This window comes from Anguilla rostrata, chromosome 7 (assembly GCF_018555375.3).
Source record: "Anguilla rostrata isolate EN2019 chromosome 7, ASM1855537v3, whole genome shotgun sequence".
Taxonomy (NCBI): Eukaryota; Metazoa; Chordata; class Actinopteri; order Anguilliformes; family Anguillidae; genus Anguilla; species Anguilla rostrata.
Genome location: NC_057939.1, coordinates 26,923,090 through 26,994,037, shown reverse-complemented (window position 1 = coordinate 26,994,037; position 70,948 = coordinate 26,923,090). Strand labels below are relative to the sequence as shown.

Genomic DNA, 70,948 nt, shown 5'->3' with positions numbered 1-70,948 from the left:
CACTAAGTGACAAATCGACAGATTGCTAGCGCCATCCCATTAGAAACACTATTTATGCACCAGAGATTAGTGCATTATAAGGCAGTGTAATGACTGCCACTCTTCAGCACAAAATGCGGGAATCCTACCACAGTGGGAGTGCAGATATAACTTGGGCCCAGGAGTTCAAAAGTGATCAGATTTTTACTATCGGATTGGATTAAATCCTGCAAATGGGTGTTGTAGTCTGTATTTCCGGTCACTTGTCTCCCCAGTACTGTCTCTGTGTCTGTGTTCCCTGAGCTGCTTCACTCCCCTGTACTTGTGTGATTTCACTATTCGGGTGGTTCCGGGTTTTCGTGGTTTCCCCCCTTCTTTCCAGTCTCGCTTTACTTCCTGCTTATTTCTAGTTTTACTAATTTCTACTAATCCCTACTAATTTATAGATTGTAAAGTACTAACCTCACTAATATACTAACATGTGAATATTACTAATGGACTAACACACTAGTTTTGGGTTTTGATAGTTTAGATCACTATACTAATACATTAACCAGTCTCCCCTTTTCCATGCTGCGCTGTAGCTCCGCCCCTTTTCTTTCTAGCCTGCTCTAACGCTGAGTTCTGCAATTGCCTGCACCTGTCTCTTGCTCTGACTGCACCTCTCTCTCTCTGCACGTGTTTTACCTGCTTCACCCAGGCCGTCTTTTATCATTGTTGTCTATGTGATTCCAGTCCGCGTTTTGTCAGTCCCCTGTCATTGAATTAGTTTTCCTAATGTTCTTCACCTGGATGTTGTTTGTTACTCCTCCCTCACTCACTTAACCCCTCCTTGATTGTTACCTTCCCCAGTGTATAAATGTCAGTCTTTTCCACCAGCTCAGAGTCAGAACGTTGATCGTATTCATTGTGCCGATTATTTGTAAGCCTTTGTCTATCGAGATTCCTGCGACACCCCTTTGCCCGACTTCGAGTTTGCCTGCCCCTTTTGGTTTTGTTTGCTTCTGGTTTGACCTTCGCTTTGCCTTGACTTCTCTTTTGCCTGTCCCTTTGTACCTTCGCCTTTCTGATCTCCTGGTTTTTGATTTTTTTGCCTGTCTTTTCACTATTCTTTTGGAAACTCGATTCGGCACCGTCCTCTCTCTGATTACCTGGCTTCGAACCTCGGACTGATTAAAGACAACGTTTTTTTTGGATTTCCCTGGTCTGCGTGTGGGTCCTTACTCAGAACATAACAATGGGTAGTTCAAAACCAAAAAACAGGATTGGGATCACTTTGGAATCCGATCAGATCAGGCAATCGAATCCTAGCTTTAATCTGGATCAAATCTTCAAAATGCGTAGTTTAAAACTTTAACATAGGATTGGGATCATTTTGATCCAAAAAATCAGGATTACCTTGATCCCAGTAGAAGGGTGGATTTAGAGTGGATTACCAGAACAAAATATAGTATATAATTAATTTCAAAATACATTTTAATATAAAAAGATGGTAGAGTTTGTAAATTAAAATAACACATTGTTTGTAGGCTCAATAGTTGCAAAACTTTTATTTACTTTTTTCTGTCACATTTACAGTGGCCTTTAGCCTACCTCTCAGAACAGTGCATTCATCCAAGTAATAAGTTTATCAAAATACAAGCCTGTTTTGCTTTAATGTTTACAAACAAACCTTGTATGACTTTTAAATCAAATACAAAAATGTTAGCACTTGCAAACTGCCATTTCTTGTATCAAGAGCTGTCAAAGCTAAAAGATAGTTTTAGATGTAAAAAAAGAAAAGGTTGTTTACATTTGTAGGGCCATAAAAATTGACACTCAAAAAGTTACATATTGCACGTTGAAAGCCCCCTGAATATTATATATATTTTGAAGGTTAGAAAATCATAATCTTTCTCAGTAATGTGTCAGTGCTTTAAAGCACTGATAATCAGGATCTGGTAATCTGAATCTGAATCTGGATCAGAGTGATCGTATCCTCAATTGCTTTGAAATACCGGGACAAAATCTGGCTGAGTTGTCTGATCCTGGATCACAAAATATGAGATTTCAAAATCTGATCGGATCTGATTGAGATAAAAAGTTTCGAACTCCTGGGCCCTGAAGATAAGCTGGCGCTAACCCCTGCTTCCCATTCTATGTAAATGGTACCAGTGTAGTATGTGACTGAAGCCGCTAAAATTAAGTGATGGGTTTTAAATTGAGAGAAGAATAACAAATGAATTGTAATCTCCTTGTAAAAGTGATTTCAGTCTAATTTGGGATTTCCTGGTAAAAAAAAGAAATGATAAATAAAATAATTGTTTACAGTAGAGTCGGAGTCATTTCCAGTTTCCAGCCAAGCCTACAACCTACACATCAAATTCAATGAAATACTTAATTGAAGATTGCTTGTATTTTTCAGGTCATAGCCGAAATTGGCAAAACTGAGACTGAATTGACCCCCAAACCCTGGCTTACACTGAAACCACTTTGCAAGGAGGTAAAGTAAAAAAGTGATTCTCTTCCAACATTAAAGTGAAAACCACTGGCTGCAGAGCGACCATCTTGGCTGTCTGCCCCTAAATCCTGACCATGATTCCCTGGGGGCTCGACCGCATCACATCTCAAATTAATCTCCTCTCCGGAGGCCGCAGCCTGGCTGGAGGGCTTCCCAAACTTCCTGTCCCAATAGGAGCCTTCTGAGTCTTTGTGTCCCAAACCAGGAGGCCCGTCAATGGTCCAGTCACGAAGCTAGGGGTTTGGCCCCTGTTCCCGCCATGTCCCAAGGCCATATCAATCAGGGCTTTAAACAGCCCTCCATGGCTGGCAGATGTAGCCAGTATGCATGCTAATATACGGCCAGAAAGCGTTCCTCGTCAGCTCCTGACAAAGTGCATGGGGGGAGGGGTCAAAGGGCACCGGTAGTAACAGCATGACTGCATTGGTGGGGTGAGGGACTGAGCAGAAGTTTGCTGCAGGTTTCACACATTTTTTCACATTTTCAGAATAATAAAGGGAAAAAAGTTGAACACATGACAATGTATGTTTGTCTCACTGTGGTTTGTTCATTTAATGTTTTGATTCAGAAAATGTGGGAAGAGCTGTAGCCATCACGAGTACAGCTGTCATTCAACTCCATAAGACAGTTTCTTACACTCATTTTTAAATGCTTGATATCTGCAAGTTTCTTTTTTTTTTACAGTGTTCAAATTGGAATGCATCCATATCAATGGTAGGGAGACAACACACTCAATATTAAAAAGACAGAGAATGTGGTGGTGCATCGGATCCTGTGGCAGAACGTCCAGTGTTATGAATACAGATTAGAGTGTCTGATGAGCAGCACCGTGACTGAGCTCAGGCACAGAAGCCTTTCCAAATGGTTTTTATGAGGTGTGGCAGAGCTGTTGACTGAAATGCCTTTCAAGCATTTACGACAAGGAAAAGAGAACCGGGGATTGATGCAGGATTTTCCCCGTTCTTTAAACATTCTGGTTTTCCCTTTAAATGGGACGTGAAGGGGATATGAAATGAAACCACCAAAAAGAAAATGGAGGGGAAGTGAGTAATCGAGGGCACTGTGGCACAGAAAAACCTTTAATCTCACCAGTTAAAGCTTTCTAAGCCATCAACACTGCAGGCGTCCATAATGCCATATCATTAAGTAAAAATCCAAAAATGTATATATATATATATGTGTGTGTGTATGTGTGTTTCTGCGTGTGTGTGTGTGTGTGTGGTGTGTGTGTGAAAAGTATGACGCCTTTGCACATTAGACTTAAGCAATTCACTGCTAATGTCAAGCTTTGCAGTTCTACTGAGGTGATATGACTTTTGGAAATCATTACTTTTTTGCGAAGAAATTGGAACCAGAAACTCCTATTTTCAAAGGCCACCTTACGTACTGTAGGAATGATTTCACCCAAAATATATGCCCAGTAAGCGAGCAGAAGGCCAGAGAAACCGAGAATCTGGAAAGAGGGTGAAGTCATAAGTAGGGTGAATAATGCCTCATGAATGATAAACAGCGCTTTAACTCGTCACCACCTCCTCTACTGGTATCAAAGAACATATTTCCAAAAAGCCCTCACCAGAGGATTCTTTTCATATCAGCGTAAGTGAGCCAGGCCAAATTAAGCAATTCCTTTGTAAGAGATCCAACCCAGCTGACTTTGTGAAATCCTCAATATCGTTTTCATTTACAACCTTGGACAGAAGGGGGGATGAGGCAGGGGATGTGGGTTGGGGGGGGGGGGTTATATTGGCTGTTTCTCAGTAGAGAGTCATAGCAGAGAATTGTATCACATATCACACCTGAATTTATTGGAGACAAAAGCAGCTTCTACTATTCACACAGCTGCATTGGAGCTTATGCTTGTGTTATCAGAGCACTGGCATTTGTTAAAGCCATTGGCTCAGCTTACAAACATGCAAATGTGATATTGCAATAAGCTACGGAATTTAGAAGTTGCAATAAACTGCATGGTCCTCTCTCGTGCCAGTTTCAACCAAAGAGGAAAATCGTAACATTTTCAGCTGTCCGTGAGGCAGAACAAACCAAGAAATGTCAATAACATTCCCAGAGCAACAAAATGTTAACGTCCTTGAACTGTGTAAGATTTAAAGTTGTTCAGTTGTAGATTTTGGATGCAACACAGTCACTGTCTGTGTTGCAGGGGCATAGAGAACCTCCACTTCCAAAGAAGAATTCCAAGCAACCAGACTGCATAATTTCAATTACAAAGGAAAATATTTTCTCCCTCTCTCTACCTCTGTGGTTTAAATGGAGTGAAAAAAAAATCACTCGTTATTTTTATAAATGTGAAAGAAGTGAACTGCATCATCTTTTGGGAAGAGACTAAAACGGAGTGAAAGATACAGAGCCACAGAGCAGGAGGTTCAAACAGAGTGTCTGTGACACAAACAGAGACATCTGGCCATAACACAGCCCCGGTCAGCTCTGACTTGGAGCAGTAAATTCAACGAGGACAGCTGGGAAGGGATGCCGTCCATTCAGGCTGCCATAACTTCTCCCTCTCCTTTCCTTCAGCATATTTCATGGGCCGTCTTTGCCCTGATTATGCTAGCAGACCACGCGGCCTTGAAGGAAGAAAGCTGGCGCAGCGGGAAGCCAGCTCCCGGCCACAGACTCTCAGCCGCGAGAACGGTGGCTCAGGAGCTCGGGGGATCCTAGCGGGCCCTGCAGTTGTGTCACGTTCCTGAAGAGAAGTGCGTCCCCAGACCAGGCCTAGGTCACATACACACTCAAAACACCTTAACTCTTAAGGCGCCAGAAAATTCTGGAAAAAAGAAAACACTCATTCATAATCAGGAACACCCCTTTACAGTCACAAATATTGCAAGTGTACATGCTGGTACATTTTGCAGAATTAACTTGACAAGCAAGTATAAACATATCCCTTCTGGTGTGTAAGTGTTCATCAGCTGTTTAAAACATTTGTTTAAATGATGTCTTCTTCCATTAGGCAATTTGTTTTATGTGATACTTTGATGTGACATAAAAGTTTGAATGACCACATTGTTTTCAGATGGTAAGATGAAAAAATACGGGGCCAAGTTACTTGAAATAATTTAGGAAACATTGGGTAGCAGCATTGTTTTGGAATACAGCATTTCTGTGAGCTTAGATAGCCAGTATTTTTTCTTGTAACTTGTATATAATGTACATTGCATATTACACATTTTAATGACTTACAGACAGTGCTTTGTATGTGTGAGTAACTTGGCATTGTTGTATGTTGAAAACATGTTTTCCTTCAGATTCAGCTTACAGGCCTGCATTGCTTAGTGATTGTTTTAATTGAAGATCAATGAGTATTTTCCATTTAATTAAATCATTTAATTACATTACTGGCATTTAACAGACGCCCTTATCCAGAGGAACTTACACAACTTTTACATTGCATCTATTTACACAGCTGGATATACAGTATACTGAAGCAGCGCAGGTTAAGTACCATGATCGAGGGTACAACGACAGAGTAGCCGTGAATTTAACCTGTGACCTGTAGGTCACAAGACCTTACCCAGTATCCTACACTGCCACCTCCAGTTTTATTCACATGCTCAATTATCTGCTTGTGATCAAGAGGAATATCACACTCAGAGGTCATGTTAACGTATGATTGAGCATTTACACAGATAAGAACAGCCAAAATGGAGGGGGAAATACACTGCATTCTATAAAGGCAGATATTGGTCTGACATCTGTGTTGTTTATTGATCATAGTATTTACATAGCTGTTGTTCAATAACAATGGGCCTCATTCACCAACCGTTCTTAAGAAGAATTTTCTTCTTAAAACCCACTTACGCAGTTTTCATGAAGATTCTGACATTCACCAATGTTTTCTTATTTGGGACTTGTTCTTAGGTAAGAACAGAATCTACACACACTCAAGAGCACACTTACGCGCATTTGAGTGCTGACATGTTTGTGCAAAATAATTGGTAATTGCGTTTTCTTCAATTCTACAGTTGTATAATATTATAGGATTTAAATTACAATAATATTTTTATCATTTCTAATATTTTTTAATAATTATTTTCATTATTTTAAGGTGCATTAGCATTAAGGTGCCAGGTTCCGCCTCAGAGGGTGGTTGCCTCAGCGGGAGTTCATCTGTAAATAAATGATAAAAATCAAACCATTGTAGTGACCTTTTATTTTTGGGGGTTTCAATTATGCAATGTTTGGTCTATACTGCAAAAGCAAATGTTTACATTTTGAATACAAACTAAGCACTTAGGTAACACTTTTTAAACACATGGACATGTTGAAGAAGAGAACACTTATTCAGAGGCGTCACTAGGGGGGTGCGGACTGCACTGGGTGACACCATCAGAGGGGGTTGAAACTGAAATGACTGGCAATGAATTTTTTGTGCAGTGTTTTGTGTAGCGACAGGTTGAAACAGCTAATTTCTCCGAAGCAGTTTACTGCGGGTTGATTTAATTAGCGGTATTAGTGTGACGAGAATCGCTTTGTTGTTTGAATAACACGCAATTCCTTGTGCCCACTCCCACCAGCATGTTTTTTTTTTTTGCCTCAGATTTGACATCAAACCATTTTTTTGCTTAATCAGTTGTGTTCTCTGGATACAGCGTTCACTGAACGAGTAATAGCATCCCATGCATATTTTTTTTGTGTGTTATTTTATATCCACTGCTGACACTAATAAATATGACAGGTCGTTTGCTGTTCAATTCCTGCAGCAGTACCTCCACTTCAGAACTACTGAAGTTTTTCTTACATTTGGAGTCCGGTGCTCCACCGTCTTTAGATTTTCATTTTGGCATTCTTGACTTCTCTCTCAACTTTTCAATTTCTGTGTGTGCACACGGCCCTGCAGTCTCATGCCCTTTTATGGGGACTGGCGGGGCGTTTACCTATGCTAATTAGGACTGGCACGCGCTTTCAACTTATGAAGACAATGGGATTCATCATTATAAGAACACGGGTGTGAACAATTCTGCGGTTTAAAAACACGTCATGCATCTGACGTAGACTTTTCTTAGGACCTTTCTCAAGAACAAATTTAAGAAAAAACTTAGGACGATATTGGTGAATGAGGCCCAATGTTATTTGGTTAAGAAAACTAACAGCAAACAGAGTGAGCTGTGTGTACACTAATTGGGAGAGTGTGAGCCCCCAATTCATCGCATAATTTGTGATGAGTAATAAATATATTTGTCTACTGATTCCTCTACTAATTTAAATAGATGTACCTTCTTCTGGATACCACTTGACTGTTTGACAGAGTGCCTGCCTGTATGTGCTGCACTCCACTGCAGCCTACAATCTCCATTTTGCCATACGCCAGTGGTTCACATTCAGTAGAAATGTTTTATGTGGGCTTGAATTATAATAGGCTAATAATATAATAGAGAACCCCTGTCATGCGTATATGCCATTTGTTGCTATCAACGTAAGTTTGGTGCCAGCATGAACAGTCAGTCTTGAAGCTGTCAATAACAGCGTGAGCTTTATTTCTGAGTTTTAGTAATGAGGACACAAACATTTGGGGTAACAAAATTGTAACTGCCTCGCTTTAGCCTATCAGCTTCGTCAACATGTTAGCATGCTTAGTCTAACGTGATAAAAGAAGATAGAATGATGCTTGCACATCGGTTAGCAGAAAACAGGTACAGCAACAATAACTACCATAAAAAAAAAAGCTGTGAGTGTAGAGGTATAAGCGCTCGCCTACCACCGCAGAGACCTGGGTTCAGTCCCCGGCAGCGGTACTTTCCCGGCTTGATCAGACGTTCCTACGAACACAATTGGGTGGGAAGCCGGTGAGGGAATGAGTCCTGATCATTGTATTAGCGACCTCTGTTTGTCAGGCGCTGTCAGCAGGAGGATCGGGAGATAGGTGACGCTTACACTCTCCCAGTGAAACTCCTCGCTGTCAGGTGAAAAGAAGTGGCTGGCGACTCCACATGTTTCGGAGGAGGCATGTGGTAGTCTACACCGTCCCCAGACCAGCAGAGGATACCGCATCGACCAGGATCATGATACACACGGGGAATTGGTATAACGACTAAATTGGGGAGAAAATAGGAGAAAAATGGCAAAAAAAAAAAGCTGTGGAATCATCGATCACTGCGCGAAAATGCGTGAATAAAATGAAATCGATTCACGGTGCCCTGGAATCTCGTCATAGCTGGCGGCCATGGTTTTGGCACAACTGTGTTGCAATTCTAAATATGTACAGTGTGTGTGTCTTCAAACCTACACAGGAATGAAACATTCTCTGATTGGTTACTTTGTTTACTATTTAGGTTTCTGATTGGACTGCAGATAGAACCTTATAATGCCAAGTGCAGAGGAGAATGTGCAGATAGAACTTTCTGGTTCTGGCTGTTTTGACAGATTTTATTTTTGTTTTTTGTGAATAATGATCAACACATTAAGAACCACTTAAGGATTACTTTTATGCAATTAACACATTTTCAAATGTCAGGGTGAATCAGTGGTATGACACCCCTGGCATAGTGAGCCTTTAGCAGTGAGAAGGTTGTTATGTCAGTTGTGTCATAACACTGCTAAGTCGTAGTTATGAATGGGCATGAAATTTATTAACAGGTATTATGTCCTGGTAATGACACTGTCATGACGACCACTGTCAAATAAAGTGTTACCCAGAATTTTTAGTGTAGAAAAAGTTCTAGTTCAGCGGGTTGTTGTCACACCACCCCACCAATTCCATCTTTTATGTTTTATTGTTTTATCCCTTCCTTCTGTTCCCCCCACTCACCCCCCCCCCACCCCCCCAAGAGAAGATAGTTTGAAACATTTAGGCAATATCATCTGCTCTGACGAAGTTTCCCACAGAAGTGCGTTAGCCTATATATTATCAAATGTATTTATCAAACAAATTTTTGAAAAGGGAGTTGCCGTATAAAACTCTTAATTTAATTAAGTTAATAATTTACAATTGCAATTTAGTCATTTGGCAGATGCTTTTAGCCAAAGCAACTTACAAAAGTGCATTTCCCACGGTAAGCAAGCCCCACAAGAGTTTAGAGTTGAGCAATGTTTGAATGATTTAAGTGCTGTCATCAAGGTGCATGTCCATAGACCTGCAAGATAAAGAGAGGGAAGGATTCTTTTTTTTCATCTGTATGAAGGGTAAAAATGGAAGTGCAGATTAAAGAGTGGAGTTTTTGGACATTTGCAGAAGATGACCAGCGAATCCCCCTGGCTGTCTGGGGAAGGTTGTTCCACCATCTGGAGATGAGGGCAGAGACAGGGCCTTAGGTTACAGTCTCCTTGTTTATGCTCCCCTTTTGGTTGGGAGGTGACAAGACATTTTATTCCTGAGCAATAACAGTGCTGGCTCAAATAAAATATTAATAATCAATAGTGAGAAGTTTTTCCCAGACAACGTGGAAACATTTCACCCTTAAATCATCCTAGAGTTCAATGTAAGAGCACAGACTGAGAGAGAGAGAGAGGGGGCAATAGAGAGAGAGAGAGAGGCCTCAATGTTAGGTACCAGACTGCTGAATTTGCATTTTAGATGTGAATATCTGAGCACTGGCGGCCTCCGTGAGACTTCAGACTGAAAATGAATTCATTTTTCCACTTTGTTCTTTGAGGGATTGCTCCTGGCATATCCAGCTATTAAAAGCACCGTTCCCCCCTCAGCACAATATCCTGAAATAAAAAAAGAGTGCATCACTCCAACAACAACAGAGCAATCCCAGAAACCCTAACTTGTTGCCGTCCTTTTTCATTTAAACAGCGATTTGTTTTTCATGGATTGCGCAGCCCTACTGTAGGTGCCTTTCTTCAGCTTAGCTTTTTAAAAAAAAAAAAAGATTGGTGAGCTTCTAAAAAATGCCTAAATTATTATTATTTGATTGCCTTGGAGTGATAATTATTTTGTGGGTGGTGAGATAGCTGTAGGAGCTGGGTCGCTTCAAAGCCCGTTTAATGTCTGGAAGAGTGTTGAAAATAAGGCGCCTTTGATCTTTTTCTTCCTCGACGTCACTGCTGGAGCCCCAGTGTGAGGAGCTGGATGATACGGGAGAAACAGCCATTAACTAAAGAGCTGATTAATCTCCCTCAGAGTGCATTACTGTTGCTTTACCATGGCAACAGCCACCCACACATCAGCACTTGAGAAACACCTGCAATCCTTTACTCAGTTCTTTGCTCCGTTCTCAGTGATCAGTGCTCGCTCTGTCTTGCAGGTGAAAAATAGCTACTGGCTCTCCTGTAGGACAGTGTGGCCTGTAGAGTGCAAAATAGTTACTGGCTTTCCTGTAGTACTGTGTCAACTGTAGGGTGCAAAATAGTCACTGCCTCTCCTGTAGTACCATGTGGCCTGTAGGGTACAAAATAGCTGCTGGCTCGCCTGTAGTACAGTGTGACCTGTAGGGCGTAAAATAGTCACTGGGTCTCTTGTAGTACTGTAAGGCCTATAGGGAGTATAATGGTAACTATTTTGCTGTGTTGCAATATGACTTATTACACACTTGCGAGAAGAGGCAGGATAATTGTGAGAAGGGGAAAGGGAGAGTGGTATGGATGTCCATACATTATCATTAACGCCCGTTATATACTTTGGCTCTGAGAACCCACCGTATCGGACGCGTGATGGATCTTAGAACTGTGTTGGCCCACACAGAAAGGGGAACGCCTCCAAAGCACACAGAGCGCCCTCCGCCAACACACGGCGAAAGCCGGACAGTTTACAAATAACAATCTGCTGTCGTCTCTCCAGGAACAAACCGGCTGTTTTTATTCCATTTGTTCCCAACTCTGTTTTCAGCCATCTCTGTCCTCCTTTTCCTGATTTATGGCTTTCACGCGCGGCCGTGCTTTGGTGCTAAAATCTGCTAGATTGCATTAGAAAATGCATATCAAATCTCCAAAGTATAATGTCCTTGACTTAATAAAAGTATCGGCACCATGGCAACATTACTGTCCCTGGTCTCCTGCCTCACTGTGGGCTTACTTAGAGTAATCAGATCATCTTCTGACACATTACATGCAACTATAAAGTCCCTTTACTGCCAAAATGGTACTAAAGTGAAAGATTACGGGTGATATGAAGCTGAAAACTCCCTTATGAATATAAAAAAAAACTTGGCCTCTTTTAATAGCACTTACTTTGCACATGGATTGCATTGAGGATCATTCATTAAAAGTTGTTAGCAAGTGTTAGCAATTAACGAGAAAAGTTATCACATCAATGAGGTGGAAATCGGTTCCCTGATAAAAAGTGAAATCTGAAAAGGTGCTTTAGGGGGGTTTCCAACCCACCCACACTGATAGTGCTTGTGCAGGACTCTCTTACTACCAAACCTTTGACATTTCGGTTCAGGAGGCTTGGGGGGTTATTTCTGTTCAATCAGCAATGTGGAGTGCATGACAACTTTAGAAACACTCTAATAAATGGGCAGAGCCTCTCAACTGAGAATTCTCCATTCTTAGAACGTTCCCAGAGAATTAGGGACGTTTGCTAAACTCTCATCAGGATCATTTTTCTATTTTCCTTTGAATGTTAAAATTAATTCGCAATGATTATGACAGTCACTTTGATCGCAGTAATCGCCTGGTAATGTTATTTAGTTTTGTTATTCAAGTTAAAAATTTTAATTGTGCACGGGCATTCATGTTAATTTTAGTCGGAACATTAGCTGTTAAACAACTCTGTCTTTTTAATACTTTCATTTGAAGCACTCTTTAAATGCATTTGACACAAATCCTCATGTGTGGTGTTTTTTAAGACTAAAGTATAGCCATCAGGGGATGTCTCCAGCAGGTTTGTATGTAACATATTTCTAAGACTCTGGCAGAACTTGTTTGGAACAGTGAAATGGCTGTTTTGGGTAATGTCGTCATCGCTACACAAATCTTACAAGTAAATGGGGATCTGACCAGAATCTCAATGTTCTGGAAATCTCTTGTGTTGGGTTACCATCTGGCTGGATGCTGTTGGACCCTCATGGTTTCTGAGACCTTCACTGGAATGTGACAGTGACCCCAGAATAATTTGTGTCTGTTCCATTTTGTCCTGTCTGCTCTTCCAGAATATCTTAAGGTCGCATTCCTGTATCTTGGAATCTTATTAGTTCTTCCTCATGCATGCATCTGTTTTGTGGACTGGTGTTTTGGTATAATGGCATATTTCTTAAATATTATTATTATTATTTATTTCTTTATTTTTATTTTTTTATTCCAACATTAGCATATGTCCGGTAGGTGGGATGTTGCTGTCTTCACTGTCTCACATGGCAACAGCAATTTGACTTCCTGTGTACTGGTGAAAATACAGTCCTGTGGGAAAAAGCTGATGGGAAAGTACAGAACTTCTCTTCCTATAAGGGTGTGTCCTACCAAACGCCTTCCAAACCACACACCTCATAGTGCTGGAATTAATACGGCAAAAAAAAAAAAAAACATTTATGCTATGCCAAAATGTGTAGTGAGGATTAAGGTTAAGAAACAATCATAAATATATTTTAATAGTTGTGGGCAAAGGAGGAGACCTCTGCGGCTAACTCGCTCGCCCTGACCGCACGTCGCTGGTTTATGTGTGTTTACTGCCGAGCGGCTCCGCCCGTAACCGGAACATCCCGGATCTGTAGAGGACAGCTCAGACCCGCGTCCCGGACCCCACCTGTTCCTCAGGCAGGCCGGTCATGGGAGACCGCCTACCAGTCTCCACAAGTGACTCCAGGAGTGCTGTGATTTCATTTTTTTTTTTTTTTTTGGAAACTGGACGGATGGCCTTCAACGGAAATATCCGCACAAAGGAAATATTTGTATGATTCAGCCAGCACCATTTCCCCCTGTCTTATTTATTTGCTTTGCTTGGCCTGCGTTCGGCTTAAACGCACCAGTGTGTCAAAGCAGCAGTTTGGACACAAAGCTGACAGACAGCGCTACAGTATGGCTTGTTCCCATGACCAGACTGTGAACTCTGACTCTGATTCTAACTCTCATTTTTCTCTGACTGTAACTCAACCTAACGTTGACACCGACTGAACTATAATTCTGACTGAATCTTACTCAAACTATGAATGAGTCCTGACTCTGACTCAGAATCTGACTGAATCTCAGACTCACTGAGGGTTAACAAGTCCTCATTCTTTTTGATTTTGACATATGAGCAGCTAGGATTGTTTTCTGAGACTGGTGTGGGAATGAAACTCTGTTATTGCATGTGTGTGTGAGGACCATGCCTAGACCCAATGTTAACACACTGTCTAGACATACACACACACACACACACTTTAGTCACTACTGCTCAGTCTCAGAGTTGTGTTATGCTGACCATGTGTGCATGAGGTAATTAGCAGACATATGCTTTATCATGATGTTGTAAGCCTCATTTATCATGATCAACAAATAATTTTGAAATAGCACACAGGATCCGATATGCTGTCCATTTGCAGCAACAGTGGGCAGGGAAGGAGGGGTTTGTCGTTTGTAGGAGGGGGGAGGGGGTGGCTGCTACTGTCTGTGATGATTTCTCCTTCCATTGGAAATTGGCCTGGCCGGTATGCTCCTTGCCTGTCTTGCTGTCATGATGATCTCCCGGTAGGCTCATGTTGGGTGCCGGAGGGAGGAACACAGTATGCACCTGTCAGCCATTCAGAAAAGGCAGTGCATCACAAGAAGCGACAGAAAGCATGCCATTCCAAACTCTTTTTTGCTTGGAGATTAGAGGTGTTTAAAAAAAACAAAAATGCATATTTTAGTTTACACCCCCCCCCCCCCCCCCAAAGAAACACACACACACACACACAGATGCAACTCACTTCAACCCCCCACAGCATCACTTCATCTGGTTAAGAGTACCAGCAGACAGTAAAGTCATTATGAATTGCCCACTAATTATCTGTCCCTGAGTTATGATCTCACTGGCCAGCAGAAACGGCCAATCAAAGCCCAGGATCGGGTCTCTTCGCTGGCATTGACCAATCAGCATGACCGCAGAAACCACAGCCCACTTTACTGCACATGTTGTCCTATTGCATCAGTCCACGTTTCAGAGCATCCTACTTAGTGACACCATGCAACTCTTTTCACATTGTTGCTGCAAATAACTTGTGTAAATGATGCACACACTTTGTTTCTTATACTTAAAAAAAGAATTGCATAAATACAAATAAATAAAAGATGGTCTTGTCAAACTATGGTTTAGAGAAAATGCCTGCAGTGGAATAGGTCTTCTTTGGCCCATCCAGCATAGCATTTTTAGTCAGGCACCAGGCAGACACCTCTGCCTGACTGCCCTCCCTCCCTTTTAACAAGTAAAACAAACAAACAAACAGGGTGGAGTCTGATGCATGGCTCCCAAAGACACAAAGTTCACTGCAGCACACCCCCCCACCCCCAAAGACTGGATGCGATTTGAGCCCAGACCCGCTGCCCCCACCCCAGGCTCCTGTCTCAGGCCATGTGGGCCTCATTGGGAAACTGCAGCACAGCTTCCCTCTCCTTCTGAAGCTCCAGGAGAGATGAATCACTTTCAGAGAGAGAGAGAGAGAGAGAGAGACGGTACACTCAGGTCCGCAGGACCACTCAGGTCAGGCAGGCAGACAGACAGACAGACAGACAGATGGAAAACCTCTACTGCAGAGGAGTCCATCAGAACCCTTTTTTCTCTAATAAATCAGTAAATGCAGCTATGCTGTAATGCAGCTACACAGTCATGCAGCAATGCTGTAGGGAACCTATCGTTCTGAGGAGTTCCTGACCTTGAGGTGATGAGTCACGCTGACTAAAACCTTCCAAGTCCAGTTGGACACCAGGCTGTGGGGCACATTCACACACTGGAGCTCAGTGTCTTACTAGAGTGGGTTTCTCAAAAGCCCTCTCCTTCAATTGACACACGTTCAAACCTACTCCCACACTGTAATTGGTTGGTTGGTTAACCGTAGAATTGTTTTGGAAAAAATAATTAGAAATCTGTAATAATTGGTTTATTTCCAAAAAAAAAATTGCGAAGTGTTGCAAGATATTTTTGAATCTTGATAAATAAATACTTCAGTATATTACAAAATATTCTACTCTTATACAGGCCAAACAGCCAATTGTCTTCTGACAAATAAGCGCATATCCTGTTTATTTCTGTTTACTGTGTACTCCATGTAGTGGATGCTGTTTTGCAGTCTGCAAGTTTTTCTCTCTGTAGGTGGGGTGAGTTCATGAGAAGACAAGGTTTACTTGCATCTTTGTAACTTCTGTCAAGTCGCAGTAGGTATGAGATTCAGCAAAAAATAATAAATAAAAAATCCATGTAAAAATCTCTACACTTTTGAACCATTTTATCACATTCAGAACCATATCCAAACCAAAAGTTCCACTGTGTTATACTGCAGTAATGCAAGCCATCAATTTTATGGTCCCCCCAAAAAACTTTCCAGAACTTTCTAAATGTCATTCTGCCTTTGCCCCTATGTTTAAGAGAGTTCTGCAGCATTGTTTGTATCAAGTGGCAGAACGGTGACCTAAATTATCGGCACAAACATTGCACTGCACCACAATACCCTGCTTTTTCTCCTCTGAGCAATGGAAAAAAAATCATGAGTCATACTTTCTAAAATTGTTTCAGTACCCCCCTCAGCTTTGCTGATTTTTTATTTTATTTTTTAACAACGCTGTAAATGTGGGGTGGGCCACAGGAAACATACAGCAAACCAGTAAAAAAAAAAGAGTGAATTACAGAATGGCAGTTTAATGATGTAAGTGTCAATGTACTACAATATTTACAGTATCCGTTCAGCATATGCTGTCATAGTCAAACCCCAAAACTGTAAGATAAAGAGTTATTTTTGGGTATGTGTTGATTCCTTCTACTGTTCATTCAAGAAAAGACATCACTCTCTCTCTCGCTCTCTTCCTCCCTCCCTCCCTCCATTTTGTATCAGGATACATCAGGGTGATTTTGGTGCAAAAAAATTTTCTGAAGTTAAAACTGGCAATTACGAAAGCTATTAGAACTGTTCTGTGATCTGAATTCATTTGAGTGAGTGACTAATATATCCGTCAACCAGTCCAGCTGGGCTAGCAGGCCCTTACAGCATGTATCAGATTTGGACTTTTCCACGATTTTACTCTCCAGTTTTAAAACACATTATTTTTGTGTTACCATTACTATTTATTCTATATTCTTGGCAAGGTTATATGCAATCTCTGCAATGTCAATCATCTGTGAGTGCGTGTTTTATATACATTTTTTAAGTGTCTTATGACTCATTTCAGATTCCAGGACAGCTTCCCCCTTGTCTTCGAAACAGACCCAGACAAATAAAATGTATTCCGTCACCATTAACTGTCCTGTTAACCTGCCGCTGCTCAGGAGCAGAAGAATGCACTTTTACTGGTAACACCACCAGCAAGGTCGAGCTCACAAATTGAGACTGCTGATTTAACAGTGGTGGGCACACCACAATGACTAAAAGGTACTAATAAACAAGTCATCATGAAACCAGTTGGTCTGTAATGAGGAACAGATCCAGGTAAACGTGGCCACAGTGCTCACCTTTTGACTTGTACCACATGATCTTCTGCCATGGCCCCCGCAAATTTGGAGGTGCTGGCAGACCAATAAGAAAAAAGAGAGAGCAGGAGTGAATCTTGGAAGGCTCGGGATGGCAGGCCAGTTCAGAGGAATGGGCACATTAAATTATTGTTTTTTGAGGGGGGAATGTAGCAAATGAGAGGTACTGAAGCTTCAGAATTACCCTCTCGCAAATGTTCCTTTTCCTGGAGGGTTCAAAGGTCAGCATCACCATGGAAACTCAACAATAACAATACACATTGGTTTGGGTTTGTGGGGGGGGGAGATGGGAGATGACTGGCTTTGGGCAGAGAGAGAACCCCCCTCACAGCGTGCGGTGAGCTCCAGAGGGAGAGTACATTTAAACAGTGGGCTGAAATAACAATAGTTACCAGTTACCAAACCAAGCAACCTTAAAATATTCCCCTACAAAAATGTCTCCAAATATCAATGCTCTGAGATGTTGGCAGCGCTTAATAAACAGACACACACACACACACACACACACACACTATATATATATATATATATATATAATCACATAGTGACCTCCATTATGTTTGGGACAAAGACATTTTGCGCTGTACTGTGCTCCACAATTTTAGATTTGTCCATTTTAGATCAGTCAAACAATAGACTTTAATCAGATATGAGTTGTTTGATTACAAATCTAAAATTATGGAGTATATATGGGCCAATCAGAGTAATTCATGTTCTTGCTAGTTTGTTACATTTATTTGATTTTGTTTCTAGGCTTTCCAGCACTGCCTGTCAATCATACAGATTAATTTAGCGTTGGACAATAAATGTCATGGTATTTCTAGGAAGTTTTGTTGAAAGTTTTTTATGAGAAATAATCTGACCAGTCTTTGGGGAGGATTGATCTACTTGTACAGTGCATGGAGACATGACTATGATAAAAGTAATGACAGGAGTATATCTTCTCAACTTAAAGAAAAACATACTACCCAGCACCTTCCTCTTGTCTGAAGGCTGAAGTTTGTACTGAAGCTAAGCTGTGCTGGTCTTGGTTAATACTGAAGCTAAGCGTGGCTGGTCTTGGTTAGTATTGAAGCTAAGTGGGGCTGGTCTTGGGTAGAAATGAAGCTAAACTAGACTGGTCTTGGAGAGTACTGAAGCTAAGCCTGACTGGTCTTGATTAGTAATGCAGCTAAGATGGGCTAGTCTTGGTTTGTAGTGAAATTAAGTTGGGTTGGGCTTGGTTAGTATTAAAGCAAAGCAGGGCTGGGCTTTATTAGTACTGAATCTAAGTATGGATGGGCTTGATTAGTACTGAAGCTAAACAGGGCTGGATTTCTGAACTTGATATGTGTGATTTCCACATATATTCCACATTAAAAATTTTTTTAATAAAATAAATTCAGAATTCCTACCCAGTACATTACCTTTCAGTTAGCAGCTGGAACTCCTCGTCTGCTAACCAGTCCCCATGGCCACCCCAATTAAAAATTTTTTAATGTAGCTGTAGAAGTATATCATACAGCCAGGAACGTACATTCAGGGTAGGCGGGGCAGCCACAATCATTAAATTGTGAATGACTGTTCATTAACTTTTATTTTCATAACACATTTTCCGCAAAGTGTCACGTTTTTGGTCGTATGAATTCTGGTGTGGTGAAGTGCAGTGTGATATGTGGTTTGAAAAAGACTGGGAAGAACACACCCCTTAAGGCAGAGACGTCCTCTGCATCTCCTTAATTTTTTTCTATGGCGTTGAAAAAAATCACTAATATTTTCTGTGCATGAAACAAGTGAGATCATGTGACACAGCGAGAGGAGCGATGATGCCAACCTCTCCAACCTGACTGCATGTCTCTGTGGCCTTATTCAAGTGAAGTTCATTCTTGTTTTTGAATGGGGGCAGAAATAAAGATAAAAATAAAGCAGAAACAGAAAGCCTTGCATGTTTGAGCAAGGATATAGGATTACTGCATTATTGAAAACTTCCGTTCTGATCTATGACGATGAAGACAGTCGGCTTTAGTATTTTTTATTTTTCTATATTCTCACATTGATTACCTCAAACTTAAATAAGAGGATCGTAAAATCTGAGTGTGTATGTTAAGGGGGATGTCATTTTTTTTTTTGGGGGGGGGGGGGGGGCTGTGATACAAAGAGGATGCTGTTACACTTTAATGAGAAACTCATTTTGGTGGCTCACATTGAGGAGAATCTCAAGTGCCACATTAAACAAACACACTGTAAATGATACAAAGCAAGAGGCCCCAAAAAATGTGCTTTCAACTAAAAGAGCTGGATTTCATTTGGCTCTTATGAAGAGCAGCATCATTACGAACCATGTTCATGTAACTGGATAATTAAAACTGGATTCCTTTTTTTTCTTTTTTTTAAAGCAGGGTTGGAGGGAAGGGGGGGTTGCGTGTTTGCTCACAAAGCTTTTAGAGGAGAGAGCTTTGGGAGTGTGGGGCGGGGGGTGTTTATGTTATAAGGCACTGATAAGTGCCATCACAATACACATACAATACACATCACATCAGTGTCTTTGAATTCCTGGCCCAGTCTTCTAGTCTTTAGGGAGTGTTTTTGTGGAAGGAGAAAAGCTTCCATTGCTGTCACATACTTTACCTCTAAGACTAAGGCAGAGCCATGCTTTTACCTAGACTGTGGCAAACATATCCAGATTTTGAGTCATCATGTAATCCTGCTTAAAATGTACTGCCATACTGGAAGAGGTTCCGCCAGTTGGTGCAAGCTGCAATTCGAAATCAGTTAGGACCATCTCCCCAATTTCTGTTTCCACCCTGTACTCTGGGATTGAGCACCTCACACAGGTTTTGGGGGTGTGGGTAAGGTCCGATCCTTGTTTGTACCCTGGTATTTGTCCATCATCTTGGTGGTCTTCATGGGTTAACTCGTTTTGCATGTTTCATTTCGGTACTCCTGATCTCTGAAAGCTGCCTGTGGCACCGGTGTGACACTAAGCACACAGACTCACCTGGGGCGAATGAAAAGACCCCCCAGCATCAGGAGGGCCTCACGTCCGCAATCTGAGAAATGTACAGGGTGCAAAAATCACATTACGGTTCACACTGAGGTTCAGTGCTCCTCATCGGAGCTATGCCAAACACAGGAAGAGACGCCATGTTGTGTATTTTCCAAGGAGTCCAGAGTCCAGTGAAACTAAATAAATTACAGAGAGTGCCCTCCCCCTAAAAAATAGGCAGCTACTAATTTCCCCAAGTGAAAAATAACACAATTATTTCGGATTAGACGTTTTCAGTCTTAACAGAATGGTAAAAATAGTCTATTTGGTTTTGGACAAACCAAAAAACAAAGAATGAAGAACTGGTTTTTATTTTCAATATATAATTCTTCTATAAAGGAAACTAGAAGTAAAATGTCAGAAATGATCTGATATGCTCGTGTATTTTTGAAAAGTGTCTTCACTTCATTAGAAGTATATTCCTTGGGGTGAGATGTAACTTTTTACTGGGAAAGACCTTACTGTGGGTGAATTCCATTTTGTTTAGTTGTTATCTAATATGTTTTTCTTTAAGACAGCTTTGAAGGAATTGAAGATCAACCACCTTGAACAAAAATAATGCACAAAAAAGAACAGTGTTAAATGAGATGTTTTCATTTTGACCTGTGGTAATTAAAGAAGAGATTAGCTACTATACAAATCTACTATGCTGCATCACAGAAATAGTTAAATAGTAAAGGTTTTCTGTGTTGCAGAAAATCCATTATTCTTTAGAGAGTTAGCTTTCACGCTGCATTTGCTATTGTGTTTGTGTTTGTTAAGGCAGGGGAGAAGCCCCAGGCTCAGCCAAGAGTGCAGGGTGGGCTCCTTGTCACAGCAAGGGACTGGCAGCTGAAGGTTGATCTGGGGAAGCAGCTCAAGTTCCCAGACACCATCGCAGTGACCACGACATGGTCCTGATGTCTCAGATATCAAGACAGGTGGTTCTTCTGGAGCTGACTGTTCCCTGGGAAGACCGGATGGAGGAGGTCTATGAGAGGAAGAGGGCCTGGTTAGCGAGTGCCGAAGGCAGGGATGGAGGGCACAATGTGTTCCTATAGACGTGGGCTTCGCAGGTCAGTCTCTCCACAGGGCACTCAAGCTCCTCCTTGGCATTACAGGACTGCACAGCAGGAAAGCCATCAAGACCACTGAGGCCGCAGAGAGGGCGTCAAGACGGCTGTGGATCAAGAGAGGGGATCAGTAGAAAGCACATGCCACATGGACACAAGCTAGGGCCTGATCAACCCTGGCTGGGTCGCCTGGGTGAGGGTGTATGCTTGTTGAAAGACCCAAAACACCCCATGACCTCAGGTTACATCACTGATGATGTGTCCAAGCACATGGACAAGATGTGTGAAATGACTAGTTAGCACCTGCAAAGATGCCTATCAAAGATGCCTAGGTGTGCAGGTACTACCTCTACCAAGACCTGTGATATTTAGTCCACTGATTTGTTGGTTGAGCACAGGCTAAGATACTGCAGAGGAGGGGAAGTAATGGCAATTTGTTGAAAATTTGAGTCTTTCTCAAACTTTGGAGCAGATGAGGCCAGGCTCATTGCTGTCTGACTCTGGCCCCTGGTACACCGAAGCTCTTGAGTGTACTATAGGTCAAACAATGGATCAGCCCCTGAATGCCTAACCAGATGGAAAATGTTCATAATGTTGTTATTAATTTGCCATTGCAGTTTCTGGGATTTGTATTCCATATGTAAGGGTGGCTGAATAAAACAATCCTGCTCTCATAAGTGGTTAAATTCAGCTTTTCACCTTCGGATGGATCCAAGCAAAGGCGTTCCGAGCAAAGCCAAGTAAAGATTGAACACACAAACACCAACCGGCTCCCAAAATTTAAATATCACACAACCGTCCCTTATGTTACCCACATCCCAAAAAATCCTTTAAGAAAGAGAAGAAAGAAAGGCCCAGCTTATTTTTCTGGCATTGACCAGACATCAGACAGACCCAAGCCATGCTGTATTATGATTAAGAATATATATTTATATTCCTTAAACTCAACAACAAGCCCAACCCAACACTGTGCTGAAAGTATAGACATGTATTTTCTTCTTTCGACTCTAATAATTGCTTCCATATTCTTGGCCCTTCTGGTTCGCATTGAGCTTTATTGTTTATTGCTTTTGAAACAAGGGGGGAAAAAAACGTTTCCTTGGTATAAAAACAGCAGCTGTTGGTTTAGATTCAGAATCTCTTGCCACGAGGAGCTCAGCACTGTTAAAACCAACACAGGTTTATTTAAGTGAAAACCTGGGTTGTGCAGGGACAATGAATGCTCATTATTTTGGAGTTGCTGTTTTTCTCACCAACCCCGCCCATTTCAGCAACTGCCACGGCAACCTCTGCAATGCAGCCAATTGTGGCTTGTCTACATCATCGCAGCTTTCCTCACTGTAGCCTTGCACCAATCAAGAGGCCTGCCAGCTGGCTACGAGCTTGTGCATGCAAAAATGTTTCTGACCAAACTTGACCAGCAGAAAGGCTCAGCATGAAATACCGATCTGCCAAATCTAATGAATGCAGGCTTTAGCGTGGACGATGATATGAGACGGGCCAGGGAAATTCCTCCAAAAGTAAACTATAATAAAAAAGAGACCTGAATTTGAACTCTTTGTTTCACTTTGAACTCTGATTCTATACGAGCGTTGCCATTACAATGGCGGTATTTTGAAAACCCCTGACCCAACTGTCAAAGGCCCATCTCCTATTGTTTTGTTTGGTCTTTTTTTAAAAATTGCCTTATTTTATAGTCTTTACTTCCTTTTAGTTATAGCACTATATACAGTAAAAACCTTAAACTTTCCCCTTTTCAGATTTTTCCCTTTTTCTTTTGGAAAAATAAATCTGGGTTTAGTGACCCACCTGGGATTCCGGAACACCTGTCTGTACCTGGCGCCCCGGCAACGGCTCTGTCCAAATGTGTGGGAGGCACCCCCACCGCCCTACTGATGACTCACATTCACAGTGAGCTTTCATTTGGGTGTTTTTTATATTTGGGTAAAAAAGTTATTATTAGTCATTATTATTTATATGTGATTTTAGCCAGTAATTACCTCACATATTTTTTTACCTGACCGATCACTGAAAATGCTTGTTTTCAAAAGCACGGAAGCACATTTTAAAAGGTGTTTGCGACCCAAACCGTCTGTTAAAGATGCTGGCTGGCTGAATCGCAGAGGTTGTGTGTACGTGCGTGTGCGTGTGCAGGGCTATATTGAGGAGTCGAGAATTACTAAGGTCATGAGATGTAGTCCCTCTAGGGGGGTTTGAGGGCATGCCCCCCAGAAAGAAATGATTTCTCTCATCTAAATTGGTACATTTTAAAATGTTTCGAGAACAAAAATGGGGTGATGGTCACTCTGAACCCAGTAGTAATACAGGAGAATCAGGTTAAATGTTTATCTATGCAGCTCTGAACAATCCTCTCTGAAAAGAAGAAATAATGAAGTGAGTAAAATCATCACAAAACATCTGAAAATGAATGTTCTTCACAATGGGTTAAGAATAGATTTAGTATTCAATGGTTTTTACTGATAGAGGTCAAATAAAGCATTTGTCTTAACATGTACACTGTATTTAAAATGGAAATAAATCACTTACCATGTCTTTTGTTTACTTTAAGGTAAGGGGCACAACTGACCCTGCCTATGGGCACAACAGGGTCAGTTGTTCCTTTGAACTCATTCTATTTGAAGTCAAAATGTGCCTTTCATGTTAGCAACTGAAATAAATGAGCATCACCAAAAGTTTCTTGAGCTAGTAATTTCTTAGAAATTGAGTAAAAGATGTAATGGGGCACAACCAACCTTGGTCTTCCCTACAGTACAAGATATGCTGCATGTAGCATGCATGCAGACAATCCCAGACTGATAGTAACATTTTCCATGTAACCCCCCCCTCACCCCCTCCAACTCCAAGCTGTCAATATGATATTGAACATTAGATCTCTCACCTTCATCATGCATCACTTGGCTTCCGATCAGCAGTCTGATTCACTCCCACTGTGCAACAAAGTCATCAAATGTCACTGCGTCATCTTTGCTGAGCAAAGATTTTGTAGAAACGACAGAATCTGCCTGCTCAGCACAGGTCCACTTCACCACCGCAGAAGTAATGAAGGTGATCAGGAAAGCAAGGGGTAATCTTGGCGTTATACAAAATCTTTGCTATACCGAAGTGAAGTCATTTTTTGTACTGTGGTTCATCACTTTAATTCAGTATTAGACTGAACCATTTGGGAAAAAATGCAACTCAGACTCAGAAAGAATACCAAGGTCATGACATTCGTGTCCTCAATGGTAGATATGGCCATGTGTATGTGTGTGCGTCTGTATGTGTGTGGTAGGGAGGGGTTTATTTCAAAGTTTATTTTCTAGAGACAGCCCAGACTCTGGCAGTCTGGACGTGGATGCTCTCCTGACCGGGGCGACCCCTGAGTCCCAGTCAGGGATGGCGAGAAGCCCAGCGCTGGGCAGATTCAGCCCTACGGGGAAAGCGCTGGGTCACCTTACAGGTGGACCTTCATACAGGTCACTGACCGGCAGGAATGCAACCACCCAGCGCAAGCCCTGAGACCCGGTCACGCTGTGAGCACTAATGATTAACAAAAACCAAAAACCCATAAATCACTCCGGTTTCAATATTAACAGACCTGGTCACACTCCAAAAACAACCTAAAAAACACCCAAAAACAAAACAGAACCACTGCCTTTGGGATTGTCTTTCTCGTGGTGTATTTTACTTTTACATGTTTCTACTATTAAAATGCATATAATGATTTATTGAGCTCTTTTGAATAAAAACATGAGGCTGATGTTGAAGATAGAAAATGCAGAATGGACTGAACTGATTGGTGAACAGAAAAATGTGCTCAGCCATAACTTCTACACTAGGGAATGATAGATTGTTATTGTTATGGATTATGGATATTATTTTGGATAATAATTATAATCCATAACCACAATCCTCAGTTTGGGGTACAGTAGCATCGCCAGTCAAAGCCAGCCCAGATCTGCACCAGGGCTCAGCACTATATCGACTGTCCCTTTGTCAAAATGCTTAGTTTCAAACGTTTCAAATTGTTGTTTCCATATACACCAGACATATGAACTATGAGCCAATGTTGAGTTTAAATATGGCCTTAAAAATCTTATCCTTCCGTGTAGGAATGGCACCGTCTTAAGAATGGGGGCTTTTTAAGGCTTTTAAAACCACCACACCTCTCTCACTGGCTCCCAGCAATACCATGATGTCCTTCCCTGTATCAACAGCAAATGCAAAATTCAGGACCTTTCACCCCAGAAGCTAATTTGTCTCCACTTGATTTTCCGCTGCACTCCCTTTCATAAGATCTTAATTAATCTAAATGTCAATAAATATTTAAATAAACTCACTTTTCACTAGTCCATAAATATGCGTTTCTGAGAATACAAACCCTGTTTGGTATTTTTCTTTACATTTGACAAAAAAAGAAGTATAGAAGCACAGACTTGTAAGCTAAAAGGTAAAAATCTGAAATCTTCTTTTGTTAGAAAGAACAAAGTTATCTACACTGCTTCAAATGTGTTCAGGGTGTTTTTTTCTTTCTTCCAAATCTGTATATTATGATATTTGTTAGACTGTTATTTTCCATAGGGGGATTGTGCGGACGTGCAGAGCTGATTCTTGGCTGCAGCTGAGTGGAACCATTGTTATACATGATGAAGCAATTTACCTCAGATGAGGAAGTCCTGCGGTAACATTCTGTATGTCAAACGCAGCCCTGCACCAGGATATAGCAGGTACTGTCAATGGGGTCAAATGCAGTCCACAGGTATGACTGCATCAAGTATGCCAGTCTGGTGGATATATATATAGGAGCTGTGGAAACATCAGACAGGGGTTTCTGAGTAAAAAGTCTTATGACAGTAGATGAAAGGCATGGGAGAGGAGTCTTGACAATTTATTTGGGATTAAACTGAAGATTTAAACTGGGGGATTCCAAGATGGATATTGGGGACCTTGGCTGTGTCACAAGAATCTGGCAACCATGGCCTGCATGTGTACAGGATAGCACTTTAGGGAAGATAAGCCCCCACTCCCCACCCCCCCCCCCCCACCCCTGCCAGCCTGATTTACATAAACCTGTAAGTTATTCGCTCCAGTCAGAAGCCACAATGAGTCTTCTCGTCCTCGGCACTGTGCCCATTGTCCTTGCGATCGTGTCTCATTTTCGGGTCCGAACTTGACGCATAAGGGAAGATGGCTCGTTAATGTTTTTTTTTTTTTCCTGAGCGAAGCGCAGCATTCTCCAAAGTGAGTCACCGAAAACAAGCAGCCATGTTTATAACGTTAACTCTAAACAAATATTTTTTTTTGAGTAACATCTGCATCCACTTCCACTAAATTATTATTTATTTCTTTATTTGACATTACTCCTCCCTTTGTGCTGAGCCATCCTACCCTCCTATCCTCCTATCAGGCAGTCGCCCTGGATCTGAGCCCGGTTGAGATATGAGGCAGCCAATGGACAGAAAGCAGATGGTTGGGTTCTGTGTCGGCACTTCTCTGTCTGAATGGCACCATGGCACTCCAGACTCCCCATGAAAGACATGCGTATTTTACACGCAGTGTCCTCCTGGCTAGCTTTGACGTGGAAACATGAAAAACATGTTTCTAGGAAACACAAACTTGGGTTAGTGGTGTGGTGTGGTGTGGTGTGGGTCGGGTTGCTGACTGGCAGTGGGGGGAGTGAAAAGTTTATAAAACCTATTTTCCTTTTTTAAAATTTAAAGTACCAGAAAAATTTCACTTTAATTGAAAAGCAGAGGCCGGAGGTGAAAGAGGGATGGTCGTGCATTAGTATTCAGGGAAGCTCCCGCTCCCTCGATTGTTTTTTAAATGCGGTTTTATTGCCGAGGCTAACTGAAGCGGAAAAGAGAGCGCGGCGTTCCTGGGGTAGACAATGAGGCCGGCGCTCAGGCTGCGGCCCCTCTCCTCTCCGCCGGAGGGAAAAAAACAGCGAGCCCCAAAAACTTCTCTGATAAAGCCCGACGCACTCACGATACTGCTCCAACGTAGCGTTGCCACATAGCCGAGTAATAGGAATGACAACTTTTGCAAAGCTTTTTAAAGCTAACTTTCAATGTGTGTGTATGTGCGCACATGCTGGATCGTAGAATCTGCTTAAAGCCTATCATTCCCACAGTATTACTGCAGCATTTTATATAATTAAGAACATCACCACAATGTTGCAAAAAATTATACTTTTGTTACAGAACTACTGCTGTGTTGATGGGGGGGGGGGGTGAAAGCCTAACATTTTTGTAACATTTCAGCAACATGCTGGGGAAGTGCTAACATTGCCATAGGGTTACACAAATGTGAGCATGACAATGAAATTTTCTTTCGTTATTTTATTTTTTTTAGGGTCATCTGAGTGCTGCAGTCTCTGTTCCCTGAACACAAACACAGCCGAACTCTTTCAACCTTACAGCTCAGCTGCCGGCTACCAACGCTGACAGACTCCACCTTCAACAGGCAATAGTCTCCCTCTCAAAACTCCATTTGTCAAATGAAAATAAATAAATAAAATAAAACAGCTGGCGATGAAGCCAATTCTCTTTGTCTTCACAAAGTGAAATAGTACAAAACAAATTAGAAGTTCAGCTGGAATCATTAGCATGATTGAGGCTCTTCCACACAAGCCTGACTGCATGTAGGCAATACAGAGAACTGGAAAAAAACAAATACTTGTGTAACCCTACAGCTGGTAGAAATTAAGTGAGACACCTCGTTTTAAAATTTAATGTACACCTGAACTAAAATTAAGACTAAGCTGATTGTTTCACGTCATCCTGCATTGAATTTGTTCTCACTGAAGAAAGAAAACATTTTTTTTTAAATTCTGATCCTCCATACCATGCAGATGAACAAACTGATTCTGCATCTTAGTGGAAAAAGGTTCTTTTCCACAAACCACAAACAGGACACCAGCAGATCAATGAACTGACTGCTTTGGACACATTTGCAAGAAATCCTAAGAGACCAAAGATTAGTTTGACTTATTTTAATTCCTGGTGTAAGATGGCCATCTGGTGGACATCTAATGGAATTTTCACAGTAAAAACAACAAACAGTTAAGCCTGTTTTCATTCATGTAGCAGTGCCAGATAGGTCCCCACACATTTCTTTTACCTCTATCAATGGAGAGGTGGAGCAAATATTTTGCGATTCCCTCATGTCGTCTGTCTGTATCCACATGCTGTTTTGCCATTACAGCAACTTCATATAAAGGGGCAAATAAAATGAATTCAGCTGTGTAACGTATGTTGGTGAGTAAAATGAAGTTCAACCTTCTCAGTCGAGAATAGGAACTATTGCCCACACTTGTTTGTTGAGTTTGTTGCAAAATCTCACAGATACTACAGAAAAACTCTAGAGTTTGGTAGGTGCTTTTCAGGTATTTAACTATGGATCAGTAAATCATCAAATGTTCTGGTTCGCAAAATGAAAACTACAGAAAGTTAAACAACATTCAAACTTGCCTTTGAAATCTTTAACAATTGGCACCAAGTGAAGACCTCCCATTAATAACAATAAAAAATCTTTTGTCAATCTCCTGCAATACTCCCATTATAAAAAAAAAATCTGAAAAAGTATTAAAGATGAAAAAATAGGCTATATCTTTCGCACTTCATTAGCTTATGCTAAGAGTTAAATTTACTCAGACACATGGTTTATAAAGAAAGAAATGGTCAAGTCACTGTTTTTTTTATCCCCAAGAGGCCCAAGGAGGTACAACCAGGGGCCACTCCACCTCTGGACCCCGACACTGTCCAGACCCGTGGCAGTCAGCCCAAATACAGACCCCTGGGGAACACCACCAAGGCTGTAAACCCGGCTGCTGTGGGCCTTGAAAGTACTCCCAAATGAGGGGTCAACAGCAGGTCAGAGTCTTATTGCAGCACCCTACTCTTTCTCGTTCCCACTTCCTCTTTCTCTTGCTCTCTCTTTATTTCTCTGAAGGAGTCCTCCTTTTGTTTCTTAGAGGGGCTGTCATTCACAGTGGTTTTTAAAAGCTGTGAGCAGAGTGTAAACTGAGGGAACAATGTGCTCCAGGTCAACGGCAACACTTCTTCATCTGGGACCACTCGACCCCTTTAATTCCACATGATCTCACTGGGTCTTTAAAATGCCCACCCTCATCCCATTTCCTCTTCCAGAGAAGTAAAAATGGGCGCCAGGGGTTGGCAAAATGAACAATCTGATGTAAACAACAAACCCAGGGACTTCAACCAGTTCTGCAGGGCCACAGCATTGGTTTATTTTTTGGTCTGTTTCAGCACTCAATTTAAGGGCCCAATTTAAGTCATTGAATCATTGAACACTAAAGAGTCCACACGCCTTTCTCCCCTGCAAAGCTGGTTCTCGTCCTCATGATGTGCTACATCAATAATTTGTCACATTGTTTGATTTCTGAAGTCATACAATGAAAGTGAGGTCACACTGAGGCAAAGCGCAACGCTTGAATTCAGCCCGCATCCCCATTCCCCAAAAGCATGGTTCCACAATGTATTTTTACAGGCATCAACCAAGAACCTATGTTGAGTGTAACTGTAATCAACACAAACTAGTTACTAAATCCACAGGTCCCGTTTCTTTCAAAAGTAACAAACATTTGTGGATAAATGTAATGTAACATATAATGAATTAGTCTTAACATTTCTTAATGAACTCTTGCCATCAGCTGCACATTTAGCATTTTTCGTGAGTGCCACCAGGTTAAATGAGCAAGCAGTTCCAGTAACTCTGAGGACAGCACGGCCTCAGAATATTGACTCATTATTAATTCCAAAAGCTCACACCATATCCTGATTGGTGGCAGATGCAGAATTACATGCAAATCCAGGCCACTTCCTGGCACTGCGCCTGCTTAACCACACAAGCTCAGGAAAACCTATTCAAACAAACACAACAGAGCTCACTTATTGACCTCTCTTGGTCATATGCAACCTCCAGTTATTCAGCTGGCCATATTAGTGTGCTTAATTGAAACAAGAGTCTTGGACTGTTCCCTGAAAAGTGGGACACCAGCGCCCTCTGCAGTGCTGACACAGAATTCATCCAGCACGGTGCTTAAATGTTATTTCCAAAAGATAATAATACATTTTTAAAAATTCAGCAGTAATTCATAGGAGATGGGGGGGGGGGGAATTTTGTGAATTCATTATTTGTCCTTTATTCATTTACTTTAGTGTATATATATGGATATTTCACAGTGTTTACAGATGTTTACAGACCCATTTACGAGGGTTTAGTCCCTTAATTTTGTCAGGGCAGGAAAACCTTGCCCTTCACACATTCATATTAGGTTACATTATTTAACTAAACATCACCAACCATGATCCACATTTAAGAGGTGTAGAGAGAAAGAAGCAGGTGTGTTGTGTACATTATTTCTCAGGAGATAAGTCAGCTCCCATTGCAAGGGAGTGAGGGCACACAGACATTTTAAAGCAGATAGAGAGAAAAAGACAGAGAATGAGAGACAGAGGGAGAGAGAGAGAAAAAGATGGAGAATGAGAGACAGAGGGAGAGAGAGAAAGAAAGGGGGAGAGAGACAAAGACAGAGGATACAGAGAGGAGAGACAAAGAGAGGGGGAGAGACAAAAGAAAGGAAGGAGGGACTCAGGGAGATAAAGAAAGGAGCAGAGCCAAAGAGAGAGTGAGACTGAGTGGAGAAGGCTGAGTGAAGGACATTTTTGGGTTGGCAGGGCGGAGAGTCCCAGACGCAAGGCCGAAGGGAGTGCGTCTCCGGCTGTGCCCTCCTGGCCCCTCAGGGAGGTTTCCGGAAGGTGTCAACAGAATGCTCCTCCTCAGAACACAAAACAAACAAGTGACAGGGAGTGTGAGGCCAAAAAAGCTGCGAATGGAAACCGTACAAGGAGACCACAATTCACAACAAGGGCCAAAACACACACACACACACACACACACAATACAAACACATCATGCCAAATTCTGTGGCTGGTTCTCAAGGACAGCCTGGGATATAAAATATAAAAATTTTTATTAAGTCTTGAATTTAATAGAGGCAAAACACACAAAAAACTTCCACATCTTCTCTGTGTGGAGTGGTGGCATGGACCTCTCATAAAAGACAATTTATAGAATTTACAGAAATGTCTTATTTTTGGCTGGACCACAACAGCGGGGCCAGCCCTACAAACGCAAATGTCTGTGACTGAGTGACTCAGTGACTGAGTGAGGAAGTTACATCATTGGTCGGCCGGATCACGGGTGTTAGGCCCAGCCATATACTAGGTTTTAACCTGGTCTTGTTTTACATTTTCCACATTTTCCACAGGCTTTATACCATCCCACTGACACTGATCTCCATCTTGAGCACCGTCCAAAATCTGTATTTTTTAAGAAGCACTGTGGATCACAGAAGCCTTGAGCTTTCCTGCCTCCTCCATGTTCTTCCTACCATTTCAGACAGCAGGCCCTTTGTCTTATTTCCATTTACATGGCTTGAACCAGATTCGATTCAAAAGCTAATTTAAACCAATGCCCCAGGAAAAGATTTCACAATGGGCCCCACCACCCCAGGCCACACCATCCCAGCACAATTACAGCACGATTTTTGAGGGCCCCTGTGAGTCAGGGCCCTTGGCATTGTCCAAACGTCACCCCCATATGGTATCCGTGACTGAAGCTATAGTGACCTGGCTTCCTCTGGTGCTCTGCTGGCTGGGATTACCACCAATTAAGAAACAAACTGTCCTTCAGCTTAATAAATTGAGATATTAAGAATTTTGGTTAAAAGATTTACAGGAAAACATAAAATGGCTGCTGAAATGCATCCATGTCCTGATGTTTAATGTTAATGGGTAACTTTGATGGAATTTATTACTCTACTTGTAAGAAGTATTTTTAAATTATTCAATTTAAAATATTACTCATTTTATACTTACTATACTTGTAGTCTGGAAATAGTGTACATTGAAAATATGTCCATTCATTATAATAACCCAGGACATAAGTATATTTTCTATGCAAGGGGTTCCCAAACTTTTTAACCTTGAAAACCCCTGTAAAAGCGGGTGAGGGGGGGAGATGGCATGTATTCCATATCCAGTACAGGCTGAAACACAGAGGGTATTTTGCACGCTATTATTAGGAATAATGTCTAAAGGGGATGTCTGGACTACAAATCTATACAATACATTTATTTAGTAAAAAATCCATTGCAATAAATTATCATAATATGGCCAAGCATATGACTATTTTTTGTATACTGCATTTACTACCAGGCCTATCTGAAAGTCAAAATAGTGTAATTTATGAATTATGGATATAAAACAGTATAAAGAGGAAACTTTTTCCCCTCATTTTGCTGAAGACCTTTCGGGAGTCCTTTGCAGACTCCAGAGGTGACCCCATATTTCAGTTTTGGGGCCCCTTCCGTTCAAGCTAATGGACTTACCCGATGTTGTGCCAGTTTAATGTACAGGTCTTCATAACGGCGCCGCCATTTCTCCACCTCAGTTTGAAGATCGGACATAATGTCAGAATCCCACATAGTGAACCTGCAGCAAACATAGGGAGAGGGGCGCAGTGGGAATCAAACTGAATCACTCAGTGATCAGTCTCAGTCTTTTCCTACCCACAGTGAGTCTCAGTCTGTTCTTACCCAGTTTTGAGTCTCAGTCTGTTCTTACTCACAGTGAGTCTTAATCTGTTCTTACTCACAGTGATGAGGCTCAGTCTCTTCTTAACCATAGTCATGAGTCTCAGTCTGTTCTTACCCACAGTGATGAGTCTCAGTCTCTTCTCATCCACAGTGATGAGCCTGAGTCTGTTCTTACCCATAGTGAGTCTCAGTCTGTTCTTACCCACAGTGATTAGCTTCAGCCAGTTCTTAACCACAATGATGAGTCTCAGTCTGTTCTTAACCACAGTGTTGAGTTTTAGTCTGTTCTTACCCAGAGTAATGAGCCTCAGTCTGCTCTTGCCCACAGTGATGAGTCTCAGTCTGTTCTTATCCACAGTAATGAGTCTCAGTCTGTTCTTACCTACAGTGATGAGTCTCAGTCTGTTCTTAATGGCAATGATGAGTCTCAGTCTGTTCTTAACTACAGTGATGAGTCTCAGTCTGTTCTTACCCATAGTCCTCAGTGTCGGTTGTTTCACTCTCACAGTGCTGAGTCTCAGTCTCTGTTGGTGTGCTGCTGGACACTTCATGTTGAGTGTCCCCTCCCTCTTCTGAAGAGCTCTTTCTGAGGGTGATGAGCTCTTTCTCCATCCTTCCCATCTGCTTTAACAGGGCCTCCTTCTCTCCGGACATGCTGACCTTATACCTGCAGTTTAATGGGAAACAGCTGCACTTTCACCAGTGTCAGAATCATAATAATTTTCCACCTAAAGTGGACAATGAATTAGGAACCACATGCAGTTGTTTTACAGCCAAAAATGGAGTATCCATAGGCAGCGAAGTGCTATTAAAAGACCTCCACTTTCTTAAGCAGTATGTGCTTCTTCAAGAATTTTCAAGTCCAAGAAAATGACCTCATCTCTGTTTATTTCCAGCCGTTAGTTCCTAACAGATGCATTTTTGAACTTGCTGTATGTTTGAGGGCAGTGCAGAATGGTGGGTTTGTGCAGAGCAGTGCAGTATGGCAAGTTTTTGCAGAGTGGTGCAGGATGGCAGGTTTGTGCAAAGCTGTGTAGAATGGTGTCATGTATGTATGTTTTGTTTTGCCTTGTTTCGTTTTGTATCCCCCCTGTGGTGGTTGTGTTTCAGGTTGCCCATTTGGAGCTTAATTGGAGATTGGGTACACCTGTCTCTGCTTATAAGAAGACTCCAGCTCTTGACCAGGTGGCTCCCCTGATCACTTGCCACGCCGGGCTGGAAAAGCTACATTGCCACTACTACGTTTTGATTTTGGTGCAGACATGGAAGCATGGTAGATTTTTTTTCGTTTCGTTATTTTTGTTATTTATTTGTCTAGATTGTAAACTGTTAGGTGAGAGGGCCCCCAGGTCCAACCTCCAACTGCTGGGGGGCCTGACCCTCTCTTTTTGTTAATTTTATGATTTTTTTTACCAGCTGTCTTCCGTGTCTATGATTAATCATTTAAGTGTTATATTTTTGTTGTTGTTGTTGTGTCTGTAAAATAAATTCTAGCCCTGTTTGGGTAGTGAACACTCTGCTCTACTGCAAAATTCTTTTTTTTTAATGCAGTATTCTTGTGTTGCTGCCCTTGTGGGTCGTAACAAATGGCAGGTGCGTGCAGAGTTGTGCAGGATGGTGGGTTTGTGTAGAGTTGGGTAGGATGGTGGATTTGAGTAGAGTGGTGCAAGATGGTGGGTTTGTGTAGAGTAATGCAGGATGGCTGGTTTGTGCAGGGCGTTGCAGGATGGCGAGTTTGTGTAAAGGTATATAGGATGTTGAGCATGTGTAGAGTTGTGCAGGATGGTGGGTTTGTGTAGGGTTGTGCAGGATGGTGGGTTTGTGTAGAGTTGTGTTGGATGGAGGGTTTGTGTAGAGCCCTGTAGGATGGTGGGTTTGTGTAGAGTTGTGTTGGATGGTGGGTTTGTGTAGAGCCCTGTAGGATGGAGGGTTTTTGTAGAGTTGTGTAGGATGGTGAGTTTGTGTAGTTGTGTAGGATGGTGTGTTCGTGTAGTTGTGTAGGATGGTGAGTTTGTGTAGTTGTGTAGGATGGTGAGTTTGTGTAGTTGTGTAGGATGGTGAATTTGTGTAGTTGTGTAGGATGGTGAGTTTGTATAGAGCGGTGCAGGATGGTGAGTTTGTGTAGTTGTGTAGGATGGTGAGTTTGTGTAGTTGTGTAGGATGGTGAGTTCATGTAGTTGTGTAGGATGGTGAGTTTGTGTAGTTGTGTAGGATGGTGAGTTTGTGTAGTTGTGTAGGATGGTGAGTTCGTGTAGGTGTGTAGGATGGTGAGTTCGTGTAGTTGTGTAGGATGATGAGTTTGTATAGAGCGGTGCAGGATGGTGGGTTTGTATAGAGCGGTGCAGGATGGTGGGTTTGTGTAGAGCCCTGTAGGATGGTGGGTTTGTGTAGAGTTGTGCAGGATGGTGGGTTTGTGTAGAGTTGTGTTGGATGGAGGGTTTGTGTAGAGCCCTGTAGGATGGTGGGTTTGTGTAGAGTTGTGTTGGATGGTGGGTTTGTGTAGAGCCCTGTAGGATGGAGGGTTTTTGTAGAGTTGTGTAGGATGGTGAGTTTGTGTAGTTGTGTAGGATGGTGTGTTTGTGTAGTTGTGTAGGATGGTGAGTTTGTGTAGTTGTGTAGGATGGTGAATTTGTGTAGTTGTGTAGGATGGTGAGTTTGTATAGAGCGGTGCAGGATGGTGAGTTTGTGTAGTTGTGTAGGATGGTGAGTTTGTGTAGTTGTGTAGGATGGTGAGTTTGTGTAGTTGTGTAGGATGGTGAGTTCATGTAGTTGTGTAGGATGGTGAGTTTGTGTAGTTGTGTAGGATGGTGAGTTTGTGTAGTTGTGTAGGATGATGAGTTTGTATAGAGCGGTGCAGGATGGTGGGTTTGTATAGAGCGGTGCAGGATGGTGGGTTTGTATAGAGCGGTGCAGGATGGTGGGTTTGTGTAGAGTTGTGTTGGATGGAGGGTTTGTGTAGAGCCCTGTAGGATGGTGGGTTTGTGTAGAGTTGTGTTGGATGGTGGGTTTGTGTAGAGCCCTGTAGGATGGAGGTTTTTGTAGTTGTGTAGGATGGTGAGTTTGTGTAGTGTGTAGGATGGTGTGTTCGTGTAGTTGTGTAGGATGGTGATTTGTGTAGTTGTGTAGGATGGTGAGTTTGTGTAGTGTGTAGGATGGTGAATTTGTGTAGTTGTGTAGGATGGTGAGTTTGTATAGAGCGGTGCAGGATGGTGAGTTTGTGTAGTTGTGTAGGATGGTGAGTTTGTGTAGTTGTGTAGGATGGTGAGTTTGTGTAGTTGTGTAGGATGGTGAGTTTGTGTAGTTGTGTAGGATGGTGAGTTCTTGTAGTTGTGTAGGATGGTGAGTTTGTGTAGTTGTGTAGGATGGTGAGTTTGTGTAGTTGTGTAGGATGGTGAGTTCGTGTAGGTGTGTAGGATGGTGAGTTTGTGTAGTTGTGTAGGATGGTGAGTTTGTATAGAGCGGTGCAGGATGGTGGGTTTGTATAGAGCGGTGCAGGATGGTGGGTTTGTATAGAGCGGTGCAGGATGGTGAGTTTGTATAGAGCGGTGCAGGATGGTGGGTTTGTGTAGTTGTGTAGGATGGTGAGTTTGTGTAGTTGTGTAGGATGGTGAGTTTGTGTAGTTGTGTAGGATGGTGAGTTTGTGTAGTTGTGTAGGATGGTGAGTTTGTGTAGTTGTGTAGGATGGTGAGTTTGTATAGAGCGGTGCAGGATGGTGGGTTTGTATAGAGCGGTGCAGGATGGTGGGTTTGTATAGAGCGGTGCAGGATGGTGGGTTTTCACAGAGCAGCGCATGCACCTCTTTACGTAACACATCCAGTTCCGCTGTTGGTCGCAGAGCCACTCGAACTGCTCGGCTGTTTCCTGGAGCTTCCGCAAGCTGTTCTGGTTCTCCTGCTGCAGCTCCTGCACCGTGACCTCGTGGGAGGACCGCAGCTCCTGCAGCTCTTCCACGTTCTCCTGGTGAGATCTCTGCAGCGCTTCCAGCTCCGCCACCGTCTCCTTGTGAGAACCGCGGAGCCCCATCAGCTCCAGAACCTTCTCCTGGTGAGACCTCCGCAGCGTCTGCAGCTCCAGGGCTGTCTGCATGTGCAAGCTTTTCAGCGACTCCAGTTCTAGCAGAGTCACCTGGTGGGTCGCCTCCAGAGAGTCCAGCTCGAGCACAGTCTCCTGGTGAGTGGTCTCCAGAGCGTCCAGGTCCAGGAGGGTCTCCTGGTGGGAGGTCTGCAGAGAGTCCATTTCCATTATTGTCTCCTGGTGGGAGGTCCGTACCCTATCCAGCTCCAGTAATATCTCGTGGTAACAGATCTTCAGGCCCTCCAGCTCCAATATGGTCTCCTGGTGGGAATTCTGTTGAGCCTCCAGCTCCTGGAACCTGCTGTATAAGCCCAAAGAGAGCAAAAAATGTCCTGAAAAAACCTAACTCAGAGCCTCATGGCTCCTTACGTCCTGCTTGCAGCCTGTGAGGTGACAGTACCTGTCTAGCTGCGCATTCAGGACGTCTGCCTGTGCAGCCCTGCTCTGGTTCTCCCTGTGCAGCTCCTCCACCAGGCCCTCCAGCTGTGCTTCGGTGTCCTGCAGCTGCTGCATCTCTGTGCACAGTTGCTCCAGTTGCAGGCCAAGCAGCCCTGTGTCCCGAGAGCCCTCCTCCACCGTTCTGCGCAGGTGCTGCTGCAGGAACTCCATCAGCTCCTGATACACACACACATACACAAACGCAAATACACATATACACAAATATACACACACAGACATATACACAAATGTACACATACATACATACATACACACCCACATGCACATATACACAAATACACACACACACCACGCACACACACATATACACAAATATACTCACACAGACATATACACAAATGTACACATACATACATACATACATACACACCCACATGCACATATACACACACACACACACACACACACGCACATATACACAAATATACACAAACAGACATAGACAGAAATATACACATACATACACACACAGACATATACACAAATATACACATACATACATATGCACACATGCGCACACATATACATGCGTACACATAGATACGCACAAACACATAGAAATATACATGCAGGGGTACACACATGCAAACACACGCATATGCACACACACGCATACGCACACATACACAAACATGTACATATGAATTAGACACAGAATTAGACAGAGAGAGAACAAATCTCTCTAAATGTAAGTGTCCAAGATCTTAATTAAGCTTTTGGCTTGTGTGCCATCATGTGAAGCACAGACCAAATCTCTTTCAACTTCCATCAAAATACCACAAAAACTTATAGGGAGACTGTAAGTCCACGCAGGTTGGAAAACATACCAGCAAAGGGGCGTGTGACAGATGCCCTGAAAACTGACTCCAGATAGTCATAAACAGACAGTCATAAAAAGCTCAAAATATTAATTACAGCAGTGCACTGGCATCTGTTTTGAGATGTATCGTAATCCCAGCTATGGTTTTAAGGGCAACAGAACTACCTTCTGTTGGTGCGTCTGGCTGAGCAGCTGGTCCTGCGTGATGCTCAGCTCTACATTGAGCTGCTCCTGCTGACATAGCTGGCGGGAGACAGTTTCTAGATCTTTCCTGAGGGTCCTCTCCCTCTCTCCGGCAACCAGGAACTCCCGCTCCAGAACTGCTGTAGCACACGTGTAACATAAGGACAGGTGTGTTCTTTATTTATCATTCAGGCTTATCTGCACTAACCACATTGATGTCTCAAAATCAACATTATTAAAGGGCATGCACACTCTTCACATTACATTTACATTTGTTGAACAAAAATATTGTACAAATATGGCAAGTATCCCACATCTCAGAACAATGGCTTCTAGTATTAGAGACACTGAGGTTTCATGAAACCCATGTGAAACGTGGGAGCATTTCATTCTCCACAGCTAAATATGGTCAGTGGATCACCTATTCACTAATAGCATGCAGTAGCTCCTGCCTGTTTTTGTTTTAATGAAGTCTCAAATTTCACCTTTCCATCGCTATCTGTCTACGATAAAGCAGGTTTTTTTTATATTAACTGATTTATTTTTTACATTTTAAAATGCATAAAATGTTACTAAATACATAGTAAATCCAAATATATAGCCCCTGAGACATTTGCTTCCTAATACTACATTCTCTATTTCCCTCTTGCTCTTAATATGACATATTAGGTTATGTTATAAGATTATGGACTGACTACTACTATGGCCCTGGCAACTTAAAATAACTTTACTCAGCAGGTCATGAGAGGAACCTAAACCTGAAAAAACAACACATTTAATATAAAAGCTAGCCAAGTTCCACACAAGCGTATACATTTTACTTTTCCCTCTGGCAAGACGCAGATTGACACATACTTGCATGCCATCTACTTTGAGACAACCAATGAAAAGCAGGCTTTTGGCAAACACTGATACTCTGCATCACATGATTGCTTTTAATTACATTTATATTACATTGAGACGTTTACGAGACACTTATAGCCAGAGTGACATGCATACAGGTTAAAACTGCAAAGAGCTGATTCCACATCTTTTGGGTCAGAACATATTTTAGCATGGACTACCTGAACTCATGAGCTACAACATAAAATTAAGTGGAAGAGTAAGTGTAAAAGGGAGGCAGAATGCAGTGCTTCAAGTGGCAAATGGGTTAATGTAACAGTTGCATTCCAAAGCAAATCATTATTTTCATTTCTGAAGGAGTGCATTTAGTGTGTGTAAGTTGTCCAACATCAGTACTGAAACCATTTAATTATTTGTATTTTCTGTTCTGTTATGTGTGTTATTTGTGTTGACAGAAAGCAGGTATGCAAAAAATAACAATAATTTTCAAACACAAAACAAAGTATCATACAATCTCATCCAATCCAAGCGAATCTTTCCTGTATTCGTCCCAATAACAGTCAGATATAGAATCTGATGATTAAAGCAGCCTTAGTTTTAACCAAAATGTACACTACACAAACCTATTATTGTGCATATAATTTAATTTCTAAAGCTCATTAGATCATGAGCTAGGTTGCCCAGTAACACAAAAAGTGCACTCTGCTGATAACCTGTCAACTGCTCTGCTGAACACTAAACTAAGTTATACAAACAGGAAAGAAACTATGCAAATGAGCTAAGAACAACAGACTCTGAAAGCAGAAAAAGAAGCAATAACTAATCAGGGGTAAGGGTTTGAACTTTGTGTCATATGAAGTGTTGTACTTATCAGAGGAGGAAAAGCCAAGAGTGTGGCTTCTCTGGAAGGTTACTTGGTCTATATTTAGTGTATAAACCTTTTAAAAATGCTAGCCATTTTGACATGCTTTAGTCTATAGAATAAAACACAATGCAATGCATCATAACCTGGCAATTGGGCATGCTTTTTTTGTTGACTGTGTAGTGTCTTCTTTAATCATTCAGAATTTAACTAAAATCGTAAAATATTTTTACATAGCCCTGTCACTATTACAGTATGTAGGCTAACATAATGGAGGAATTAAGAATGTGTAGTTCACTTTGCAAATAAAAAAAAATAAAATAAATAATGTGGTAAACAAATATAAAACGGAGTTGTGATCATTATTGTGTATGAAACGTTTGGAACTTTTGTTTTTGTTTCTGTTCTGTTTTGTTTTTGTATAGCCTAAAACTAGTAGTGAAAGGGTTGCCTATTAGAATATGCTATGTAAAAAGGGTAGGTATAATAAGCTAAAGCTTCAGCCTACACCTTTTCGGTCAATATTTTTTTGTTTTCCTTTTAATTTAATTGAATGCCTTATTGTTATTTATTTATTTCGATGTGCATTCTTTTTGGAAAATTGTTAATAAGGACCGAAATAAATTACTACTACTACTACTACTATAATGCATGTTTTGATTTCATTAAAAGTAGGCCTTTTATGTCCTTAGAAATCCTGTCCTTAGAAATAACCGTAAATGTTCAGGAGGACTTCTGGTGGCGTGCTGCTTAAAAAAATTAATAGCCTCGAACTCAGATGGCCTAGGGAATCATCGTGCACAAGCATTGGAGACGGCTTACCTTTCTCTTGTGCGAGTCGGCTACATTTGGCCGTGAGGTACCGAACCTGTCCGTAATCCTCATCTCTGTGTGTCCCAAAAAACCTCTTCATTCCTCTGCTTCTCTTCCCTCGCATCGGGATGTGTCTGAGTTTTGCTTCGCTTCCATCTTTGTAAAACAGAACCGCAGGTGATTTTCTCCGGGGTAGACCACGCCCACGCCCAAGCGCACTTCGTGTCCTCGCTTGTGGTTTCGCGCAAGTTGAAACTGCTCCACTATTTTCACATGCTTGACGCACCCTAAGCTTTGCCACCTGAATGCCAATATAAAACCGCACGCGAATGCTGTCCATATAGCCTATAAATATGTCGGCAGCGACTGCTCAAGGTGTCAGTAAGTGGCATGACGAAACTCACCGTCAAATGCCCCATTCATTATCTATAGGTAGTCATATGACGACATCCGACCACTAGAAATGTTATTAAAGAAACTGATTAAGTAAAAAGATGCAACTTGTATTGCACTATGAATGCATTAAGTTACACTAACAATAACCCACACTAACAATAGATTTTTCATTACATGTCACACTAGTACTTCCATGAAGACCTGAGTCCCTTGGTGCAGAACATTCTTCTCTTAAGGCTAAAACAAGAGGCAAACAGGCACAGACAGGTTGCAGGTAGTATCTCAGGCATAATAGACTCCATTCATATTTGCTACATTCAAAGATGGTTGCTGGGTAGGCTGCATTGGATTAACATGCTCCCCACCTTTCTTTCCATACTTAATTGTTATTTTTGGAACATTGGTGGTGTGTGTGTGTGTGTGTGGTGGGGGGGGGGGGGGTATTCACAGTGTTTCGTTTGCATGTCCCGATTATGTTCATTTTTGTTGTTAAATATGATAAATATGAATGAAAAATACACAACTGCTTCATAACTGAATCTTTTCATCTTTTTATAAGGAAAGACGGAGGGAGAAAAAGACTGAGAAAGACAGTAAGAAAGAGATATATTGAGAAATAGAACAGAAAGAGAGACTGGCTAAGACCAAGAGACAGACAGCAAGAGAGAGTAAGAAAGAAATCGATAGAACATAAGATAGGAAGAGTGAGAAAAGAGAGTAGACATAAAGAGGTGAGAGACAGCAAGAAGAGAAGAAATAGTCTAAGAATGAAATGGAGAGAGAGTGAAAAAAGAGAGAGCGTGAGAGATATTACAGCATCGTGGTTCATTTTGTTTTAAACACCATTTTGGTTGACTGGCTGTCCTTGTATCCCCCTGTCATCCAGGCATATTGCATTACTTTCAGTTCACGTCCAAAAACAATGCTTACATCCACAACCTCTGAGGTTCGCTTCTGAAGGAACACGCCACTAATTTATCCTCACGTCTCGTTTTTTTCTTTTCACCCCTCGTTCCTGCTTTCTCATCCTCAGCCCTGGCAATCTTTGTCCTCTGCCACCTCTTATTCGCTGACCTCCAAAAGCTCCATGCCATTCTCCTCACTTTCTCACTCAATCTCTTTTCTTCATTTTTACTTTTTTACCCACCCAACCACTCAAGCCCCAAGTCGTTCTGTGACCTTTCTCTCGTTTCTCCTCTGTTGACATTTTATTCTCATACTCACTTTTCCCCTCCTTTCTCTTCATCCCCCTCATTCTGTGTGTCGAGCTGATGCTGGTCTCTCCACCTGGCTGTGCATGCTCCAGAACACATTGTTGCTATCTTTCTAATCTCTTTAAGGATTAACATATGCTGTTCATAAAGGATTTTCTCCAGTCTATCTGTCCTCCATACTCTCTATCCTCCTCAAGACCTATTCAACTGTTTCTATCACCTCTTTCACTTTGGGGGCCTCCACCTCTGTATTAGTCTCCCAAGAACAGAATAATATCTACTGATGAGAACAGGCCATTCAGCCCATCCCGGCTTCTTATTTACCTAGACTAGAGCATGCAGCACTGCATCAAGCCTGGACTTGAAAACCCGATGTAGTATAGAGTCTCTGACTCAATACTACATAATCTGGATTCTGGAGAGATGTTTCAGATATCAGTGAAGAATGTATCTTTTGTTCTCCTGCTGACAGAACTTCTGAACTCAAAACATTTCTGTAGTTCACTTTCTTAATCCCCTTTAAGGATTTAAAACCCTCAAACAAAATATTTTGTCTGCTTTTTAAAAACCTCCTTTGATTTTTTCTCAATAGTTTCTGCATTATATCCCAGTATCCCGTGGGCCTTTCAATGCCAGATCTAGATCTACTGCACCACATGCAGAACTTTACACTTAGCAATACTGGATGCCATTTGCCAAATTTCTGCTCATTTCCAGATTCCATTTCAATCACTTTGGCCACCTTAGTAGACTCCAAATTCATAAACTATGAAATCTAACATATTCACATGTAACCATTTTACTACTAATGTACATTTCAAACTCTTTCAGTAGTGCAGTAGATAAGAATGAGATTAAAGTGCAAAATGTTTAAAGTTTACAAAAATGTTTTGAATTGCTGACTGTGCCAGACTGGTCAGACTGGAAATATGAATTTTCTAAGAGCATTTTATCTGCCCTTATGTCTTTTATTTCTAACCATAGCATGCATGCTAAATATCCTACATTATTTCTCTGCTCCTCTTTCGCAGTCCATGTAAACTAAACTTAGCTTTGCAGCTGCCCATCAAACTGCTGCTGAAGCAGAATGCCCTCCACCCACTCCTGTTCTCCAGGATTCCCCCAGACTCAATTTCAATCCCTAAGTTTGTGTTCGTGGGTAATGTGTCTCCATGGTAATACTGGTGGGAAAACCTGATGTCAAATTAGTTCAATTTATTCACCTGTCAGATTCTGGACAGTACCAGACATTGTTCCTGGAACATTTCAACCCTCCTGACTTCATAGAAGGGATGGTAAATAATATTGTCTGTGGTTCATTTAATGCTTCTGTTCTTTCTTTATAATTGAACAGGGAAGTAACTACCTAAATGTTCATAAACAATTCCATATGTTCGTGACTTTTGTTTATATTCACTTGACCAATACATTATGTTCCTTTGCATAGTTTATGTTGCTAAGCATTACAGCCATTTGTGCATAACGTTACAACAATATGGCAAACAGTCTATCAGTGAAATGAAGAAGGAAGAGGGGGGAGCGTAAAAAGACAGGTTGTCTTAAGATTATTACATGCAAACCTAAAGTAGCTAGTGGCCTACCTGAAGCGCCATCTGGCAAAGCACGCCATTTGGCAAAGCACGCCATTTGGCCCTGTTTAATAATTCTGATTCAGTACAGGTCTTAAAGGCAAAATAATTCTAAAAACACAATTCTTAAGAAATGGTATTATTGTCATCTTAATTTTATAAATTGTCTAAGTAACTAAAAACTTCCACATAAAAAATACATAAAAAATGTAGTCCACATGAAAAAAAATTTAAAAAACAGGAAACAGATTTAAAACAAGTTTAGTTTAAGGCTTTTAGTTTATTTAAATGCACAACCACAGATTAAACAGCCTTTAGAGTGGCTGTCAAGAAAAGGGAAAATAGTTTCATGTGCACAGAAGATTTTTGGCTGGACCGCAACAGCGGGTCCAGCCCTACAAACGCGAATGTCTGTGACTGAGTGACTGAGTGAGTGATGAAGTTATACCATTGGTTGGCCGAGTTAGGAAGTTACACCATTGGTCTGCCGGATCACGTGTGTTCGGTCCAGCCATATACGAGGTTTTAACCTGGTCTTGTTCAAATTTCATTTAGAATGCAGGCCTATAGAAAAAGATTTTAAAAATAACATTTAACTTTTAAAAAAATTATTGACTAAACTGCTGCTGTAGCTGACCCCATTTAGCAAAAAAGTTTAAAATCCCATTTTATTTACAGATTTAAAGCCCACCATCAGACCATGTAAATAACCACAATACTTAATCCAAAATCCAGTAAATTTTCCAATAAAATCAATCTTATCTGCTGTATTCTTGTTTAAGGAGGCACAATAATATTAGGGCTATACTAGTATCCGTCGACATGGCTCAAAACAAATTTTTCGAAAGTTTATTTTACTACACAAATAACATGTTACTTGTCTCTTTAATAAGGTGATGTCTGTGCTCATCTACGTCTTCCATCAATGTGAAGTCAGGAAGCTTAGTTTGCATTTGTGATAATTCAAAACATAGTGCTATTGGAGTAAGCCAACATGGGCAGCAAAATGTCAGTTACTCATATAGGCCCCAGAATTTCCATATAGTGCATCCTTAAATACCTTTTCACCTCAAGAGAATACACAAATAACATCCTCCATGTTTATACCCGAATCCATTATCTTTTGAAATAAAATAAGCTTTTTCAGTCACATTTTCATTGTATAACATAACGCATTAATTACACTGCATTACAATCAGGTGCTCTTATACAGATTGACAAACAGTAGATAGAACAGTATGGCAAACAGAACTAAAATCAATTCACAAAATCAGAGTAATGCATACATCATAAGCACACAATGCCCAAAAATCTATTCACAAAAGAAAGTCAAAGTCTATGTTTTATGTTTCTTTACTGTCTGAAAAATTAAATTTAACATCAGGGCAAATTAGCTACAGGAGTTATAAATAGACCAAGCACAACATTTACACACAGCCGCCTAAGCATGCACACAAATACACAAATACACACACACACACACACACACACACACACACACACACACACACACACACACACACACACACACACACACACACACACACACACACACACACACACACACACACACACACACACACACACACACACACACACACACACACACACACACACACACACACACACACACACACACATTATTAGGCTCTTCTTCACTGGGAGCAGATACCAGGCAGGTAAAGCTGTGATATTCAGGTGTGAGCCCAGCCTTGATACCACACTCTTAATTTAGTCAAATTCATTGCCATTACGCTGCTTTAGAAACCGGATGTCACTCGCAAGAGAAAAGAAAGTCTTCCTCCAATGGTCTGAAGAGGGATATGACAAAGTTCATCCCAAATACTGACCTTCAACATTTCCCACCTTATCTTCTCTTAGTCCCACCAAAACCTGAATCAATCAAAAATAAACAACGTCAAGTTTACACACCTGCAAAATGAACCATCTTCACTGCACGTTAGCAGAAGAACACTACACTGTACTTAATATGGCCAATCGCACCATTTGCAATTAGATACAATCTGATTCAGGCTAAAGGGCATTCACAACAAATCCACAATACACTTCCCCAATATTACATTACATTACATTACAGGCATTTAGCAGACGCTCTTATCCAGAGCGACTTACACAACTTTTTATTACATAGCACTTTACATAGCACTTTACATTGTATCCATTTATACAGCTGGATATATACTGAAGCAATGCAGGTTAAGTACCTTGCTCACGGGTACAACGGCATTGTCCTTTCTCGGGAATCGAACCTGCGACCTTTCGGTTACAAGCGCAGTTCCTTACCCACTGTGCCACACTCCGTCCCAATATAAAAGATCACAATATGTTTATTATGTCCACTTCCTTTTGTTTGCAAAAGGTGGGTATGGACTAACTGGCCTCAGGAGCTGCAGCCAGTGAAGCAGAGCTCTGATGTGGAATATACACAAGTTGATGCTTCTGTGCTATCCTGCTGAAGAGGCACAGCTAAAGCTAGGCTAAGCGCTATCCTGCTGAAGAGGCACCGCTGAAGCTAGGCTAAGCGCTACCCAACTGAAAAGGCACCGCTGAAGCTAGGCTAAGTGCTACTGTGCTACCTTCCTGAAGAGGCACTGCTGAAGCTAGGCTAAGTGCTGCCTTCCTGAAAAGGCACCGTTGAAGCTAGGCTGAGCTGCTGCATTACCTGAGGCCGTTCGTGTTCCACTGCTCACCGGCGATGTCTTAGGTGTACCAGAATTCCATGAATACCCAGAACTCCCTGTGGGCATGCCTGACTGGCGCCTGCAAGAAGCAAGAGGGAAAACACAGCTATTCACTTGGTTCCTTCACCATTCCTGCTTTGACATGGAGGTAGAGGGGTCGTACAGAAAATGGGTGTGTGAGAGACATGTGCAGATCAAATGTTTTTTCTCCCTTTTCACTCGTAATTTGTCATCCCCAATTGTATTCATTAAATATATATTCATTACCACTCTCAGCCAATCTACTCCATTTACAGTTTTTAGTAAATTAAATTAGAACACATGTAGATGATAATGACAGAACAAATTGGAACACAAATGCCACCAAACTGCTGCAACAAATGAAAAAAAAAGAGGTGACATGGGACACCAGTTGTATCTCAGGAACAGCTAAACGAGCTCCATGTGCCTTGATCTGACATCAATTTTCCCTCTGCCAATAACAATTAGCCCTCACACATCACAGGTAAGTGTTAAACGTACACGGAGCCTCGAGTACTGACCTCTGACTCCCAAACAGATATCCCAGAACTCCACCAGTGCCCATTCCACTCCAGAATCCATTTCCTGTGCTGGATGCGTTTTGAGCAGGCCGTGGTCCCATGAACTCCTTGCGAAAACCAAAGCCACTGCTGGCCCCTGGATAGCCTGCGCTGCCTCCTGGATAGCCTGCGCTGCCTCCTGGATAGCCTGCGCTGCTTCCATAGCCAGAAGAGTCATCTGTAATTCAGTAATACAGGAGAAAATACGTTACAGAGTATGAGGAAGTCCTAGGAACTTAAACAACATAGTCTTGAAAAATGTTTCTGTCACAAAGCATTTCTCACTGGACCTACCACTTCTCACATTAGAATAACAGACTTCTCAAATTAAAATAACTTCTGATCTAATCTGAACTTTGCTAAATCAGTGTAACCCATGTAATTGCATTTGATAGGCCTGCTAAAAACTACCTGTGTACCCAGGTTTAATAGCCACCAGGTAGCCTACCTGTGTAATCTGGTTTGATAGTCGCTAGCTGGGCTAGCTGTGTAACTGGGTTTGATACTCGCTAGCAGGCCTACCTGTGTAATTGGGCTTAATAATTGCTAGCTGGCCTAACTGTGTAATCGGGTTTGATACAAGCTAGCTGGCCTACCTGTGTAATCGGGTTTGCTACACGCTAGCTGGCTTACTTGTGTAATCGGGTTTGAAGCCTGGCGGTGGGGGCTCAGTGTTATGGGGGTAGCCGTGGGCGTCAGGCCCCTGAGGGTTTCCGCCTGGGAAACGATGCTGCCCCGGAACAGGGCCGCACAGGAACATCTTATACACGCCGTAAGCCAGGAGCAGGAAGAGCCCCACCACGACCAGGCCGCTAATGTCTCCGGTCATATCGCCTCCCGTGGAGCTCTGGTGGTAAGAGTTACTGCCCTGATGGCTCCTTCGGGAGTCTGACGAGCCCTGAAAAAAGCTGGAGCCGAATCCTCCAAACCCACCCCCACCCCCACCCCCGCCCCTCTGTCGGCCCTGTTCGGTTAGCTCCAAGGTGTACTCCAGCCCGCATGAGCCCTTCAGGATGTAGGGGTCGTCCGGGTGGTTGAAGCCTTCGCAGCTTACCTCGATCCTTCCAAACCTGTACGCGTTATCCATGTCTGTTTTACACTCCCACTGGACACACAAACAGAAAGGTAAAAAAATGTACAATTAAAAATGGTCAGCGCTACCATTTTTCAGCTCGTATAAACAAAGCACCCAGTCAAACAGACAATTAATGATAAAATAATCTTTCGAGGTCTTCAATCCAAAGGAAAGGGTTTTCTTTGTAGGGTATGTGCCAACTTTTTTCCTGTTATGTTGCTGATGGAGTTATTTATTGACAAAAATAATTTCACCAAGTACAAAATCTATACTGTATTGAGCTTTTAATTCTTTCATCAGGGGTATGATTGTGTCATTGTACTGGGCTTCCACAAGTTAAGCTGCATTGAAACTTTAACTATTTTGCAAGTGCACAGTCCTTTGCCTAATGGTGTTGTTAGCCTGGCCTATGTCACTGCTGATCATATAACTCACGTGTATGTACAATATCTGTTAGCATTGCAAATCACTCCGGACAAGAGGACTGAAATGAATGTAAATTAGCATGGCAGTCTGAAGTGTTGGATCTGCATAGATACAGATAATAATTTGTCACTTTGCCAGTTGCTGGATGACCCACACACATGTATGGAAGAGGAGCTAATGCTTACCTGAACATCAATGCCATCCCAACCCTTGTTCTGACACTGAACTACATCTGGGACAAATGAACTACAACCAGCCGACCCACCAATGCATTGGAGCTGTTGAACAGGGCTCGTCCGTCGGGAAGTTGTGTATTGGCCTCTGTACAGAGTGAGCACCTGTACCTCTCGAAGCAGCACACTACCTGAAATTAACAAAGCATACAATGTGCAATCAACCCAGCCCTGTGGATTTTTTAAAAGAAGTTAAAGAGGAGCATGTAAAGATTCACTTCAACATACAATATGTATAGCTTCAAATATGAACCAGTGATTTGTTATAAACCCAGATGGTAGTATGACCAGATTGTAGAACGCAGTATTTTATTATGGAATATCTTACTAGACACGCACTTATGATTATCAACTTTTAAGTAGACAAATTTGTAGGCCACATTTTAACAAATATTCAACATTTTCAACGTTTCGTCGGTCAGCCAGCCACACAACACAACTACATAAAATGATTTAAACTTTTTCGATGGTTAAGTTAACATAACTTCACAAACACCTCAATCTTGCTAGCCTGTAATGTTAGATGCGAACACCGTGTTGAAGCGCCACGTATCGATACTGACCTCCATCATTCCAACTTTCCGCTTGAAGCACGAAAAGACACAGTAAAGAAAACGTAAACAAATACTTCATAGCTAGACAGTTAACAGGTGAGCTAACTATGCGACTAGAAACGCAATCTGGTCCGATAAACGAAGCCTGCAATCTTAAAATGTAGCGGGAGTTCTCGGTGGATATTAAATCGTTTTAAATCGTACAAAACATAAACTATATCTGATGTTGCATCAGCTTTCACTTTCAATTAAAACTAAAGATACGTTTCATTGCGCACTACACTTCCTCTTCCGCCTGCAGTCTCTGGTGTGACGCATTTCCGATTTTTACAGACGCAAAACAGTAGCCAACTAACTAGTGGAATATGAAGGATTAGGCTAACAAGAAATACACTTAATACAAATTATAGCTATAGCAAAAATGATTTGTAACTATCAATTAGTATTAATTAATTGATTGATAAATTAAAGATGTATTGCCCTGAAGGGAATTTATTTTGCCCAATTATCTGTGCATAAACATGAAACATAAAATAAGACTGACAATTCAACATTTGGTAGGCTATAAAATAGTATTAAAAGGGCATACCTTACAATAACGAATAAGTAATATATATGATATGATGCCATTTAGAATAATCAACAACTCATCATCAAAACATTTGCTGATGAGTTGGTTATTGTGTATACAGGAGGAGCATGTGAAACGGGCAGATGGTGCTGATTTATAAACAGTGCTCCAGGAATAACGGATGGGAAGATTCAGTATCTTGCGAAAGAGATTAGTGATGTGCTGTTGAGGCAGGAAGGTGAGTCCCTCCAGTGGGAAACCTAATATCTTCCTACATACTTAATTTTTTCCAGAGGTGGAAAATACAGTATTAGAAAGTAAAAGTCCTTCCCGTACTTTGTTCCAATCACCTGGATTTGCTAATTAGCACAATTCTTCAGCCAGGACGTTGAACTAATTAGTGAAATCAGCTGGCTGAGTTCATGGGTGAAAGAAAGGCATGGCAGGACGTTTACACTTTCTGACCCGTGGACTCACGGCCTCTGAATTTTTCTGCCAAGCGTATTCTTATTTTGGTGCTTCCCCAACCCTGTATGCAAAAGCTCAGCACGTGTTGTACGAAACAAGACCAACATTGTTTTATAGACATATTATTATTTTAATACATTTGTTGTGTTGTGAAATTGTGTTTTCTTAGACCTGTTATTAGTAAATAGTTTTCTAGAAAAGATGCCACATCAAAAATGTTTCTGGATTATCTGAGGTGCGGTAATAGATATCTTCTTGCACTAGTCAATAAATTAGACACTCTCATGTTTTCATTAAAAAACAAATACAACAGATACAAATGTAAGATATCACTGGGGTAAGTACACACCCAGCGTCTTCAATGCACCTTGTGTCCCGTTACGGTGGAGCGTTTTCTGACTGTTACGCATGCGTGCTAAATGACTAGGTGGTGACTGGGAATCAGAAAGTGCGTTGGATGACAGCACTGCACACTGGCTTTTAAGGATTTTGTGGTTGTATTAGTGCTTTAATTTTCAGAAATGGCCGGGATTAAAGGTGAGCAAATACCCCTTTATTTGTTTAATGCTTTGGGGTTTTGAAATCCAGATGAATAATTAATGCCGTTGCTAGCTAACGTTAGCTACTAGTATGGTAAACGACAGCTAGCTTGCTGGCTAGCTGGCGGTCTTTGAAAACATTGATACAATTGTGCATAATACGTGATTACAATAGCCCAGCTCTAACTGTCAAGTTGCCAGTATTACTGTATACGGTAAAAGTGTATCATTGTTATAAAACTGATCGATTCGCTAGACATGGCTAGCTAGTGAGATGTAATGGTGTAGCTAACTTGCTAACAGTGTCTTAGTCATCTAGCTAAGATAAATTAGCCACACTTGCATGCTAGTGCTATTCCAAGGCTTTCCATACTTAGCAGGCAGAAGTCACTGTTTCCATTCGCAATGAACAGCGTATAAGCGTTAGCTAACGTTGAGTAGTTCTTCTTTCACTTCTTTCAAGTACTGTGTTTGTGGACGGATCAAACTAGCGTTGGTAGTAACGTGGTGCGATTGTGTTATTGTAATGCGAAAAAGTAACCACCATCTGTCTTACCTATACATTACCGACCCGAAATTGCGACGCCAGTTTTTTTGCTGCTTAATGATAGTCGACAAGGTTATCTTAAATTATATCTAACTTACATCAGGCATCCTCCTCGTTCCATATCTAACACTGTGCAATCATCTGATCTGTCACATGAGGGTACCCGTTAAGGATTAGCTTAAGACCTGGGGCTCAGACACTCTTGTTCAGTGAGATGTGCATTTCCCATCTGGGTAATGAAGAATTGCAGTTTTCAAATGTTCCTCCCAAGTGTTTTTGTCATTGATTCAGTTCAGGTCATGCAGACAACCGTGATACCCGCTTGTCTGGGTGTGAAGTAAATTTGCTCTTTAGTTGGTGGTCTTATTTTCACCTTTGACCACACAAAGATACTTTCACATGAAACAAGGCATCCCAATGCTGAAGTGGATACTTTGCTACAATTTTTGGGAAGTGAAGTGAAGGAGCCCTTATTAACTGGTTCCATTTATAGTAATTATTCAAATGTCACACAAATCACAGTACAGCTGGCTGCTAAGATTTCAGCTCCCCAGTTGTCCAGTTGGCAGTGTGCCAGCATTTCTGAATTTAATGACACCACTCAGGATCTGCATCAGTTAGTGAAACAGGGAGTTTGATGGTTCACGTCTCAAATAGAGCCCTCCCTACCATTGATTGTGGTGACTTTTTAAAATTTAGGTAAAATGAATTTGACCTCAGTTACTTCTGTGAATAGCAGAGTATCTACAGTGTGTACAAGCGTAAGCATTCACGGTCGTGTTTGCATTGCATAAGTAACGGCAATGATCGGAATAATTTTTGACTGTGTTCCATTGTCTGTGCACCATTGAAATGTTAAGAGATGTTGCTAGTTTTCCCCCTGTGATAATGTGCTCTTTGTCCTTCCTTCCGCTGCAGCTCTCATCAGCCTGTCCTTTGGGGGAGCTGTTGGGCTTATGTTCCTAATGCTGGGATGTGCCCTGCCTGTGTACAAGTGAGTGCTGAGCAGTTTTTTTTTCTCATGCTTTGGTGCAGTTAATCAGCTTCCTGTTTTTGGAGGAAGATCAGTGTGCATGAGGATGGGATGAGGGGGAGTGTAACCTCAGTATCAGAGAGAAATGTGATGCCCGTTCAATGATTTGTCTCTGCTGCAGGAATCTATCTTTTTAAAATTTATGCAGAAACCAACATTTAACCAATGTTTAGTGTATATAAGGTGTGTGTGTGTGTGTGCATTGACCCCAACCGGAATAATCCTTCATATCTATCGGGATTGCATTGCTAGCTGATGAAGACTTGTTAGTGACTGGATAGATATAATTACTCACTTGAGAGCAGCGTATGAGCTTAATGCCAGCTGACGTGTTTAATGTGCCTTTTGGATGTGCACAGTACAGTAATTGAGGGCAGAAGCTGAGTGCTTGTCGGCTGTAATGTGATCATGTCTATTCTCCTCTCTCTCCACAGTACGTACTGGCCGCTGTTTGTCCTGTTCTTCTACATCCTGTCTCCTCTACCCTACTGTATCTCGAGAAGGGTGGTGGATGACACAGACTCTGCCAGCAATGCCTGCAAAGAGCTGGCCATCTTTCTCACCACTGGCATTGTGGTCTCGGCTTTTGGGCTTCCGGTCATTTTTGCAAGAGCCGCAGTGGTAAATTTATATCAAAGTCTTAAACTTTTAGTTGTTTTAAAGGGTCCGTTCACATCTGTCTCGTTTGGTGTGGATCAATCAAACTTTAAACTCTTGGTTTGAAACCTGCACCCGCACTCTGGTGCGCATAGAAACACGCGCACCGTGGTTCACTAAAAAAAAACCCTGGTGCGGTTGAACCCTGGTGTAGTTTGTGCTGGTGAGAACACAGTTACACAATGGTTTAGACCAAAATGTTATCTGGGTCAATTACAGGAAATGTAGGCTGCGAATTGTGTGTAAGGTGAATATTAGCAACAGAAAGAAAACATACAAAGCTCCATTTTATCTGTGACAAACTGGAGCAATGAGCCTCGCTCATGGGTGTCCTTGGAGCAAAGAGGGGATCGAATGCCTTCTAGAAATACAGGGTGACGATTATATAAGGGAGCAGCTGGAGAAAAAGCATAAAAATACAGACACATTTATGATATTTAGTGAGAAGCTGAGCGAGAATGGATTCGATAGAACCAGCGAGCATTTAACTGATTGGATTTGCACATCAAAATTACAATGGTGCTCGCCCCTTCTTGGTGAATATTGTGACTGATAAACAGAGGACATTTACTGGACTGGTCTTCTTTGGAACACATTCAGAGTAGCGATTCTGAAAGAAGGCAACACCTCAACTTGTCTTATTCTTAGCAATGTATTTACAGCAGCACGTCAACGCATTTGATGACTCTCTAAATCTCGAAGTCTGGACAGATGCTTATGTTGGTGTTCTACCAATACGAGCTACTAGTAACGATGCCAGATTAAAAGCAATTAAATAGAGTCATAATGCATTCAATAGTCCACCCTTTTTTCTGTAGACAAATGTATGACTGAATTTGAATTCTCACCAAATTTATGACCAATCAACAAACACCCACGTGCACACACAAACTTTATTTACTAGTTAATGTACTTAAATCGTTGCAATGTGACACCAACTGGACTAAATGAAAAGAATACAATGTAGCATTGTATTAACTTAACTCTGGTGCGGGCTTTAGCAAACAAACTAGTTATATAAACAGCCTGTTTGTTTTAGTGGAAAATGTAGTGATAATTAACTAAATGCATTTTTTTTTTTAAACTTCATTTCATATCCATATAAAAGTTTGGTTTTGTGAGCTGAGTTTTTGTGGGTATGTTGATCTGCAATGAGCTGTCAGTCAAATACTTGTTTAAACCAATCATAACCTCTTGAAATCAAGTCCCTGCACTGCACTTCGTAACCCTGCCCATTATGCCGTTTATGAAAACTCTCCCGTCACTGTGCGGTATCATTCAGCTACATGACTGCAGTAATATTTCTGCAGTTTAAGCAGCCACCCAATCGATATGTACAGTGAACAGCAAGGGTAATACAGACACTGTTAGTACAGCAGAGCTTATGCTGGCAAAGGGAAGCATGTAGCAGATACTCACACACAGGGTTAATTATTTGATTTTCAGCACTACAACAAAGTAAAAATATAAATATATATATATAAAATATTAAAGAAAAATTAAATATAATGACATTTGTGTTGAGTAGAGAGTTCTTGTGTACCGAAAGCCTCAGGCCTGGTCATTACAGACCTCGGGAGTGACGTAAGAACATGTCTGAATTATGTCTGTTCTCCCTTTACAGATAGCTTGGGGAGCCTGTGCTCTGGTGCTAACGGGCAACGCCATCATCTTCGCCACCATCCTGGGATTCTTCCTGGTCTTCGGGTCGAACGACGACTTCAGTTGGCAACAGTGGTAAAGCTGCGTGGGACCTGCTTCCTAACTCTCAGACTATTGTTACTACTGCTACTGTTTTTATTTTTATTATTACTATTATTATTGTAAATGTTATTATTATTTAAAAGACCGGCCATCTGCAAACAAAGACACACACACACACACACAAAAATCAGTGCAATAATCTTTATTGTGTTACTATTTTTCAGCATGTTAGAAAGTGCTGGAATCTGACTTACACTTGGATAGGGACTGTCTTGTCAGATTTATTTGTTTTCCTTTTGCAAACAAACTTCCCTTGAATGTAAAGAACAATAAAAGGAGGCCGAGATTGGGAGGGTGTTTCTGGAAGCATGATTATAGAGTTAGCAGGGTATCTGTGCTGAGTGAAACCCAGAACAGCTCTTTTTACTTAAGTCCATGAACCCACGATTTGGATGGGTTCCGGGCTTTGCTCTGTGCAGTTGTCCAGCTGGCTCACTAATCCTCCTTCATGAAATACCCCCTTGCTCCTGGTCCCTCTCGAGGCACAAAACGCAAGACCCACCAGGCCTTAGAGCAAGCAGCAGCTACATTTCAGAGCTCCATGTTAATATCCACATACATCAGTACATCCGCTTTTAATAGAGAGCTAACCAAAATGTGTAACAGTCTTAATGTGGTCAACCCTTCAGATCCTGTGTCTGCATTTGTATGCTTCACTGAAGGAAGAGAAGAGTTTACCGTGTCAGAGGAGAAGATGGGCAGATAAATGAGCAGTCACCTGAGGTTTGACACCTGTACTCCTCTATGAGAACATGCATTGAGTGCGTCCTTGGTTAAATGAAGTTAATAAATGCAGGACTTTCTGAACTGTAGAGCCAGGTTTTTACTCCCTGCACATATACTATCAATGTTTTCAAAACACACAATCTGTTGTCTTGGGGGCGAGAGGAGTGGGAACTGTCCTAGGAATTGATGTCATTTTCAAGTGCACCTGTGGAGCATTGAAAGGGATGCACTTTGTGTCCACACCTCCATGTGCCATGCCACTGTTGACAAACTCATTGGTATTTAGGGACAGGTGCAAATAAAGATAGATACAATACTGAAGCTTTCCCTAATGCAATGTGTGTCCATTTATAGGCTTACCAAACTGAAGTTTCAGGTGCACCGTTTTGAACCGAGTGACTGCAACCTAATGAAAGCATGTCCTAACACAGTAAAATGATTTGGAAAGACTGTTACACATTATAAGTTAAGGCAGTCCAAATAGAGGCATTCTATTTGCCCACATGAACCGCACTTTATACCCTGACAAATGACACGATGACATACAGGAAGTTCTGGAAGCACTGACACAGCTGTGGTACCTCTTGCTATGTAGTGTTTTTCCCTTTTCTGTTGAATTGTATGTGTTTATTATAAACGTGTCAGTTTCCTGAAGTTTATTATTTGTGTAACTACAATTTATGTGCTTGCATCTCGTTGCTGTTTTTGCTACTGTTGTCTTCGTAACAGTTGTTTTTCACCTTTATGATTGTTGACCTGGCTGATTCAAAACTTCTTAGGAGGAAGAAATGTCAATTACAAAACTAACCATAGGGGTATGGTTTTTTTTTTTTTGTCTTGATTACTGGTTTTCTAGCACCACCCAGATTTTTTAAAATCTATTTGTAACTAAATAAAAGTTGAATGCGCTTTTAATGCACGTCATCCTCAACATACAGTTGGTGCACTGGGCATCGGGACACGTATTTATTATGTGTTAATCTTTCCCAATAACAAGCATTCTTGCAGCCAGTAGTTTGTGACAGCATATTACCTGTAGGTTGAAAATCACTAACAGATTCCAACCCTCTTCCCCTCAAAAATAAATGTAAACACAGCTTATGTCAAACACAGGAATAACTGTTTTATATACATGGGAAACAAAAAATGATCAAAATGCTGGTTTGTAGTTGACCTCAAAAGTATTTATGCCTAATGTATTTTGCATCAGTATGAACCTACCAGACGGGGACAGTTTTGTTTCAATGAAGACAATTAATTGAAATTAAATTAATTTGTTTAAAGATTCTTCTAAGAACACAGAATTTTCCACTTTTTTTAATTAATTAGAATGCCATTGATCCCAACCCTGGAACTCACACACCTGAGGCATGGTGTTGTAATGTGATAATGTTTGTAGGAACATGGAAATATAACCTGTTTCTTTCTTTATTTCACTTTTGGTGTCCATCACTGTATGTACACAGAATATGATTAAGAGTTTTGTGATTTGCTGAAATATTTTATGGACGTAGCTATTTATACTTGTGGATGTGTTACAGCAGTGGGATCCACCGATACAAATTTAAGTAGCATTTTGTTGATTCATGCATTTATTTTACTAAAAGCTTTGCTATTGTTTGTAGTTTCTTTTTTTATATTGATAAATATGTTTATCAGGTGTGCCGAACCATTTCATAGTGTTGAACCTGGAATCCTTTTTGGGGGGAAAAATAAAGGAATCGCATTTTGTAACATTTGGGCTGATGGATTGAAACACGTACAAGCATACACACACACAACACAAAAATCTGTATTCTTATTGCCTATATTTAAGCATCCAGTTTCAGGCAAACACCTCAAAGAAAATGCAAGGCAAAATTAACTGAAGGGAACACATCTTATTTAAATGAGATCATGTCAATCACAATGTCAAAATACATAAATCCTGGCATATTGTATTGCATCTATGGATAAGCAAGCAACCTCTGTTTTCCTGCTGAATTGTTCACATTAACAGAATGTGCAGCATATGCTGCCAATACACGCAGCAGATGAATTGAATGTACGATGAAAGTAAAGTATTTAACCCGGAAATATTTAGCTGTTCTGTGGTGTTTCGGAAGTGATAGAGAAGCTCTTCCGCTGTGTCTCGTGCTGGGAAGATGGCGAGTGGTGGAGCAGCAGTGGCTTCCCTGTGGACCGAAGTAAATCGCTGCGGACAGAATGGGGATTTCACACGGGCTCTGAAATCCGTCAATAAAAGTAAACTTGTTTATCGATATGTTGCTGAGGGAGCATCTTGTTTGCCCGCGGTTGCGGTTGTAAGCAGGTCTCAGGATATTTTCGTTTGAGCTAAAGTTAGCTTGGTAGCTACCTATATCAGCATTTTTGCTGCAGCAGCTAGCTTACTTGTTAGCAAGTTAACCAGGGATACTCCGCTAAATTCACAACTGACGAAATAATTTAGCTTTATAGCCTATATCCCAGCTATTATTGTAAAGAAATACGACCGTTTAATGTTTATGTTTTAATGTTTCGTGGTGCTAGAGCTGTTTTATAGTTTAATTCGGACGTTTGCTTGAGAGTAGTCTATGCTTTGATGAATGATTACGTGTCCTAGTTAGCTGTACAGCTGAAGCTAAGGTTAGCTCGATTGCTTGAGTTGTTAACGTTACTGCTAGCGTAATATCGTACTGACGCCTTTGTGCTAATCTCATAGCTATTTAATTTGCTTTTGTGTTTCGCCCAAAATGGACAAACGGCAATTCAAACTGTAGCCTGGGTTAGTTTACCAGACTTAGACTAAGCTTAAGGTAAACTTAAGTTAGTTGACCAGCTAGTTGCAGTAATGCGAGTTAGACTCCCAAAAACAGCAGCACTAATGTTAGTTTTTTTTTTGTTTTGTTAGTATTTACTGTGTATACTGTTTAATATTTTTTTAACAAATCATAAATTTTACCAATCTTTATCATCGCAACGTTTGTCATCTAAGAAGCCATATTTGTTTGATTATTACGTAATCCATCAAAAAGCTGACCTACTTGCCTAGTGTATGAGGACGTGTGTGAAACTGATGTTTTTCTCCGACCACGATCCAGATTACTATGTACCACCGCTTTTGCATGATTCAATGCATGTTACCAGTGAAATGTATATGGCCAGTGCTTTTTAAATTCCAAAATGGTTTTGGTGAAGTGGTCATTTGATATGTGTGTTTGCGCTTCCTTCCTTTCAGTTTTACAGGAATGTAAAGATGACGTGACTGCTCTGCAGTGTAAAGTCGTTTGCCTTATCCAGAACAGCAGCTTCAAGGAGGCGCTCAATGTCATTAGCTCCCACACAAAAGTACTCGGCAGGTAAGAACTCTGACACCACCAATAAAGAAAAACCAAAGAAAATGATCTATCCCTTTAAGATATGAGGTTGGTAACCCCATTTCTCTAGGGCCAGGCTTTACACAAGTTTGTGTTAACCCAAATTACCCTTTCCTAATGAGCTAACTGCAGATTAGAACACTAAAACAATTCATAAAGGGACTGGAGCATTCATCTTTCTATCATTCACATGCTTAAGGAACAGGGCTCCTGACCCCTGCTTTGAGAATTATCTTTTGTTCAGTGCTCTTTCCTCTCTCCCTCTTGCCCTCTGTAGTGATGTCATTGCCTTTGAGAAGGCGTACTGTGAATACAGGCTCAACCGTGTGGAAAACGCCCTGAAGACGATTGAAAGTGCAGCTGAGCAGACAGACAAGCTGAAGGAGCTCTATGGCCAAGTGGTAAAGCTTCACCCTTACTTTAAAAGCACTCTGGTTGGGTGGTGGGGAAAAAGCACTGGCGTGATGCACAGCGGCAGAGTGTTTGTGCTCCTAAACTAGCCCTTTATCCTTGGAGTCGTTAAGAAATGGCTTAAGGAGCAAATGTTGTATGAATGTTGTACAATCGGGAACTGGGCTTCGCAGACAAATTGGCATGCAAGTTATGGTCTTCCATGGATGGCGCACATATAAACTGGAATCTCTGTTAAGTTGTACAGATAGACACACATGAGCTGGAATCTGTGTTCAGTTGTATATACAGGCATGCATGTTAACTGGAATCTCTGCTCAATTGTAGGCATGCATATTACCTGGAATCTCTGTGCTCAGTTGTACTGACAGGCATGCATATTAACTGGAATCTCTGTGCTCAGTTGTACTGACAGGCATGCATATTAACTGGAATCTCTGTGCTCAGTTGTACTGACAGGCATGCATATTAACTGGAATCTCTGCTCAGTTTAGACAGCATGCTTCTGAATCTCTGTGCTCAGTTGTACTGACGGGCATGCATATCTGGAATCTGTGCTCGTTACAACGGAGCGCAGTGTCAGGCCGTGTACAGGGACCTGATCAGGAACTCGCAGGATGACTATGAGGAGGAGAGGAAGACCAATCTGTCGGCCGTGATGGCGGCGATCAGCACCTGGGAGAAGGCCACTCCAGTGAGTATACTCCCAAGTTGAAATTTAACTAATAAAATATTTCCATTTAATATTATGGCCATTTTTGAAACGTGCAAATTGAATTTAAATCCATTTCCTCAATTGAAATAGACTTGAGCTCCACCCTGGTGTGCAGCTTGTAAATGCGATGTGTGGGTTTTTTTGGCTTATTGGTGAAATTGCCCACACCCTGCTGTGTGTGTGGAGCCTGTCAGGAGCACCTGCTGTCTAGAGCTGCTGCTGTTTGTGACAGAGGAAAGGACCTGGAAGTATGTGCTGAAAATTAGCATTGGTACTGACCTCTACTGGTTTGTGATGGAAGGTTCCGGAACCTTTCCACTTGGCCTCCCCAGCCACCGAGCAGCAACATAAGTGGAGCTGTTCTGCTACACCCAGAGCACCACAGTTGGGGATGCTGGCGATGAGTTTCAGTTTCGTTGTGTTGCATTTAGGTGTCAGCAACATGTCTGCCTCTCTACAGGATGACCTGGGCTTGCCTGAAACCAGCTATGAGCTCTGCTACAACTCGGCCTGTACTCTGATTGGCCAGGGCAAGCTTCCGGAAGCCATGAAAAAGCTGAGAGAGGCCGAGGGTAAGGGGACACCGAGAGACTGGGCTTAAAAATGCTACAGGCAGACTGATGCACTGTATCTTTGCTCCGTCCACCAATAGCCAGCCCTTAAAAAGCAAAGGTCTTTATAGGGGCAGTAATGCCTGATGCTAATATCCTATGTTCATCTCTCAGTAAACCTGTTTGTTTTGCTTAATATATGATATAATATATGAGTTTGACTGGCTATTGTAAAATGTACTTGAACAGCCGTGTGACTACTGTGATTGATTGTTTTAGTTATTTAGTAGTGGTATTTTTCTTTGAATCAATTTAAAAAGAATTTGCTGAGATGCATCTGTGCAGATTGTGTATGTGTGTGCTTTTAATGCATATGTATTTTCCTCATTATATTTTGTTCTTGTCCATTGAAAGATCCACATGTATCATCGGTTGGGACCGTATAGCCCTAAATGAAGCCAGTACCGCAGTTGTAAAAGTTTCTCTAATTTTGTCTGACCTGTTTTTCAGAGCTCTGCAGATTGTCCTTGTCAGAGGATTCAGTAAGTGTCTTTTTAACCGATTATGAAACTAAAATTATCGAATGGTCAGACTAGCCTGCAAGCTATACACCAGCATTTGTATTTCAAGGATATCATTATTTGTATAGGCCACAAAGTGGTGGATACCGCTTTGTTGCCTAATGTGGAATAGCTGATTGTACACAACATGTAGAACAGTTGTTTATAACATGTACTGATACCTCTGCATTTATAAACATAGGGAGGGTTCCCCCTGTATGTACAGCTTCCACCTGAGATTTCATCCCACCAGGGAACCCACTTTCTGGTTTTGAGGGTTTAGGTTTCAGTCTTGCCTAGTTTTCCCATTTTTTGTTTTTCTGCAAAGCGTCTGTGACTCTCTAAAAAGTGCTCTACAGATAAAACTTGATTGAATTTACGGCTTGTTTTTGATAAGAATTCATCCCATTTCTTCAAGTGTGCATAACAAGTGTAACATAAGCACATGTGATGTTGCCTCTGCATCTATAACTAGTCCATATTAAGCGCATGTGATGTTGCCTCTGCTTGTGTACCCATATTATAAGTGTGATGTGTTTTCACCAGGATATGACTGAGGAGGACATAGACTCGGAGCTGGCTGTGATCCACTCTCAGATGGCTTACATCATGCAACTGCAGGGGAGGACTGATGAAGCTCTGCAGCTCTACAACCACGTTATCAAACTAAAGTGAGCGTCCGTCAGAAGGCACAGACAGCCAGGTTATCAAACTAAAGTGAGCGTCTGTCAGAAGGCACAGACAGCCAGGTTATCAAACTAAAGTGAGCGTCTGTCAGAAGGCACTGACAGCCAGGTTATCAAACTAAAGTGAGCGTCCGTCAGAAGGCACAGACAGCCAGGTTATCAAACTGAAGTGAGCATTTGTCAGTAGGGCACAGACAGCCAGGTTATCAAACTAAAGTGAGCGCCCGTCAGAAAATCACAGACTGCAGACACAGAAATGCTAAATCCAGTCTACACAGTTCTAGTGTAGCAGAGGCGAGGGCCAGAGTTAGCATATAAGCATTCACTGCAGAATGTGACTGGGGACGTGGAAGTGCAGTTCCCTCCCTTTCCCAGTTTGCTGCTCTTGTGCGGAGTGGCTGGGGAAGGCCAGGGTGTGAAACGCACGGCAGACATTGGGCTGTCTCTGCCAGGTCTGTGTAACTCCAGTAGTGCTGTAGTCCTGCAGCTAGGTTATCTACCCACAAGCGCTCCAAGCTTGCACACTCTGTGGGGTAAAACTCAAACTATCTTAAGAAAAGGCATTGTGTTCATTTAAAAAAAATAAAATTGTGTTCTCACAGGCCAACGGATGTGGGATTACTGGCTGTGACTGCTAACAACATCATTACAATAAACAAGGTAAATGCATGTGATGACACACTGCTCAGTGTTCTATTCCTGTTCATAATTGTAGTGAAGTCTAGAATTTTCTCACCATCTTTCATTTTTGTCTTTTCCTGCTAATTCTCTCTCTTTCTCCCCCTCTATCTCCAGGACCAAAATGTGTTTGACTCTAAGAAGAAGGTGAAGCTAACTAATGCAGAGGGAGTGGAGCACAAGTTGGCCAAGAAGCAGATACGGGCCATAGAGTTCAACAAGGCCTTACTGGCTATGTACACTAATCAGGTACTAACCCCTGTGCTTAGCTTAAATGCAGTAGCTGTAGGCTATAGAGTTCAACATGGCCTTACTGGCTATGTACACCAATCAGGTACTAAACGCTGAGTTCAGTTTAAATTCAACTGCTGAGGGCTGTTGAGTTCAACAAGGCTTTACTGGTTATATACACCAAATAGGTGTGTGTGACTCATCTTTATGTTCCAGTCTGGCACTATAGCGCCTAATTGAGCTGATTAAGCTCTGCTTAAAGACCATGATTAGTTGATCATCTTTACCAGTGTTTATGAAGCTATGATTAACTACAGATTAACTACAAAATCAATTTGTCTTCCTGTTGAAATCACAAACATATTTTTATTTTCATGGTAATGAGGTACCATTATGGTTTCTCAGTGTTTGCCTTTTTTTTTTGTGTGTGTGTGTTTCGGAAGAGTGTTTTGAAAGCCAGCGTCGAGCCATCTGTGGGCCCACAGTGCCCGTTCTGACCAGTTCTGATTGGTCCGTTCTCTTACAGGCTGACCAGTGCCGTAAGCTGTCGTCCAGTCTTCAGTCTCAGAACCCGGGCCATCCCCGACCGGTACTGATCCAGGTGGCCCAGCTCTGCAGGGAGAAGCAGCACGCCAAGGCCATCGAGCTGCTGCAGGTACCCTTACCCAGTCCTGATCCGTAACGGTCATAACGCACCCAGTCCTGATCCGTAACGGTCATAACGCACCCGGTCCTGATCCGTAACGGTCATAACGCACCCAGTCCTGATCCGTAACGGTCATAACGCACCCGGTCCTGATCCGTAACGGTCATAACGCACCCGGTCCTGATCCGTAACGGTCATAACGCACCCGGTCCTGATCCGTAACGGTCATAACGCACCCGGTCCTGATCCGTACCGGTCATAACGCACCCGGTGCCTGTATACGCACCGGTCTGACGTTGCACCGGTCCGATCCGACGCAACGCACCGGTCCTGATCGTACCGGTCATACGCGCGGTCCTGATCCGTCCGGTCATCGCACCGGTCCTGATCGTACCGGTCTAACGCACCCGGTCCTGTTCCGTAAACTGGCTGGACCGGTCTGTGCCAACATCGCTGACATGTGTCATCCTCTGAGGTCCGGTTCAGGCCTTTGTGGGTCTATTGCATGACTCTGGTTTAAACCCCTAGGACAGTGTTTCTTAAACTAATGGGGTGGACTCGGGACCCAAAATCGATCGCTAATATGTGTGTTTGATGGGCCCCTGAGAGGTTCTTAATTTCTAATTTGGGTCCCTATATTAAAAAGCTTGAGAACCACTGCCCCCGACCATAGAACTGCATTGCAACTGGAACAGCCGATGCTTATTTCACAGATTGTGAGAGCTATCCCAGTTGTAATACAGTTCTGGTGTTTTTTTTCCTGCAACGGCACACTTTTTATAGTCAAAACATTCCATGTCACACCACTATCCCATTAACCACAAAAATGTAAAAGAATGTCACACGTTCACTTGTGGTGGAATTTGAACATTTCCCCGGCACACCTGGTGAGCTCCGGCCGCTCTGGTGCGCTCCGGACACGGCGGTTGAAAAACGCCAGGCTTTGTTTGGGTTTAAACCTGCGGCTTAGCTCCAGCTAACCACGCTGCATTTGTCCCCGTGTGTTTGAGTTTGTCTTTGCTGAAGCCGTTTTCTTCCCCCCCCCCCCATCAGCGCTTCTCAGAGCAGCACCCAGAGAGCGCGTCCGAAATCAAACTGACCATGGCACAACTCTACTTAACTCAAGGTACTGCACCGTGGAAACGCTCCTGTCAGCGTGGGCTGTTACGTTCGCGAATGGTATTGCTTTGAAATTATTATGATAGATTTTCATAGGTAGAAGAAATAGAAGAGTGATGTGATGATTATTTTGGCACACTTTGTATTAGTAGCATTTAATATTCACGCACAGTTTCTGTCTCAAGGTCATGTGACAAAAGCGTGTGACATTTTGAAATCGGTTGAAGAATTTAAGCACAAGCCAGGGATGGTAAGGCCTTTCATATAAAACACTAATAATGTTGCATTGAGGCGTTGGGGTGTGACGTGTCTCTCAGGCTAATATCTGTTTGAACTGCTCCACAGGTCTCTGCTCTGGTTACAATGTACTCTCACGAGGAGGATGTTGACAGTGCTATAGACGTCTTGAGCCAAGCCATTCAGTATTACCAGGCAGAACAGGTACGCGACTAAAACATACTTGGAGTTTTTTCATAAATACAAGAATTATTGTAGCAAAAAAAAATGAACAAAAATACAATTTACTCTGCAACCTCTATAATCTCACAGAATGCATTTATTTCTCTCATTCCTGTAACGGTACAAAAAGCCTGGGAGCTGAGGCAGTGGGGAAAGGAAAGTGAGCAGTGGTTGCTAAGCTCTCAAGGCCCACCGCTCACTCAATGAGCCGACGTGTGTTGTGACACATTGTCATGTGCCTCTCACGAAGCACTTCAGCCCCTCCCACACTTTTGCACCTCCCACACCCCACCAGTGTGTCCTTGCCCAAAGATTGACAACCACTGCTTTAGAACAAAGGGCGACAACAGGTTTTTTTTTTTTTTTTTTTTAATCTACTTTCGAAATGAATTTTGAAAGGAATGATGGGGAAATTGTGGTCTGTCTCTTCCAGTGCTTTGGTCAGGCAAACGCTAAGTGTCCTGTATGATGTGATGGACTGATGCACAGCACGCTCCGCACTCTCTCTCTCTCTCCCGCCCCCCCCTCCACCAGCCTGGGTCCTCTGCGCATCTTTCTCTCATTCGCGAAGCCGCCAATTTCAAACTGAAGTACGGCAGGAAGAAGGAGGCCATTAGTGACCTGGAACAGCTGTGGAAGTGAGTCCCTGTCAACACACATGCGCACACAAACGCATCCACGCACTCCAACGCATGTGCACACGTGCAGGCACACTTGCCCATGCTCAGGTACTCAGAATACAAGCAAGCTTGCATAACTGCACACACAGATGGAACATGTATGCACTGCACACACACTTGTACAAGTACTCGCGCGCGGACAAGCGCACCACAGTCTATGCTTGTCTGTGACGCACAGCTGCGAACGACGTAGTCCCTTCACAGAAAACAAAGAAAGTGCCCTTTGTTTCCCCAAGTCCTTGAGTGCTTGATGCTGGGGGAGCTTCAGACGGCTCTTGACTGGGTTGGCGTTTGATTTTTTTCAAAAAAGGGTGTTTGTCATGAAATGGAACAGTCTTTTGAATACATATTTCTAATTTTTTTTTTTTTGTTTGTTTGTAGGCAGAACACCAATGACATCCACACTCTGGCCCAGCTCATCTCTGCTTACTCTTTGGTGGATCAGGACAAAGCAAAATCGTATCCTTTCCACTGGAGGGTGCTCTCGTCAGATTGGGCAGTGTGGCCCATAGCTGGGGGAAGGGGGAGGGGGGGTGGGAACGGGGGGGTTTGGCCTATGACAAGTTGTGGAGTGGAGTTGTGGGTTTGGATACTGCTGTGGCTGTCTGTGTTCCTTTGGTGAAATTAATGTAAATGGATAAAATGAGTAATCGAATGCAAGCAAATCTGTGGATATGGACTGGAAAGCACATATTTAATATCTGTGCAGCATATGTGAATAGCTCTGTATTCTGAATTCAGCCACGCTTTGTCTAGGAAATATAAGCACCAGGGGTCCTTTTTAGGAGAGATGTTGGTGCATTGGCCAACTAGCTAGCAACAAGTCCAGGCTGTGTCAGTATTAGATCTTTGTTAAATTTGTGTTAGCATTTTAAATGCATCTGCTTTTAACCCCTTATAGTGACTTTAATATGAAAACATTCCTAGATCCCTGAGAATTGTCCAATTCTAACCAAACCGTACAGTCATGAAAGTTTGCAAATGTAGAAGTTATTCTTTTTTTTTTTTAACTGTTAGGGAAATGTAACTGTGCCTAAAGCAGGGATCTAAAAGTCCATGAATTTCTATGCCTCCAAGAGGGTTACCAGGGAAGCGCACTAAAATCCAGCAGGACGCTGACCCTCCAAGGCAGCAAAGGGGTAAAGTTTATTGATACTTGACCCCAGTGTGGTAAAGTCTGCCCCTACATTCACATACGCACTCTCTAGCACACATGGAGGAATCCTTAACCCCCCCCCAGACTGAGCAAGCACCTCCCCTCCCCCGAGTCCATGTCCTTCAACGTGGACGTGGACGAGCTGGAGAACTCGCACGGGGCCACCTACGTCCGCAAGAAGGCCGCCAAAGTGACGGGCGAGAACCCGCCCAAGGAGGAGGGGTAAGGCCACACTCTGGAGGCTGGCTTAACTTGCTCCCGAACTCCCTCACTGTGGTTCCAACACTCTCTGTTGTCTTCTCATTCCACAGACAAGGGGATGTGAAGAAGAAAACGAAGAAGAAAAAAAGTATGTTTCGCCATTTCTCAAACTTTGGTCTTCAGGAAAACATCATCTTGATGTTTTGAAAAAACATTTAAGTGGCCTGCCTATGACATTTCAATGCAGTAAAAACCCTGTGTGTGTGTGTGTGTGTATGTATGTATGTGTGTACATATACACTCACCGGCCACTTCATTAGGTGACCGGAGTGGCACCCGGTGTGGTATTCTGCTGCTGTAGCCCATCTGCTTCAAGGTTTGACGTGGTGTGCGTTCAGAGATGTTCTTCTGCATACCTCGGTTGTAACGAGTGGTTATTTGAGTTACTGCTGCCTTTCTATCAGCTCGAACCAGTCTGGCCATTCTCCTCTGACCTCTGCCATCAACAAGGCATTTTTGGCCAGAGAACTGCCGCTCACAGGATATTTTCTCTTTTTTGGACCATTCTCTGTAAACCCTAGAGATGTTTGTGCGTGAAAATTCCAGTAGATCAGCAGTTTCTGAAATAATCAAACCAGCCCATCTGGCACCAACAACCATGCCACGTTCAAAGTCACTTAAATTTCTTCCCCATTCTGATGCTTGGTTTGAACTTCAGCAGATTGTCTTGACCATGTCTACATGCCTAAATGCATCGAGTTGCTGCCACGCGATTGGCCGATTAGATATTTGCGTTAACGGGTGCAGTTTGCAGTTGAACAGGTGTACCTAATGAAGTGGCCAGTGAGTGTATATTAGGGAGGTTAACAGTTAATCGATAAAGTGCTAATCATTAATAAGAACATTGATCGTGAAAAATCTACAGGTGTTTGTCAGTTCTTCCTCTGTGAGAAGACAACTAAATGCTGTGGGTATGAAAGGATGCGTAGCTGTCAAAAAGCTACTACTGAAAAAAGGAGATGAACAAAAGAGAAGAGAATTGGCGCTAGTACACCAAAACTACACAACTGAGATGTGGAGTAAGGTTTTATGGACTGATTAATAAATATGAGATTTTTACGAGTGAACGCATTATGTATGCCGCCAAAGCAATGAAAGATACTCAAAACCATTTCTACACCCTTCAGGCATCGTTGAGGATCAGTGCATGTTTTGGGTTGTGTAACAACGTCTGGAGTTGGTGATTTGGTTTTGATTGACAGCATCATGAATGCTGATAATGCCTTCTGCACAACATTTGATCAGGAGCAAATCCATTCTACAGCAAGATAAATGACCCCAAGCACTACAAAGAAGATAAGGCTGCTGGTGTTCTCGCAACGATGGACTGGCCAGCCCTAGAGTCCAGAGCTCAGTATCATTAAATGTGTTTGTGGGATTACTTGGATCGAGAAAAGCAGAAAATGTAACCAGCTGGTAATTTAAGTGGTGTTTACAAGAAGTGTGGAAAAATATCCCTGCAGATTTTTTCGAAAAACCCAAAGCATTCTCCTGAAAAGAACGAAAGCTGTAATAAGGGCAATAAAGGGTGGACGTGCTAAATTCCGAATGTTTTTATATTGTACGTGGAGGTTTTTGTGTAATTTTGTGTTAAATATACATTTGCTTCATTATTTTCTGACACTGAAAAATAGATGGCTTTTAAAAGAATTCTTTCTTTTTTATAATTCTTTTTTTTTTTTTTTTTGCTTTGTTGCATGCAGGCAAGCTGCCGAAGAACTACGACCCCAAAGCGACCCCTGACCCCGAGCGGTGGCTGCCAATGAGAGAGCGGACCTACTACCGCGGCAGGAAGAAGGGCAAGAAGAAGGAGCAAGTGGGCAAAGGAACCCAGGGGGCCACGTCCGGAGCCTCCGCCGACCTGTGAGTCCGAGCGCCGTGGCTCCAGCCCAAACCACGCGGCCTCTGCTAGCCGTTCGGTTTCGCATGTCGATCGTATCTCATTAGGCGGACATTTTTATGCAGAGCAACTAGTTTTACACTTTAAATTATTTGTTTAAAAAGCCAACACACGCTGCACGCTAAACTTTTGTTCAGTATTGTTATGAACGGGCTTCACTGCACTGTACTGCTTTAGCAGCAGCATTAGTCCTATTTTTAAATCTCTTGTGTGTGTGTTGCTGCAGTTAAAACCATAATTGGTTGTAATTGTGACGTAATCAGTTGCTGGGGCAACCGAGCTAACCGTGGCAATCTCCTTAATGGTGCAGGCTTGCGCCCGAGAGACCCGCAGCTGTGTTAATTGGGTGAGGTCATTACGCCGGGTTGATTTTTCTCCAATCTCGCGCTGTTGCCAGGGACGCCAGCAAGACAGCCAGCAGCCCGCCCACTTCCCCGAGGCCGGGCTCGGCTGCGGCCGCGGCCGCGGCGCCTTCCAGCAACGTGGTGCCGCCCCGGCAACAGAAGCCGGCGGCCTCGGGCGCCACGCGGAAAAAGCCCCAGCAGAAAAAGAAGAAAGGAGGAAAGGGAGGCTGGTAACAGCACGTGGACACGCCCCCCTAGAAACCACAGGGACACGCCCCATAGCAACCACACAGGGACACGCCCCGTAGCAACCACAGGGACACGCCCCCTGGCAAATGGGAGGAGGAGCTCTGCCTCCATCCTCGGTCTCAACTACAGAGTTCACAAGGAAGGGATGGAAGCCAGTCACAAGCTTTCCTGTTTTTAATGTATTTTTTTAAACATCCGAATAACGGTGTTACTCCATATTACTGCACAGATGTAGAGTAATCTCTTTATTGTAGCCATTTCTGCCATTTTTCTTCTTTTTGTTTTTTGAGGATGCAGTTTGCAGGAAAACATTCTATTGGGTCCCCCGCCCCCCCAGTAATTTAAATGGTACATTTAAAATGCTGCCTATAGTCAATATTTTTCCCTCCTTATATGCCTGCATGTTCCACATGACACATTAGGCCTTTTTGTCATTTTTGTAATTGACCAAATGAAGAAATACTGCATATGCAAAGTTAAAATATATTTATTTTTAAAATTCCCTACATAGAATACATCTGAAGTATAATTTCAGAAATATGATATCTGGATGTTGTACTTTGTAAATTGTATGGGGAACCAACCAAAATAATGAACCGGGCAGAAGGTAGGCAGAGTCTTTGGTGCGTGCACAATAAATTTGGTTCCTTGACAACCATCTTTAATGATTTTGTGTGTTTCCTTTGTTTATGACTGTGTTTCCCATACAGTGAAGATTTCCCCCTGCCCAAAATGATTTTTCAGTATATATGTGCTTATTTTCTACAAGCAACACATTGTAGTTTTGTATTTATTATTTTTTTTTTTTGAATGTCAAAGTGACATACAGCCGACTCATTTAGCTGCGTGAGCTGCCCACCCCCTCCTCTAGAAAGCTAGAGGAGGGAGAAACTGCACCACAGATAGGTTGCCATAACATTACTGTCTTAGTAACCGTTACAGTTAACAGTTCAGCCTACTTGCTTTAATTGAAATTGATTAAAATCACTGTGTTTAGACCCGAGGACATTTTGGATATTAGGCACCAAGTCCTTAATTTAAAAGTTTTGAATGTGTATGTGATTATATTGTCCTCCAAATCATTCTGATGCCATAAAGGTTTGTCTG

The 70,948-nt window shown here is 42.1% G+C and overlaps 4 protein-coding genes across 9 annotated transcripts; 2 read left to right on the top strand and 2 right to left on the bottom strand.

Annotated features, from left to right (window-relative positions):
* Positions 1–30,225: 30,225 nt before the first annotated feature.
* On the bottom strand, positions 30,226–41,169 carry LOC135259503 (hyaluronan mediated motility receptor). 2 transcript variants are annotated; one of them, XM_064343989.1, is made up of 7 exons: positions 40,774–41,169; positions 38,229–38,383; positions 37,185–37,399; positions 36,507–37,085; positions 33,182–33,376; positions 32,503–32,605; positions 30,226–30,888 (listed from the first exon to the last, which is right to left on the bottom strand). In XM_064343989.1, the coding sequence occupies exons 1-7, from the start codon at positions 41,102–41,104 to the stop codon at positions 30,850–30,852; spliced, it is 1,617 nt and encodes a 538-aa protein (XP_064200059.1). In that variant the 5' UTR covers positions 41,105–41,169; the 3' UTR covers positions 30,226–30,849. The 2 variants fall into 2 exon arrangements, with proteins under 2 accessions (XP_064200059.1, XP_064200058.1); XM_064343988.1 differs by having other exon boundaries at positions 38,229–38,386; positions 40,774–41,168.
* Positions 41,170–44,223: 3,054 nt separating this feature from the next.
* Positions 44,224–49,857, bottom strand: saraf (store-operated calcium entry-associated regulatory factor). 4 transcript variants are annotated; one of them, XM_064343984.1, is made up of 7 exons: positions 49,544–49,857; positions 48,933–49,111; positions 47,880–48,351; positions 47,208–47,424; positions 46,647–46,744; positions 45,814–45,856; positions 44,224–44,527 (listed from the first exon to the last, which is right to left on the bottom strand). In XM_064343984.1, the coding sequence occupies exons 1-6, from the start codon at positions 49,611–49,613 to the stop codon at positions 45,831–45,833; spliced, it is 1,062 nt and encodes a 353-aa protein (XP_064200054.1). In that variant the 5' UTR covers positions 49,614–49,857; the 3' UTR covers positions 44,224–44,527; positions 45,814–45,830. The 4 variants fall into 4 exon arrangements, 1 of the variants encoding a protein (XP_064200054.1); XR_010331288.1 differs by lacking the exon at positions 44,224–44,527 and adding an exon at positions 44,650–45,404 and having other exon boundaries at positions 45,567–45,856; positions 49,544–49,856; XR_010331289.1 differs by lacking the exon at positions 44,224–44,527 and adding an exon at positions 44,650–45,404 and having other exon boundaries at positions 45,571–45,856; positions 49,544–49,856.
* A 1,093-nt stretch (positions 49,858–50,950) lies between these two features.
* Positions 50,951–57,573, top strand: leprotl1 (leptin receptor overlapping transcript like 1). Of its 2 annotated transcripts, XM_064343986.1 has the most exons (5): positions 50,951–51,110; positions 52,578–52,653; positions 53,127–53,313; positions 54,974–55,086; positions 55,743–57,573. In XM_064343986.1, coding segments are annotated over exons 1-5 (393 nt in total). In that variant the 5' UTR covers positions 50,951–51,094; the 3' UTR covers positions 55,744–57,573. The 2 variants fall into 2 exon arrangements, with proteins under 2 accessions (XP_064200056.1, XP_064200055.1); XM_064343985.1 differs by having other exon boundaries at positions 54,974–57,573.
* Positions 57,574–57,924: 351 nt separating this feature from the next.
* Positions 57,925–70,506, top strand: srp72 (signal recognition particle 72). The gene is given in 19 exon segments (XM_064343987.1): positions 57,925–58,083; positions 59,057–59,177; positions 59,473–59,596; positions 60,130–60,300; positions 60,782–60,893; positions 61,383–61,414; positions 61,979–62,103; positions 62,721–62,778; positions 62,914–63,045; positions 63,554–63,682; positions 64,727–64,799; positions 64,978–65,042; positions 65,138–65,233; positions 65,786–65,889; positions 66,313–66,390; positions 67,172–67,309; positions 67,399–67,436; positions 69,052–69,211; positions 69,646–70,506. Coding segments are annotated over 19 exon segments (2,037 nt in total). The 5' UTR covers positions 57,925–57,983; the 3' UTR covers positions 69,827–70,506.
* Positions 70,507–70,948: the final 442 nt, after the last annotated feature.

Excerpts from the sequence above, each read along its gene's own strand:
- LOC135259503 (XM_064343988.1), bottom strand. The coding sequence starts at position 41,104 with ATGGACAGCATTCGCGTGCGGTTTTATATTGGCATTCAGGTGGCAAAG. Across the intron at positions 32,606-33,181 it reads ACCGACACTGAGGACTATGG|GTTCACTATGTGGGATTCTG; the intron begins GTAAGAACAGAC and ends TGTTTGCTGCAG. Across the intron at positions 30,889-32,502 it reads TTAAACTGGCACAACATCGG|GAGGAGCATTCTGTTGACAC; the intron begins GTAAGTCCATTA and ends TTGTGTTCTGAG.
- saraf (XM_064343984.1), bottom strand. The coding sequence starts at position 49,613 with ATGAAGTATTTGTTTACGTTTTCTTTACTGTGTCTTTTCGTGCTTCAA. Across the intron at positions 47,425-47,879 it reads CTTCAAACCCGATTACACAA|ATGACTCTTCTGGCTATGGA; the intron begins GTAAGCCAGCTA and ends ACTGAATTACAG. Across the intron at positions 45,857-46,646 it reads TGGAACACGAACGGCCTCAG|GTTTTGGTGGGACTAAGAGA; the intron begins GTAATGCAGCAG and ends TGATTGATTCAG.
- leprotl1 (XM_064343985.1), top strand. Across the intron at positions 52,654-53,126 it reads TGTGCCCTGCCTGTGTACAA|TACGTACTGGCCGCTGTTTG; the intron begins GTGAGTGCTGAG and ends CTCTCTCCACAG. Across the intron at positions 53,314-54,973 it reads TTTTTGCAAGAGCCGCAGTG|ATAGCTTGGGGAGCCTGTGC; the intron begins GTAAATTTATAT and ends CTCCCTTTACAG.